At 42.0% G+C, this 71,707-nt stretch overlaps 2 protein-coding genes across 2 annotated transcripts; both read right to left on the bottom strand.

Annotated features, from left to right (window-relative positions):
• Positions 1 to 4,181: 4,181 nt before the first annotated feature.
• IFT57 (intraflagellar transport 57) lies at positions 4,182 to 19,616 on the bottom strand. Its single transcript, XM_034060117.1, has 11 exons — positions 19,433 to 19,616; positions 17,478 to 17,640; positions 16,366 to 16,484; positions 15,372 to 15,462; positions 11,642 to 11,710; positions 10,985 to 11,107; positions 8,812 to 8,883; positions 8,122 to 8,253; positions 7,118 to 7,180; positions 5,843 to 5,909; positions 4,182 to 4,616 (listed from the first exon to the last, which is right to left on the bottom strand). The coding sequence occupies exons 1-11, from the start codon at positions 19,522 to 19,524 to the stop codon at positions 4,438 to 4,440; spliced, it is 1,170 nt and encodes a 389-aa protein (XP_033916008.1). The 5' UTR covers positions 19,525 to 19,616; the 3' UTR covers positions 4,182 to 4,437.
• Positions 19,617 to 24,426: 4,810 nt separating this feature from the next.
• On the bottom strand, positions 24,427 to 68,630 carry MYH15 (myosin heavy chain 15). The gene is made up of 42 exons (XM_034060206.1): positions 68,524 to 68,630; positions 67,512 to 67,615; positions 66,868 to 67,011; positions 65,126 to 65,282; positions 63,523 to 63,550; positions 62,522 to 62,615; positions 61,112 to 61,132; positions 60,428 to 60,520; positions 59,094 to 59,157; positions 58,903 to 59,001; positions 56,607 to 56,710; positions 56,029 to 56,167; positions 55,317 to 55,435; positions 54,107 to 54,256; positions 52,908 to 53,078; positions 51,667 to 51,846; positions 50,248 to 50,380; positions 48,363 to 48,430; positions 47,113 to 47,200; positions 46,767 to 46,884; positions 46,329 to 46,452; positions 45,488 to 45,624; positions 44,889 to 45,144; positions 44,237 to 44,479; positions 43,464 to 43,640; positions 42,797 to 42,942; positions 42,206 to 42,296; positions 40,869 to 41,258; positions 39,617 to 39,743; positions 38,587 to 38,705; positions 37,926 to 38,122; positions 37,203 to 37,552; positions 36,513 to 36,637; positions 34,132 to 34,247; positions 32,317 to 32,509; positions 31,416 to 31,619; positions 30,256 to 30,381; positions 28,664 to 28,834; positions 28,078 to 28,182; positions 26,820 to 26,915; positions 26,170 to 26,307; positions 24,427 to 24,554 (listed from the first exon to the last, which is right to left on the bottom strand). The coding sequence occupies exons 1-42, from the start codon at positions 68,612 to 68,614 to the stop codon at positions 24,537 to 24,539; spliced, it is 5,814 nt and encodes a 1,937-aa protein (XP_033916097.1). The 5' UTR covers positions 68,615 to 68,630; the 3' UTR covers positions 24,427 to 24,536.
• Between the last annotated feature and the right edge of the window lie 3,077 nt (positions 68,631 to 71,707).

Below are 71,707 nucleotides of genomic sequence, written 5' to 3'. Positions count from 1 at the left end.
CAGCCACTTCTGGGATGGAGTACAGGTACAACCACTCGTAATTACCTAACAACAGGAACGAAAAAGAACACAGTGAAACTACCCAGTAAGTGAAAGACTGGCGTTTCTCAAACTGTTATTTACTCTTAAGTAAAAACCTTTCAACCCTGCTGATACCAGTGTTCCCTGGGAATAACCGTTGCAATACGATAAGGCTGTTACTGGGAGGCTGAAGCCAGCCATTTCCAGCAACACCAAGCCCTGGAGCAACAGTGAAGTGTTAGGTAATACCTGAGAAAGCCCTGGTAATGGTGTTTGCTGAAGAGAGAAATACACTGAGAGGAGGAAGTGGCAGACAAAAAGCACTTTTGCAATCTCAGAGCCTCCCGTGGAAATTCCCCACCTGTGAATAGTATTCATGCAGAAAAGCCAGAGTTCATATCCTCTGTTTACTTAAGCTCCCAGGTACTGATCTCACCGGAGTTTTATTCCACTCCTTTGTCAGAAGCCACCGAACCATTTCCTAAAAGGTTAATATATCAACGAGCAAGAGGAAAGCAGTGCCACTGCAGAGCTGGGACAGGGCCTTCAAAGGCATGTTGTGATGCTGCTGAAGTCTACTGCTAGTCTCAAGCAAGTGACAGGCAGGAGTGTGCCACCTCATGTGCGCATGCACGTGCAGCTGCCTTGTGAAGGCACACTGCAGCATTGACATTCAGGCAGCAGGCTGAGAGCCAGCGTGGAAAGAAACAGCATCACACTAATTTCTTCCTTTTTTAATTAACATTTGTCAGACTTGGAGAGAAGCCCAGACCGCAAGAATTTGGACACAAAATCCTAAGAGCTCAGAAGCTGGAAATGTTCACATACAGGCTCTTCATTTGTGCCTAGTCTGTTTTTATAGGTCATGCAGAGATGACTTAATTGCTCTTACTGTAACTTACAATTAGCAGTACAGTGGATTTTTTTGTATGTCATGGTGCACAGCAGAGCTATGCTCCAATGAAAGTGACAATGTTTAATAGTAGGTGGGCATTTGTTTTCAGGAAGGAATTTTCCCTGCAGTTCCTCCCTTGCGGGTGGGGGAAGAAGAAAGCCTTTATTGCCATCAGCAGCAAAGAATGAGGATATTATGACCAGATCCAGGAGCTGTTTGTAACAGTTGGTGGTTTCTCAAATTGATGTGAACATCTAGTACACCTTCCTGCGCAGCACTTATTGATGCAAGCTCAAATGGTTACTTGTGTCATTACCAAAATACTGAATTCTTGACATACGATTGAAAGCCACTATTAAACTCTTGCAATTTCAATGCTAAGTCACTAACTTTTCTCTAGACAAGAATTGGACAAAGAGGTAAAAACACAGCACTTAATTTGCACTTTTTACCAGCACAGCACATGACATTCAGCAAATCATACTGTCTGCTGACATTAGAAGAGAATGGGGATTGGAATATTACATTTATTAAAGTTAGAGGGTAATGCACATAACATCCCTCTCAAACATCCTAAATGGCCTGCAAAACAGTACCTCTAATAGGGTTCCAGGCACTAAGGCTACTTCCAGTTCCTAGCAGGGCACTTGCATCCTTTACATCCTAGCCTAGAGATAAGATATCCCAGGGAAGTAAGACATTGAGTTGTATTATGAGGTTCAGAGGCATTTCAGAGCTGCAGAAACCCTAACAAGTAATAACATTGCTAGTGTTCCTTTCCGGCAGCTCTGAGGAGTACATGCAGGAGAGTGAGCTGGTTACTGATGAGCCTTCCTCAGCCACACATTTCCAAGGGCCAAGTCTCCGCTCTCCCTGGGGCCACATAAGAGACTGAACTATTGCAGTCCTCATGGCAAGGACAAACCTAATGGCTTCTCTGACCAGATTCAAACCACAGAACTCCTCGTCCCTTCTGTGCTGCTTCTGGTTCTGTCTACAGCCAGCTTCTATTGATGACGTGTAACAGTCACACCATGCCTCCATGTGGATGTATTTCAGAGGACTGACAACATTAAAAGAGACCTTGGAAGGGGACAGCTGTATATAAAAGTTAACTCTGCAAATAGTCCTATCTGTCCCAAATATTCCTCAGAAGAAGAGAGACTGCTCTACAGCACAGCACAGCTCCACATGCCTCCCTACTAACATAAGGTTACCTTTGTTTTGTTGGTTTTCAGTTCTGACATTGCGTTAGATAATGAGGATGGATGAAAGACCTGAATCAAGTGATTTAATTTTAATGTGGCTTCTGCTTCCTGCACTGATCTAGCAGTGGAATAATTACACAGATCATTGCTTTTTCAGAGCAGCCTTTTAGGCTCCTTGTGACAGAGCTCATTACTCTCCTCAGGCTCCTAAGGAAGATGGTGTGGCCATTTGCTGGGTCAGTAAGACTCCTTTCAAAGCAGGGTCAAGTAGTTTTACTGTCCAAATAGGCAAATACCATTCCTTGCCAGCTAACAATTTAGGGCCACGTATCACTCTTGAGACAATAACAGAAGTGTCCTGCTTAGATTAATGCAGTTTCAGACAGTACTGTGAAAAATCATGTTGATTAATTACATATAACTGGCACACGATTTTAGAATTGCTTTGGCATAAAGGAGGACAGCTTTTCTTCTGGAGATTTTTCTACCCCATTAGAGGGATTTTGGCCACGCTTGTCTCAACAGATTCACTTCTAATAGAATAAAAGGCTCAATTCATAAAAGAAGGTTTTTGATTGTTTGTTATATTAGCATGAAGGAGTAGGTTTTGGGAGCGAGTATTTACATAAACAGCATTTATACAGCACAACATCTGCAATTAAAAAGCACGAGCGAGCTGCTTTGCAGGCAATGCAGAAGGGGATTGCTTTATCTTAGGTTGAAGTAAACCCACTGTTAAAGTAAATATGCAATAGCAACACCACTTAACAAAGGGAACATGAATAATAACTTTTCTAATTTAAGCTGAATGTGGGAGGATATAGGTAGGCAGCAAAATAAGTTGAAAACCTATTTCCACTGTGATTCATAGAGATTTTCAGCCGTTGCTTGCATAGGTAAATCATAACAGTTGACATTCACATATTTTCACTTATTAAAATCTGATGGCCTTTTTTCTTTTGGCAATTGAAATACTGATGCTCAGCAAAGAAACTGGCTCATGGTACCGACTGTGTCAAGTGTCTTGGCTTTCAGACACAGAACTGCTCCACTGATTCTGCAAAACACCACTCACCCTTAGTGAGAGAAGTTATTTGTAAAGGGAGTGGAACTGCTTACAGAAGGAGGGGAGGATTTTAACATCACTGGAATTGTACCAGTATTGTCTGTGACTTAAGAACAATGGCAACCAAAAAGATGTACTAGTAACTGAATAAGGTTATTTCTTTGTTCTTTGGTCCTTCATTACCAATAATGTCTAGAATCGCTCCCTACCTACACATTCACCAAGACAAAAGGGAGCTCCCTGCTGCCATTCCATTTCCAGCACCTTCCTCCTACTTCTCATTCCGTATTACACAACCAGATTTGGCAACATTTTTCCTTAACAGAGATGAAAATTGGGTGTTCTGACTCAAGAACAGAAAACAAGAATGATCCAAGAATGTCCACAGAGCTCTACTACATACTATAAATGAAAGCAGCTATTGACCCAGTGCTAATATGAAGTGATCCTGAGACATGATGACACATGGGTAAAAACTATAAAGCCAAGAGTAATTTTCAAACAGTGCTTTCCACATTCTTTGGTCTTACATAGATTATGTTGTCATTGTTTCTGCTAGAGACAGTGTAAAAGTAAAACCATCCATACTAATCTGCCTAGAAGACAACTCACAAAACCCAAGTGAGGAATAGGGTAGTTGTCCATTCGCACATTTGTGTAGGGCTGCCCTAGGAGTGTGCCAGTATCATCCAAATGTTAGGTTCTTGCTTAATTTATAAACTTACTTCAATTCAAAGCAACAATTTACTTGCATTTGCAACTGATATAAATTTTGACCCAGCCATTTAGAAAGGGCACTGCTGTATTATTTCAATATCATCAACTAAATACTTGATACTGAATGCACATAAATGACAGTAATAGACACTCAAAATTCCTTTCAAGTCCTTTGCAAGCAATTTTCTTTCAGCACTGTAGAGTATCAAGATTACAGGCTGTCAGTATCATTCTAGAGACTCTCACACTACATAACATTCTCCAGTGAAGTAGAGAGGTTCATTAATAAGAATTTATTAGCATATTTGGAAGGCATCTGCAGTAAATCCTTACAGCACAAAGCTACAAATGGCTCCATGTTCAGTCCAAAGTGTGCATGTTACTTCTTAAAAGGGCATGGCAAGCATCTTGTGAAAAATAAACAAGAAACAAAGTTTTCCTTCCCCAACAAAAAGGAAACTTCTGAATTATCAAATAACAAACAGTAGAAAAACTGTATTTTGGGCAAAGCACATCAGCTCCAAACAGTTTTAATAGGCACCTACTGTGGCTTCTGGAATCATTGCTGCATGCATATCTCTAGCCATATTGGACTTCTCTTTCAGCTTTGACTGGAGTAATGTGTGTTCCACCACACCAATTTGTATATCCATATGAATGGTTTCTTGCTTCAGTTTTGTTAAGGCCTGTTTAATCTTCACTAGAGGAGCTGTTGAAAAAGAAATACATATATATAAACAGGGCAGTTCTGTCAGCTACTTCACACAAAAGCATTATTTTCTACAATTTACACCTTAAAATTGAAGAGCTGAATGAACAAAAGGGCATTCTACTCCAAAGACATGCTTGTACTGATACGTCACTTTCAATATGCAAGATGCTTTAAAGATAGAAATAGGCAATGACAATTTTGCTGTCTTCTTGACATCTAAGAACTGCATAACGATGTGCATCAACATTGAGATAGGTTTGTCAATGATGTGTTTTGCTCAGCTGAAAGCTTCATGCTGATACCTGACTTGGGGTTTGGTAGACAACTGAAGTCACATTCACAACTTACCTGTGATAAGCTATTAAACTGGTTTGTGCTTCATACTTTGTTTCTCATCCCTCACTTCCCACTAATATCACCAGAGGGATGCTGCTGCTGCTGCATCATAGTGCTCCTTAGATGTTCTCCTGATCCCTTGGCCATGCCATAATACAGAAAAGGTATTGCGAGGCAAGCAAGCAGCTCCTTTGCAGTGAAGCAAGGGTGCACTACATTTCCTTAAACAATAACACAACTACTTAACTAAATTAACTGTAATGGTTACAGCTAAATATGGGTACAGCTTGCATATTTAGCCCTGCTGTAACATGCATCAATTTACTTCTGCATTCATACTCCTTCAACATTTGCAACAGAATGCATTTATCAGCAAAGCCCCTCAACCAACCAAATCCCAAGCCTGAAACAAACAAAAGCAAATTGTTATGCAGTTTTAAGTATTAAATAAGTCTAAATATCAAGACACCAAAATGAGTTTTCTTACTGACTCCAGCCAGCCATAGTCAGGGAATCTAACAGCTACCGCCAGTAACTATTTTAGAGCAAAAGGGCTTGAACCTGCAATGTGATCATTTCTCCCAGCGGGTTGATAACTATTCCAATAACTATTCCAAGCAGAGACAAACCCCTTGTTCTTTCTTCCAGTGCTTACAAGTAATTTACCAAAGGGGGGGATCCTGGCATCTCTACCTTCTGCAGGCTTACAAAACCTTTGCAAAGAGGTTTAGACTCCTGATTGTCTTAGACACCTTTTACCATTTTAATATTGCTGTTTCAGGCTAGTCACTCACTCTGGTCTAGTTTTGGTTTTCTTTTATAAAGGCCAAGTTATGTAACTGTCACTGAGAAAATGGGTGTTTGGCTTGAGGCAAAAACATACTTACCACCATCAGTCATACTGCTTCCTTTCTCTTCCGTTTCCTGCTTTACTCTTTCTAATGCTTCTGTAATCTTAAAATAGATATTGTTTTTCTTAAACCAGATGAATTCCAAATAGGAAAAAAACCAAACCCCGATATAAAGTTATCTGCTAACTGCATTAGTTAAAAAAAATGAACTCATCTTTGTTGTTGTAAATGGAGGAACAATTCTTTTCAAAGATCAAGCAAAATGTTATTTCAATAGAACTATTGCTGTAAAAATTGCAGCAAAGAGAGGAGCCAGTTGGCCAAACAGCGTGGTGTTACTGAGACTCTGCAGATCCCAAACCAGTGAAAACAGTCTAAGTGTTACAGTATGATGGATGGAAGATTGGAAGCAATACCCCCACAGACATTCGCATGTACATTTGTTGGAATCTTGATTCACCAAATGACCATGCCAGCTTTCCTTCTGGAAGCACAAACACGTTACAAACCTGAAGTCATTGTAAAGTACTCTCTTTTTCAAGCTTAAAGAAGTAAGTGTGAAATAGAAAGAAGCTCTAATTATGCAGGATCCATACACTCTGACATCTTTGCTAGAAAACTGATTAACTGCTGTGTTACCTACTGCAGCTGGACTAGATGGTTGCTGTAGGTCCCTTCCAACAGACCTACCCTATTCTAACACATCTCAAACTTGGCTTACAATTTCCAGCACATTCTTATAGTATGATCTATTTTAAGTGACCATTCCACTTTATAACATGTCTTAATGAATAGAGTGGAGTTTTTAAACCCAAACAACAGAGCCATTAAAAATCTAATTTCTGAATTGGACAAAGGGCTGAAGTATTTATCAATCTGTTTCAGGTATTAAGATAATTTGACTAATACGGAAAAGTTACCATTTAGTCAAATATTTGCTTTTAAGTGCTTGGAAGAGGAAAGGTTCAAATAATGAATTTTAACTCAAAGGAAGAGTTAAACTTTTCTTCTTACAAAGAATTTATGGCCACAACTTGATTAATCCTCAGGAATCCTAGGATATATGTTCTACAATACAGAACATTTACCATCTTTTACAAACGGAGGAAATTAAGATCTCACAATAGTTTGCCCAATTCACAAGTTAAAAATCAATGGCAGCCCGGGTTTAAACATTAGGGACTGGACTGTATCACATCCACTAAACAAACAGATTAACAGAGAATAAATCAGAAAGAGCTGAGTTCATAGAACTGCAAACCCTAAATACCAACTCTGTTTTAAAATGAGCAAAAGAAAGATGTGTTTTACCTCAGAGAGCACTTTAGTCCTTTCAGTTACTCCTCCACTTCCCTCCTGGTACTTCTCTTTAGCCTGGAAAGAAACAGGGTTTTTGCTGTAATGACAAAGGTGAAGAAATGCATGCAGAGAGCTTAGAGAGAACATCCAAATTTGCTCTCACACATCCCAATTCTAGAAACTCTTCCACAAAGTCCCAATGACATTTACAGCACTACACATGTGACAGAACAGGCCTGAAACAGCCCCTGTAATGACTATCTTTCTGTCTGAAAGATAAGTTAATTTCATGAAAGCAGTATGAAGGCTTGTAATAGTCCTAATACACACAGAATAAATATGTTTTCCAGTAATTTACATGAGGAAATAAACATAATTTACCAGAATACAGGCAGAATTGAGTCCTGCAAACCAAGAAAACTCCTTTGTCAATAGCAAATTATGATCTTGCAGTTTCTTAAAGTTTAACAGTAAGGCAAACAGAAAGCACAAAAAGGTCAAATCCTGTTAGCCTTATTTTGACATCAGACCCACGAATAGGAGGGCTAGCCAAATGGCAGCTTCTACAGGCATCCTACCTAGGGGATCAAAAAGCTTCTCAAACAGCACTCTTTTGGCATAAAAATCAAATGAAGCAAAGAAGTAATCAGAGTGCTTTGTGTGCATTAGCACAAGTAATCAATGTAAGAGATGAGTGCTGGACTAAGACTGTAGTTTTCCCACTCATCACAGATGGGTGAACTTCACCGGGAAAGCAGAACTAGCAATTTACTAGCTGCTGAAGATTGGCAACAGATTTACATATTATCCAGGCAAAAAACCCCATTTACTTTCCCCTGTAGAACAGTTGAATAAAAACTGCTAGTTTAGCTGAAAACTATGTAATTTGACAGAAAATCAACATTTCCTCTGCTTTAAATCCAACACAATTCACCAGCTAAGACTTCTTTGCCTTCACTCTTACTTAATAGCAAGTTAATACTAGAGAAGGCAACAACAAAAGATCAGTGCATTACCTCACTCAGCAAGGCTTGTGCTGAACGGTACTCTTGAATCAAGTGCTCCAGCTGATTGTTGATGTACTTTTCCCTGCTATTGATCTTTTCCAATGTTTTGCTGATTTCATTATGGAGTTTGTCGAGGTAACCCTAGAAAATCATATTGTGAGTTGAGAGTATACAGATAATACACAAAGGGTATCAGAATGGTGCTGTAATTAAGAAAGGATATGGAAACCTACAAGTGAGAGAGGAAAATAGTATAGAGATGCTGTGTTTAGCCAACAAAAGATTATTATAGTTTGCCCACATCAAAATCATGTATTTCAAGCTCTACTGCTTCCATCACTCACTCTCCATTAATTATAAATGTCAATGACAGTGAGTTAGTCTAACAACAGCATTAGCCTTATTAGATTTTATTTACCACCACTTGTTTTCAGATTGTATTACTGTATTATTCTATTTTATCCTCTGTAGCCAGGATGTACTTACGATAATGCATAAGTTAAAGAACCCTATCTCTGTTAAACCTCACTCTTTCCCACCAGGTATTTTGCCAGTCCCACTGTCCCTCATCACCATTACTGTGTTTTACAGTGTTAGCACAGAGGAAAAAAATCAATCCAGTTCTTAACATCTATCAAATTAAAGAGAAAAGAAAACCACTGACAGAGCAGTGAAATGTTCTGCACATACAAGACATACCCTAGTTTCTTTCAAAGAAGAATCAATTCCATCCTTATGCTGATGCATTTGATCTACATGAATCCTCCAATCCTGAAAAAGATGCCACAAAGTAAAACATAGGTCAGTACAACTGCAAGTCACCAGCCTGTGTTGCTGGTGCCAGCTGCTGGGGTGGGAACAGGCAAGTGTCTGCATTTTCACTAAACCTGCTGTGCATGCATAAAACTCAACAGCAGACTTAAAACTGAACTAGCTGTCAAGCAGTAGGCCCTGTATCCAGGCCTGGATATGAGGCAGGCACAGGGGATGCACAAATGTGGTGCCCTTAAGCTGAGAACTTGAGTGTGTCCATCTCTTTGCTGGCAAGCATCAAGCTGGAGTAGCCAAAAGTAGAGGAGTAATGAAACAGTTAAGTACACTGAAGATCCAGGCAGGGGGATCAGACAGAGGAAAGGACCATAGTTGAGTGATCCATGAATATGCATGTGCTCATGAATCTAGAGAAGGCAGGGTGTGCTTTCACTACTGAACTTCAACTTAATTAGCTTAAGAGGAGGAAGAAGGCTTGGCAGCCTGTACTTGTATTTTATGGGAGCCCTACAAGTGCTGCTGAAGACTGCGCCTTGTTTGTGGCACTCTGTGTAGATGGCCGTGTCAAGGTCTTTTGTGTCTCTGTGTGATACATGCTTGACTTCACTACCAGTTGAACCTGCAAAACCAGGAAAGAAGCACCAGCTGCATCCATCACTCTGGGACCAGAGTCCTCAGGCACACAGGGCTGGGCTGCAGCACCTGAGCAATAGGAATTCCTGATCCTGGAGCTCCTGGAAGGTACAGCTACTTAAAAGGTACAGGTAAGGCACAAATCCTGGCTTAAAACAGCTGCATGCTCCTGCAACCACAGGCAGTTCCACTGATTTGAAGTGAGGCTATCCCCCTGCATAGGACACACACAGAATGACCAAAGCTCTGGTGTTTCTGTCTCTCTAACTCAGAAGAACACAGCCAAGCACCTCCAACAGTTATGCAGCCCAGAAGGTTCCCTCACTATGTGCTGTTGTGCATGACAGCACAGAAGCTAGAATGAGAAGAATCCTCTTTTCATGTTCATTTATATATATATTCCTTAAAGCCAAGAGATGGTGCATTAAATTGGAGGCTAGTAAACCTCAGTTCTTACAGTGGCCTTAATTTACCCTGTATGTCCCTATTACAGTTTTAATTTCTTACTGTGAGAATCAAGCATCATGTTCTCTGTAATGGATGGGCTTGCCAAGAAACACAGAAAGGTGGCTCAAACCAGGCAATTCTTCACATGAAAGAATGCAGTATAGTGTAAAACAGGCAAGCAGTTTGGCAGACAGTTGACAGCTTAGCCTATTTTTGGCAAGATAATTATCTTTCATTGAATTTTGTATCAATGCTGCAGATTGCTTCAACACTCCAACTAGCAGGCCACTAGAAATGAAGTTTTGGTACTGCACTGATCTGTGTGCTATACAAGCTCCTAGAAAGAGTGAATATGGCCATGCCAGTAGGCCCTAGGTTTGCCAAAGATAAATGAGTATTTCTAAGATGCTCATTCTAGACTAATTGAAACAGGTTATGGAGAGAAATACACATATCTAAGAGGTAGGTATCTGGATAGGTAAGTAAAATCAGTTCAAAAAGCACTGACTCCTTTTTGCTAAGCACACAGAGAGCCCGTGATGACTAGATCAGAGATACAGACCTACTTTCTTGTCACGTAAAGTTCAGCGAGATGAATTCCGTACAATCAACTTTTCATGTGGTTGACAAGCAGAACAGTTTGAAGATAAGCAGCTCATCAGCTCTCTTGAAGGAAGATGTTTTAATCATCATCAGCTGCTAAACTGGACTGATGGTATAATTTTTCAAGGTGTGAATACCTTGGAAACATTTAAGAAGTTTCCATAGAATGAATATATGGAAATAAATACATAGAAATAAGGGAAGTAGCAGAAAAAAAGAATTCTTATATAATAAGAACCTACTGAAAATGATTGCTTCCATGGTCAAAGTAAATGACAATGGTTTTGACAAGACTGTACCACAGAGCACATTATTCACAATATTTGGGACAGCAAAAGAAGAAATGATAAGTAAACAACACTGATTGAAATCATGCTTTAATTGCCATGTGTATACACACAAATCCATTCTCACATACCTTGTTGTCAGTCCTGACTGTAACTTTGAGCTGTGGAAGCACACGTTCCACTTCCAGATTCCACTCTACTGCATCTGTTGTGGACTGCAAAATCTCTTCATGCTTTGGAGTGTCATTCATGTCCTGTGTAAAAATCACAAAGCTTATATACAAATCATCCTCGTTTTGATCAGGGAGAGCTATTAGAAATCATGTTACAATAACTTACAGTATTCATATTCAGAGAAAATATTTATATCCAGAATAATCTAAGAGATTTCTTTAATAGCTTTCTTTGAATGCATAAGGATTAGTAATCAAACCATTTTCTCATCAAAGAAAATGGAAAATAATCAAATGTGCATAATAAGAAATTACAATAAATAGCAGAAAGAGTGGAGGGGGTGGGGGTTGTGTGTTAAAATATATTTCTGAAACAAATACCACGCTTCCCCTAAAAGTCTGCAATAATTTCTTGCAAATGGGTCTAGGAACCTTGCAGTGATTTCAGCTTAGAAACTGGCTGCACATTTCTGTTTCAAATAAGCTGATTCATTTCAGTTGGAATGCCTTCCCAAGTTAGACTATAGGAAGATTTTCAGACTTAAATACAATAGAAAGAAATTGCTGCTACAGATGTCAAAATCTCAAGAGAGAGGATTGCTGGTAACAACTTACTGATCTGTACGTTTGTCCCTTTAGAACATTCAGGTCAATAAAATCTTCTTCATTGTCTGACTCTTCTTCCTTAAGAAAAGTTGCAAAGTAAAACTTCAGTAAGTGATGAGCAATATTTCTCCATCATTTCATATTGCAGGAGCACAGGACAAGGACTATTAAATTCTGTATTTCTGAACAAAACAAGACGTGAAGAGTTTATGGCAATAGAGTTTGTATTTACTTCAAATCTCCCGAGGAGACAATATCTGGGACAAGGTGCAAGATAAAAGCTAGCCCACATTTCCCTCAGGGAAAGTGTTCTAAAGGCACATTATTTAAAACCTAAACCAACCCAAACCTAAGCCCTCTCGCATCAAATGGGCCATTATCAACAGCTGGATGGCAACTGTTATTTCTTATGGGTTTCTGAAAGCTCTGCACTAAAAATAAAACCAAAGCAAACCACAACCAGACATAGTTTTCAAGATGTTTTCTGCACTACATCTTTGGAGCTACAGAATGATGCCCCATTTTAAGCATACAAAATGATACAATTCAAACTGAGGCAATCGATTTGTTCTCTTGCCCATGACACTACATACTGGGCTGATGGTTTTATAGAATTCTCTATTATAGTCTCAAAATTGCATTTCTCAGTGACCACAATCAGCTCAGAGACTGTCACTGCATAAGTCAAGTCAAAAATGCTACTTCTGTGCACTACCCTCTGTTTATACTGAATGTCACCTGCCATTTTATCCTGCACACACTTCACCCTTATACATGTTGTCCTTCTGTAGTTCTTCTGTGAACCATCTTTTCCACCAAAGTCAAATTCCATCATCCACCTCCTTTCTAGACAAACCATGAAAGCTGCAATAACACAGGTCTTAAGTAGAACCCTTCATGACTCAGTAAAAACCTGGGAACTTATTCCTGTTACCTCATTTTTAACTAACAGGGAACACTTCATTTTATTCTGGCATGTTTGCCCCTAGTCCCCTGAATACCTGCAAGAAGTTAATGGTGACTTGACTGGGACTATCTCTGATATAGGACAATATATATTTGTGCAGCACTTAGAAGAGCACACTACAACACTACCGTAACAAGACTAGCTGTCAGAACTGAGAAACCAAACTGCAGACTTCCTGGCACACCCAGCCTCACTGGTTAATGCTGGCTACCTAAAATGGACTACTCGATCCCTCAGATTTACAGAACTAGGCTTCTCTCTGTCAGCCACATCAGCTTCAGTCAGAAGAATCGAAACCAAAGCACAGTCAATGAACCTCATTGTTAGAATTTAGCTACTACAAATACTGCTAAATTCAATCACAGATACAGCTAATACATTCAGAACACATTGATATATTGGCAGCAACAACGGACTGATAAAATTTACATTGGCATATAATTAATATCCATAGAACCATGAGGGGCCCTAAAAAGTGATGATCCACTTGGTATAAACCCAGCTCAACAGTTTTACAAACTCTGAAAAGCTTACAGAGGTGTGAGCAAATCCAGAAGTTCTTTGTAGGGTTTCAGCTGTGCTTTAGTTAACTGCTTCATCCCCACTTCCCAATTTAAACAGCTCAGACCTTAATAAGACACAGAAAAGAGCAGAGTGCTGCCTGTTTTCATATTCAAAGCTTTTAGCCAACAGCTTACATTTTGGAGGCTGCTCAGACACACAATACAGAATGTCTCTTACTCTTCTTAGAATTATTCAAGACCTTTTCCAGTGGAGACTCCAAAGCTGATAAAAATGAACCCAGACATCCACATCACAGTATCTGCATGTTGTATGAAAGCTAGGAATAAAAGGCTGGAATCTGTTTTGGCTGATAAAACTGAGAGGAATAACACAATACACAGGAAAATTGTGAGGAGAGGAAGAAGAAAAGGGAACAGTTGATGTTGCATTCCTGTAGACTATTGTGGCTTGTAAATTTGGGCTATAATCAAAGCAATATGTTAACATTACTAGTGCTTTATTTCCAACTTTTATAACCTTTAATTTTTCCCAAGCAGTTGAAAAATGTAAACTCAAAAAATGGGGTAATTGTGGCATTTTCTACCCAGTATTGCTGGGCCTTAACACTCCAGAAAACTGATGTCTCCTCAAGTTATTTACTGACACAGCAATTGAGCACTCCCAGGCTCGCAGCTTTCAGTCTTTTAGTTTTCATCTACATTTCTTTTGCAAAGATTCATCAGCTTTTGAAGAAATCAGATGTGAAACTGACTTCCTTTTGTAATTTTCACTTTATCTTCAGCTAACTTCCCTCTTCAAAAACATCTTAAGTCAGCAGTAAAAAGACTCACTTCAAGACTGACAAAAGCCTGAGAAAATGACAATGTCTTGTGATCACACTATGCCACCAGTTTACAGTGAGACTCCATCTCATAAAAATACTCTTCTGAGAAAGTCAATCAGCAAGAAACAACTTCTGTTCAACACCTACCCACCAGTAAGTCCTAAAAGCATATTTGAACTTACAGGTATATTTCATAGGCTTCTTCCTGGACAACTTCACTGTTATTATTACAGATAAAAAGAAATTAATAAAACAGTTGATCCTCAAACATCACCATCTTGTTGGTATAAAGTATTTTAAAGCACACGGAAAGGCTTATTCTGCAGAGTGGATGACAGGATATTACCATTCCATTAATGGAATATTCAGAGATGAGATGCCATGACCTTTGTCTACAGAAACAATTCTACAACCTTTATTTAGGTCTTTGTTGGTGCTTTTAAACAAATGCTCCCTTTCCAGTAGTTCTTTTCCATCTACTCTGTCCCCAAAACTTTAGACTGACTAAATAAAGTTAATGTTTCCTACTTCACTGAAATCTGAGTTACAAAGTGAGCACTCTATTAAGTAAGTGCTGGACAAATTTTACCAAATATTAGCCAATTCTGTAAACAGGGATTGAAATTTGATTTAACATCAACAGCTTGTATCAGTAGAAAACAAACAAGGACATGGAACTGTTGGAACAAGTCCAGAGCAGGGCCATGAGGATGATCAGGGTCTGGAGCACCTTCCGTATGAAAACAGGCTGAGAAAGTTGGAGCTGTTCAGCATGGAGAAGGCTGCGTGGAGACCTCATAGCAGCCTTCCAGTATCTGAAGGGGGCCTACAGGGATGCTGGGGAGGGACTATTCATGAGGGACTGCAGTGATAGGACAAGGGGTAATGGGTTAAAACTTAAACAGGGGAAGTTTAGACTGGATATAAAGAAGAAATTCCTTACTGTGAGGGTGGTGAGGCACTGGAATGGGCTGCCCAGGGAGGTTGTGAATGCTCCATCCCTGGCAGTGTTCAAGGCTAGGTTGGACAGAGCCTTGGGTGCCATGGTTTAGTGTGAGGTGTCCCTGCCCAAGGCAGGAGGGCTGGAACTGGATGATCTTAAGGTCCGTTCCAACCCTGACTATTCTGTGATTCTATGAATTCTGAATCTATATAACTTTAATGTATGGTTAGATTCCACTTCACTTTATATTAACTATAAGTGCACATAAGTCTCTCCCAAAGACTTAATAACCTTATCTGAAAGGAAACAGAAAAACTCTACAGGAAAGCTGATGATGCAGGAGTAGAGATGCAGGAAAAAAAAGGCAACTGAACCACTAATAGAAAAGACTTTTTAAATAAAGATGAACAAAATGAGCTACGAGTAAATATTTCCTCATAGTTGATCAATTACAATCAAAACCAGCCTCATGTAAACCTACCACAACATCCTCTTCAAGCTTATTAAGTATTAATTCTGCATCATCTTCTGTTATTTCTTCTTCTTCTAGCTCTTCTGTTGGATATACTGGCCTGAATTATTTCAAAGGACAACAGAGCTTTTAAACACAGTAAATGACAAATACCTCTGTAAATTGCTCCTAAGCAAACAAACCGTTTTATGAGAAGTATGGATGACTTGGAATATTACTAGATAAGTGATTAGTGTCTCATAGTTAAATAAAACTAACATCCTTAAAAGTCTTTATCCGTGTTAAAAGTAAGGCTTAGTTACTATTCCAAGCAGTACAGTACATTCACACTACAAAGGCATTTGGGGACTAACTTTTGACTTGTTTTCTCTTTTGGTCTAACCTCTTAAAATTCAAGCGCAAGTCACCAGAGACTTCTTTTCAGCCTACAGCTGAATCTGCGTACTGAACAGAAGTAACAGTGAAGTATTTGCAAGGTAGACATTATATAGCTATATGCATTTCCCTCAGACAGCAAAGGAGTGAAGTAAAGAACACTTTTAAAGGAATTTTCATATACCTGAAATTATCTGTCATCTCATTTCTCCCAAGATTTCCTTCAGATTAAATACTCCAAGTTACTGTAGACTACCTGTAACATGATCACATACAGTGTGTACTTCCATCTTGAGGAAGAATTTAGCTATTGATTGATAGCACCTAAAAGAACATCAACTCAACTGTCAGATTAACAAGGAATTGTGCATAGGAAAATGACCCAAAAAAGAGTCATCAGTCAAATCTTTATTGAGTAGCTAAGTTTAGTAGCAGCCCAAACTCATCCTTGGTGGTGACAGACTAAATTGTATGAAATTGCAATAGGAACTAATTGGTCCCACTACTTCAAGCCTATTAGAATTCTGCATCAAGTAAGCCATTTTTAGGAATTACTATGTTTTGTCTTTATAATTACAACTTACATTTGTATAATGCATAAGAGAGAAGTCTTGAAAGTGTACTATACCTTTTCCAGCTAAAGCCAGTGTATTTCAAGGCTTCTTCAGCCAAACAATCAAGAACATAACACACTTGCTCTCCACAACCTGCCTTTAATTTTGAGGGAGGAAAATCCACAGGCCTTCCCTAAAATAAAGAGATATGTTGTTTACTAGTGGCTGCCCATCAATCCAAGAAACAAGATTTTTTACACTAAACCCAAAGCATCCATCGTGCATGAAGATTTTACTAATGTTAATTCATATTCTTCCCCCATGCAATTTCAGTCAGGCAAACATAAGGGAAAACAAGCCAAGGAACAGATGCAGAAGTCTTTAAGCACCTGGTAAAAGCATACTCATAGGAAGCAGAAGGGTCAGAAGGGAACTAGATGGTCAACTGTACAAGTGATGTGCTGGCAAGGTAAGAACTGCTATGGAGAAACTCAGGTACTAAGACTTTCAACACTGCCTTGTTTGTTCCATGTTTTACTTATTGCTGTTCTGCAGAATAAGCATTTTAGTTTGTTATGGTTTAAGTCCTTTAGAGAACAGTGTTCTTAACATCATTCACAGCTGCACCACAGTGTAATCATACACAAGATCATACCTCCCATAAGCTGATATACTCTCCTGACCTTTGGGTTTGTTTTCTTTAATATTGAAAATAATCCCAATAGTTCTGGCAGTTTGTGCAACCTTTTACTCCTTCACAACAAGAAACTAATAGAGGGAAACATGAACATAATTCTAAACCATTTCCTTCACTGTGAATTTTATCCCTGACTGCGGCAGAAGCAGGATCACAAGCACTGTGTAAGCTTCCCAGATAAAATCTTTGTAAATTATACTGCTAAACAAGAGAAACCTCTGTGGCACTACAAGAAGTAAACCAGATTTAATCCATTTCACAGAATGTGGAACAAAACTAACTGAAATCATACATGATTTTGTAGTGGCAAAAAAAAAACAGCAAGTAAGTACAAACCATATGAACTTCCAGTTAACAAACTTATGGATACAAAAATCTGCCCAACCCTTGGAACACCAGTCAGGAGCAGAAGTGTGTCACTACTGTTGTTCCTGAAGGTGATGCACATGCTTGAAATACACTGGGGAAAACAGCAAGTTTGACACTTACAAATGACCGCAATTGTGAGAGTATGTTGGATATTATCGCATTGGGATCATCGTATTCCTGTGGCTGTTGGAAGGGATGTCCTGCTTTAGTGATGAGCCAGGCAGCGAGCATGCAGAACATAAAGAACTGCTCTCCAGGATTAGTGGGCAGTGCAAAGTAGTGCCTGTTTAAACAGAGGGAAAAGATGGTAACTATTCTGCTATTACAGAATCATAGCAGCACAGGCTAGAGAGAAGCTTCTTTGACTCTTTCAATGAGTGATCCATCAGAACTAAATTCACAGTGTTTAGTTTCACACATAACACAACAGCAGACTAAGTTTTCTACATGAAGCTCATCTGTTTGATTAAGCTAATAATCAACATCAGACCTCCAAGGAATCAAATGGAAACTGGGTACTCCTCTCCCCTGCCAGCAGGCTTACATAGCTTAACATTTCCACATAAGCACAAGTTACCCCTCTTATTTGCCTGAACAGTTTCTAGTCATGATGATCTCAACTCCGTTCCTATTTAAGGGATGCAGAATCCACCCCATCACTTCATAAATTACCACCATTAATTAAGAGCTTATGAAGAGACTATACCTCCTTAAAAATAATTAAAGAAATTGTGACAGCAAGTGACTGCAGGAACACTTGAATGGCCCTTCCTTGAGAAGGGGAGAACAAACTTACTGAGGCCTCATTGCTTGAAGAGATGTGGCCTCTTTCTGCATATTGATCTCATCCATGACACAGGACAAGGGGTGATGGGTTCAAACTTAAACAGGGGAAGTTTAGATTGGATATAAGGAAGAAGTTCTTTACTGTAAGGGTGATGAGGCACTGGAGTGGGTTGCCCAGGGAAGCTGTGAATGCTCCATCCCTTGCGGTGCTCAAGGCCAGGTTGGACAGAGCCTTGGGATGGCATGGTTTAGTGTGAGGTGTCCCTGCCCATGGCAGGGGGGTTGGAACTGGATGATCTTAAGGTCCTTTCCAACCCTAGCTATTCTGTGATTATGCACAGTAACTGCACCTGCTGCTCCCTTATCAGCACTCTTTCTGACAACAGCATTACAACCAGTTCTTTTTGCTCCAGAGTTCCCTGGACTTCTTCCTCTTCCCACATTCCTCAGGAGTGGCAAGAGGCTGGTATACCTAAATCAGTGCATTAGTCCAGATCAGGAGCAGGCTTTTGAAGCCATCTTCCTACCCATCCCCACCTACTGTGATTTGGATTGCTTAGAGCAAGGTACACAGACTGGATATTCTTTGGATCACAGTAGATCAGAAGATGTGGTCCTAACAAGAATTCAGTAGTCAGAACACAGTCAGGCCCCCAAAAGTATAAATCAGAACCCAACGCTTCCCTTTACAGCCACAGTGCTTACTACAGTGGACAAAGGTTTCCTTCCTTGCTCCAAATATACTGATGATCTTACAGCTGGCTAAAACCAGCCCATAGCCACTGCGCTCATACTCAAGGCAATAATTTGGACTACTTTTCATCTGATACCAAAATGTTGCTATGGAAGGTCACACTGTGACAAGCTGCCCTGGAGCCTGGCTGAAACGGACACATGGATCTGAGTTACTTGGCCAAGTGAATGTTGGGAGCACAGTGGTCCCATTTCCCAAGTTTCCCGTCTCCCACCCTAATCAAAAAGAAACAAATTTCAGATGAAACAAGTATGTGTCAGATATGATAAAAACAGGCTTAAACACAGTGGGGGCAGGCCCCCTTACACACACCCCACAACCAGTTACCCTGAATACAAGAAACTCATTAGGGTAGAACTATTTCTTGCACAGATACACTGTCACTCTAATACTCAACCGGGGGTAGGGCAGCTCAAGTCACTATTCACTTTCCACACCCCACCATTCAGAGAGACCCCCGGCCCCTGCCGCCCCCCGCAGCCACACGAACGAGTTCGGGGCCAGGCCGCCGCCCAGAGCAGCGGGTGAGGGGCACCTGGAGAGAGGCCGCATGTTGTGGGGCCGCAGGGCCTCCTCGTAGCTCAGCAGCTTCAGCTTGTCCAGCAGCTCCTCCATCAGCACGAACATGTGGTAGGCTGCGCCCGGGCCCCGCTCGGACGCGCCCTCCTCATCCCGGACACGGTCCCGGTCCCGGTCCCGATCCCGGTCCCGATCCCGATCCCCTCCCTCCGCCCCACGCTTGCCCCTTCCACCACCCGCGGCCTCCTCCGCCATGTTGGAGCACCATCACCCGTAACCAAGGCAACCGGCCCTACCAATCCCCTCGTGCCTCAGCCTCAACACCCACCTCCTTGCCCAATCAGATGCTCGCGTTGCTCCGAGAGGCCACGCCTGTTCATCGCTATGCACCAATGGAGGCGAGGCATGCCGGGGTCAGTGTCCAATCAGCGCCTCACCTCGACCCCAATGCCGAGCTCCTCCGCCGCGGTGACGGGTGGTGAATCGGCCGGCTCTGTCGCTTCCGCCAGCATCCCTGTAGCCCCCTTCAGATACTGGAAGCTGCTCTGCAGTCTCCATGCTGCCTTCTCCCTGTTGAGCAGCACGCTCTCATAATGCCTGAACAGAGTCCCCAAGGGCCAGCATCACTGCTGCAGAAATCACGGTTCTGACACTTCACTGATTTCTTCTGCATTCAAACAGAGCTTAAATTTTGTTCTCAGTTACATTTACTGTCCCTAATGTTATTTCATAAGACCAGTCCCTTAAATTTATAAGGATTTTGAAAGCCATAGGGTTGGTTTCTTTTTTTCTATCTATAGTATCCTCTTATTATGCATTGGAATACCAAAAGACAAGCAAACAAAGGATGCTGAAGTGCTATGCCTTTCTCACCTACATTGCACCACATATATCTTGGGTACAAAGCAACAAATCCAGCCAAGAAACAGGTCGGAAAGAAACCAGGGATGGAGTTCTCTATTCTCTTAGGAGTGACCAGAACATTATAAACACAGTGGATCCTTATTATTGTTATATTCATCTGCCTGCTGATGAGTGGGCTGCTGAATGGAAGATGCAAGGTAGGAATGAAGTCTCTTCCTGCATCATTACTGAATGTCACAGCTCATTTCAGAAGTAGAATGTTTCACATTCTTTGAATGAGATGCAACAGTGGAAAGGAAGCCTGAAGTGAAAGAACTTAAGGAATGAGTCCTCCTGACCTGAGTGTTCTCATGTTGAAATTGGTGGGAGCAATGAGATGCTTGGTGCCAAGCAAAGTGTCACCTAGACAGGCTCTTATCTCCCATGGAGTTCATTGCTACCACTCACCTCAGGACCTGCTGCTTCTTGTGCTCTTGGGTTGCATGGTTGCACCATGGAGTTAGAAAACATTTTAGATGAAAAGGGCAAAGATTTCACAACAGGAATTAGGAAATCTATGGTCCAGGCTGGATAACAGTGAGATATTCTACTGGAAATCAGCAGTACTGTTACTGGTACTGAGCACTTCACATAGGGGCAGTGTTAACCATACTGGGCACTTGATTAAGTGGGACTTGTATTAAGAAATTGTCAAATGATATCACATGAGCACATGTGGAACTGTGTATCAGCACAATTAAGCAAAATGATCTGCTTTCAGCTATTTACACTTACGCAATTAAAGCATCACTTTATAGTATGGGTCAAGTAACTTGAACATTGTTGTTATTAGTAACATTCAAAAGAAACTGAGACATTCTCCCTAAATCATAGCTTTTAGACTATAAGTAACAGAAAACCCATAGCTTTGATATACTGATTGAGCAATAGTGGACATTAATTTGCAATATCAAGCACTTCTGTTAACCTTTTGGGATTTGTATCTTTAAAGAAAGTTTAGGTAATACCTGGGATGTTGTCAAAGGAGTGACTGTTGCAGTGCTGCTGCTGGCAGTAATCGTCGGCTTTGTCTGCTTCTTGCACAAGGTATGTACAATCATTAGGGGATTCAGTTTTAGAGATACTATTAAGCTTAAATCCGGACCTTGACTGTTGGATGAAAACATGAGTTTGGTTTTTCTGGAATAAAACATACAAGAAAGAATCAAAATGTAGAACTGTGAGTCTCAGCATAAATAAATTGTCCTCATTCTTGTTATTTTCTGTGTCCAGAAGGTCCCATTTGGTCCTAAACACAATAGTATGTTGGTTATAATAATGTTAATGTGCCCTTCCCTTGACCAGATGCTCTCCTGTGCTCTATATAGACTTAAACATTGGTCACTCTTCACAAATACTTTCTGATAACTCTCTTTGAAAACAACCAAACTGGTTAATTTTCTTTTAATCAAACAAAACCAAACCCCAAATAAGCCAAACAAAATCCTTCAAATCAAAACATAAAGTGCCCAGGCAGTGCACATGGCTTGTCTTATATATTAGGTTCCAAATTACTATGTCAATTATATCCAATGGCAAAGCTCACCAAAACTTCAGCCTGAAAAGTTCTACTAATTTATATGATATATAGTATATACTAATATACATAATTATATATAATTTATACTAAACAGCTAAGGAGGCTGTTACAACCATATAGTCCCTGATCTCAATACTGTTTGCAGCTCTTCAATTTACTGGAGTACAGCATCTTCAAGTGGATGTGTTTTATTCTTGTGCATTTGTAATAGGCTAGCTCTGTCTTAGAATGTTCTGTCTCCAGCATTTGTGGTGAGCATCCTTAAAAATGAACTTAGCTCTTAGTCCTTAGTGTATGTCTTTCTGTGTCTGACAATATAGTCCTATTCATGGAGAGATACACCTTCAAACTCATTGGGCCTGAAGATTTTGGCACAGCCTGAATTTGTTAAACTTCAGGAGATGTTTTATGATGGTTACCATCATAAGGGTTCATAAGAACACACCAGAAAGACAACTCTAAAATTATTAGGTCTCAGCCTTTTCTCTTTTTTCTCCCATAGATTCACTTGCATTCTTCTGATCAGTTTTAATGCTAACTTGCTTTGGAGATGATAACATACTTTCAAGATGCAGTTGTTTAAAGAACTTAAGCAAGATTCATTTATCTTGGGAGCTGTTGAGACCTTTAACAAATCACTCAGAGGAAGCAGAACAGTTTACAGGTTAACTCAACTCCAGTTACATTGATGGAGGACTAAATTGAGGAAACAAGAATGTTTCTGCACTGTTATGTGGATGTTTATTTTACTCAGCTAATGTTAAAATGGAAAATACTAACTGTATAGTGAGTGTGTCTCACCGTGGGATTCAGTTTACACATTAGTAGCTCTTACAAGTGTTTTTTATCTTACTAGATATGCAAAAGAAGAGGAGTTATATGAGCACCTTGACATAGTGGGATAAAATCCCTCTCTGCACACAAATGTTGCTGAGATTGCTGCTGAAAAGAACAAAGAGTGCCTTCACCTTCCCTGTTACTCTAAAAGCCACATGGAAATGCGATCATCTGAGCAAGGGTAACAAGCAATTGAACTGGTAGAGAGAAGAAATAAACCTAAGTCAGTTGGCCCTTGAATGTGAGGAGTCAGCATGGAACATGAGAACTTGGGTATCCTGAAGTGACAGTGAAGAACTTTCCACAGAAAAATAATCAGTTCTGTGGGATTGGGACCTTGACACGCTTGTGAGGTGGGCTGATGCCAACCTCATGAAGTTTAACCATGACAAGTGCAAGGTCCTACACCTGGGTTAGAGCAATCCCAGGCACAGCTACAGGTTGGGCAGAGAAGAGATTCAGAGCAGCCCTGTGAAGAAGGACTTGGGGGTGTTGGTCAATGAGAAAATGAACATGAGCCGGCTGCAGTGCGTGCTTACAGCCCAGAAAGCAACCGTATCCTGGGCTGCATCAAAAGGAGAGTGACCAGCAGGTTAAGGGGGTGATACTGCCCCTCTGCTCTGCTCTTGTGAGACCTCACTTGGAGCCTTGTATGCAGTTCTGGTGTCCTCAACATAAAAAGGACATGGATCTGTTGGAACAAGTCCAGAGGAGGCCACAAGGATGATCAGAGACTGGAGCACCTCCCATATGAAGACAGGCTGAGAAAGTTGGGGCTGTTCAGCCTGGAGAAGAGAAGGCTGCATGGAGACCTCAGAGCAGCCTTCCAGTATCTGAAGGGGGGCTATAGGGATGCTGGGGATGGACTCTTCATTAGGGACTGTAGTGACAGAACAAGGGGTAACGGGTTGAAACTTAAACAGCAGAGGTTTAGACTGGATATAAGGAAGAAATTCTTTACTGTGAGGGTGCTGAGGCACTGGAATGGGTTGTCCAAGGAAGCTGTGAATGCTCCATCCCTGGCAGTGTTCAAGGCCTGGTTGGATGAAGCCTTGGGTGATATGGTTTAGTGTGAGGTGTCCCTGCCCATGGCGGGGGGGTTGGAACTGGATGATCTTAAGGTCCTTTCCAACCCTGACTATTCTGTGATTCTATAATTCTATGATTTTCTTGCTGCGTCCCAGTAAAGGGAAGGAGAGGGCTTCCTGGTTTGCACTTCATGAAGTGTTTTAATTTCAAGCAGAGACAACATACCTGTTCAAAAGTGGAAAAGATCTAAGAGAACACCCTGTTCCTGAGTCACAGGCAATCCTGATAGGATATGTCTCTCCACAACATCTCCCATCTCTCCTGCAGCTGGCAAACAAAAGCACTTTGGGAGTTGTGGAGGCTTCTAAACTGTTCATAGACAAAAGTTGACTTTCTGCTCTCCTACAAAACTCATACAGACTGCTACTGGCAGGACAGATGGAAGCTGGGTTATCCCAGGTTTAATGCTGTGCCCTGTACAGTTTTAATCTGTGCTGCTTTAACAATCTGCATGTGAAATACATGAGTGCTGTGAAGCATGACTGGATTTGCCCTTGGTTTTGATTTTGTCAGAGATCTGCCAATATTTGTTCCAACATAATGAAGGGGGCTGTTGGCAAGATGTAATCTTTCATTGATCCCTGAGGAATGGCGAAAGAGAAATATAGCTAAATGAATGGAATACACTATACAATCTCTTTGGATTTTCACTTGATGTTTATTTCTGTAAGTGCTTATTTATCTCTACATCTGTTTTCAGTTGTGCCAATTATGTTGAGCATCTTCTCATATCTGTCAGCTTGGACTGTATTTACTCCTCTTCATGAACCTGAAATGAAATTGAGACAGTATATAACAGTTAAAAAGGGAAGCATTGAGGGGGTGTTAGAGTAAGTTCACAAATAAATGACAAAAGCTTCTCTTCAGTAATCCTTCTGAATTTGTATCTGAAATAGACTAGCACCAATGGAGCCAACCTTTGTCATCGTGTTTCAGCTGATAATACTGGTTTCTTGTCCTCATGAAAGAGCATAGATCCCTTTCATAGCAGATGGCTTCTATACAACTCTGTTTCAATAGATGGTGGTGGTTGTTCTGAATCACTCCCACTTGCCAGTGTTTCCAGGAACATGGGCTCTAGTGGCAGTAGACAAGGTATTTCTAATGCCAGAGAATTAAAGCAGTCTCTCCAGCACCTTTCTCTCCCCAATGGAGATGTGTCATGACTTTTGGGACAGCACTAGCTGCCTGAACATGTTTCCTGGTGTCTGACTCATAAAAACAGGCAATAAAAACCTTTCTACAGCCTCTGCATATTTGAGGCAGAAAGAGGGTACTAGTAAGTACTCCGTGTTAAACAGCACACAGTATTAGAAAAAATGAATGACTGTCATGGTTCACCTATTGCAGTATCCCTATTATTTATATGGAATAATATAAAGAAAAATGTGTGGGAATTCTTTACTCTTAAAAGCTGCGAAACTTCTCTTTGAGCTTCAACAACAGCACTGCTTTCATCATGCATGAAGGTCAGATCTTCACGCAGTTTTAATGTAACTCTGCTCTAGTCAGCGGAGCTGCAGTCATTTAGATCAGTCGAAGGTGACTTTATTAGCCCAATATAAAAGCAGAAACTGGACCGTTTCCTCCCACCGAATAGTAGGTATAGAAGAGAGGAGGAAGGTGCTGGGATCAAGTGGGATAAAAATACAAAAATTATACAAAAAGGTGTTTTTTCCCCTTTTTCTAGACTCAGGAACTGTCAACCCCATAAAACTTATGACGTTAAGCATGGCAGGTTGCTTCACTTGCAAATGAAATAGATAAAGCACTGACCCAGCTTTACTTTCTATCATTCCCACAAGGCAAGCACAGATAAGCAAAGGTTTGCTTTCAGTTCCAGACCAAGTTCTTAGGCACCTTTTAGTGTCATCAATATTTTTCTACTACCATTCTGCTCAAGTGTGAAACACCACAAATGTGTTTCCAAGTACTAATGACTTCCCAGCATCTAAGTGACTAATCACTCATATTTCCTTCTCATCCAGCTCTTCAAATCAATACAAGTTCAGTGAAAGAGCAGTGTTAAAATATCTGGCAATCTGCTAGCGCAGTAATCCCCAGGCTGTATTACATACATGGAAATCCACATCATTGCAGAAAGAGATGGAGCTTCCTTAATATCCCTCGGGAAAAAAAACCTTCTGGCTGCTGAGCACAAAGATTAAATGACAACATCAAGAAGGCAGACAGCATTTTGCCTAAGCATCAGGTTGCTGTCCTACATGTTAGGCTTACCTTAATGCTAAAATAACTGACACTAAAAAAATCTAGTAAACAGCAATTAATTCTAGTCCATGCTACATCTAACACATCTCTGTGTGTAGATAGCATCCACTGCTGTGTGTTGAACAGTCACACTTACCCAGAGAGTATAACCATACCTTTTTCATGCCAATATCTCTTGACTTGCTCCTCAGCTTATTGACTTGAGATTCAGCTATTTCAGCCCTTTCTTCAGCATCATCCAGATCATGTTGCTGTTTTCTGTACTTCGAAAGGTACAGATTGGCTTGAGCTTCCTAGTGAGAGAAAACAGTGCAGCTGATATCCTCCTGTCCATGTGAAACAAGGCTTTTCATTTCAAGTGGATGAGAAGTGCTCACTGTGATGAGGTAACAGCCCTATGGGAAGCATTTGCCTCCTGGAGAGCTGAGACTGTTGTTTTACAGAGTAGATGTTTCCAATGGCACTCTCCATGATAAGTGAACTGGGAGGCTCTCATCCCTTCTGAGGGACTAGGAGCAAAAAGTCTTCCCTGTTCACTTCCTTTCCCCCCTACCTTTGCAAATCATACTGCAATTTTAAGATAAAATTGAACACCTTTTCTTAAATATAATCCATACCCATGCTATATATTTTATTTTATATGTATCATAAATACATTTGTACAGACAGGGTTTATATGGATATAAATACAAATATTAATACACTCGCAAGAAGTGTATTTGTACTCAAAGCTTCTATGCATTGAAGACTCTGGATTTAGAACAACAGATTTCTCACAGATAAAAAGGCTCAAATAGCTACTTACAGCTTCCTCTGCTTGGTGCTTGTAGCTCTTCACTTTTAATTGGAGCTTGTCAATCAGATCCTGCATCCTGGCCAGATTCTTCTTATCTTCTTCTGACTGTATCAAAACACCATGGGGTTGATAGTGTAAAAAGGCCTAAAGCATCTCCCACAGTGCAATAGGTATGGGTGCTATACAGACTGTTCTAGAAGTGTGTAGTTTGAAATACAAACAAGCCATATTGTTTGATCATCCTATGTATAGGTGAGAGAAAAATTTCTATAGGATGATTGAAGACATCTGTAAGGCTGAAGACTAAAGGAGAGTACCCTCTTAATTTGTACATATGTAAATATAGACGTACATAAATACAGGTATGTATGTGTGTGCTCTTTCAGAGGTATACACAATATATAAGCCTAGCATTCCTCGCTCAGGAGTGAGAAGCACTCTTGTCATTATAAAGCAAGTCATTATTTAGTGAAATGGACTTATGGGCAGGCCTAAAAATGTGTAATTTGCATATTTCAAAGTCTGTTTTGCAGGCATTTCTGGTAAAAGGAGACAGTTTTAAGCTATCACACTCCATAAGCAGAAGGACTAGCTAATTCTGTCCGTGCACTGTATTCCAAGAGAACAACCGTCAGCCTCTGCATACAATAGTCAAACAACAGGAGGCTAACTAATCTCCTACAGCAGATGGATGGGATTATCTTTTAGGAATGCTGTTGAAAACAAAAGGATCAGTGCTCTGTGCTGAAGACCTTTTCTGAAAGGCAAACAGCAACAGCAGCTGTTAGCAAACCTGCAGGAGGCTGGAGGCTAGACCTTGCTGCTCAGCCATAGGTGACAGCCTGGGACTGGGCAACCGTACACTGAGGGATGTATTAGAGTCAGCTGAATGCTCCTGGCTCTTTTTAGCAACATCAGCACAGCTGAAAGACAGCTGGGCTCTTTCTTCACTCACAGGGAAAATAATAGTCATCTGAGCCTGCTCCATATTAATACTGTGCTAAAACTGTCCAAATCCCAGCAATAGAGGCTTCCTAACATCATCTATGAATGAATCAGGAATTATGAATGAATTAGGAATGAATCAGGCAAGATGATGGTAGCCCTAGGGAGATGTTCCTCCTACCCCTAAAGCTGCCTACAGTCAGAAGGCTGTAGGTAATGCTATCCTTCATCCTTCACTGAAACACTGAGGCAATTTTAGACTCTGTCTGGGAGACCACATTTCTTTCCAGTGTCCTAGTGGTTACTTCAGTTCCCAGCATACCTGGTAAGTCAGCTCTTTGATGCGTCTCTCAAACTTGCGGGCTCCCTTTTGGGCATCCGAATTGCGACGGAGCTCAGTCTCGAGTTCATTCTCCAGCTCACGAACCTGCAAAACCCAGAAAACCCCTTGCCATTTTGCTATATATATATATCATGGGTCACAGTTAATTTTCTCAGCATCTTCATAGTGTCAAATTTCTGTAACAGATGAGAACATCTTTCCATTCTGCTTTTATAAATGCATTCAAGCTGCATCAGCAGTCAAAGGAGTAGGCTTTGTGAAGGCCAAAGTAATTTAAATGAAGCAAGTATTGGAGAGGCTTTTGCTATTGATGCTGGGATTTTTTGGTGGTGGTGTTTCTAATCAAGGGCTTGGTCATCTGCTGTGCTACAACAGCTTAATGTGGCTGGATGAGGAAGGGGAAGCATGCCTCCAAGAACTGCTCACCTGAGTTTTGGGAAACGGGAAACCATTCATAGTATCCCTGCTTGGCCTCTATGAACTTATTAGGCTGCCCCAGGGTACCTAAACTGGTCCCAGGTCTGTAAGCAGGAGAAAGTGATTCAAAGTCAGATCACAAACTTACCCTGGATTCCAGTTTCTGGATCTGCTTCTTGCCACCTTTCAGGGCTATTTGTTCTGCTTCATCCAGTCTCTTCTGGAGGTCTTTAATGGTTTGCTCCATGTTCTTCTTCATTCTCTCTAAGTGGGCACTAGTATCCTGCTCCTTTTTAAGCTCCTCAGCCATCATTGCTGCCTGAAAAACAACCATGTTTTACAGCAGCTTTCTCATGCTCTTGGTTGATGTCTCAGAAGAAATGATGGAAGATCCATCTTTGATTATTCCTATTTGGATCATTCACTGTACCCAAAGCTCCAGAGTGTATCTGGTCTGTGTCTTGCTTGGACAGAGAAAATGCAAGGACAACCTTGGAAGCCTTTTTTACCTCATGTTTTCCATCATTAGAATATGCTGTGATTTAAGATTACCCCCTTTCTCTTTCTCTTTTGGCATGCGTGCTATATCATGTCCTCATTTATAATGCTGCCAGTAAGCTTGTGCCAGTCACTGCAGACGTTTTTCCTAGAACTTACTCAAAACCTAATCTTGGTGCTTGGAGCTCTTGAAAAGTAGTAGCTTAAAATAACTGGCAGACAACTTTCCCTGCACAGCCACAGATGAGAGCTGCCTGAGCAGCTGTAACAAGAACGCAGTTTCTGCAGTTGGGATAGAAAGCTTGGTCCAAACATCCTGGATAGGACCTGGCCATTCAGTAAGACAGGTAACAAGGGTGCCTATTAGATCATTCCTGCTTTGATGTCTGTACCTGCCACCAAGAGCTGTACACAGATTGGTACCCATCACTGAGCAGTCATCAGAAGACAGCAGTCATTGCAATCCAGGCTGGAACTGAATCAATGACAATCAGCATCTTCTCTGCCAGTCAGTAACATTGCCTTCAGCTGACAAGCAGTAAAGACCTCAGTGCAGGAATACCTTTGTCCAGGCACTCCAGACACATAACTCACAGAAACCTCCAGTTTTAGCTTTCATTTTATCTGTTGGTATGATGTGATACATCAGCTGAACTCTGAGGACATGGATTTCAGTAGGCCTGTGGGAAATGAAAGCATACCTGCCCAAATTATATCTTCCCTAGAGGAAGATTGTAATGGGTTTTCTCCTGGGACCTTAGGCCTCATGTTTTTTCCAATAGACACCTAGTTCTAAGACACCTCTTTGGGATTTAGTAGCTTTGTTTCTTGCACCAGATTCTGTGTACACCAGCGCTACTCCAGACTGAACTGGTTTAACAGGTGTATGATTTACCTGAGTCAAAGACCCTGAGACTCTGAGGATCAGTGGAAACTGCATTCCTGGGAAAATAAAATCCAACCAACCAAAACACCTCCCTCCAAAAAGCCCAAAACAACAACAAGCACACACAGCAAACCAACCCAAACCAAAACCTAACCGTCAGGAAAAGGCACTTCCTCTCTTTGCAGCTCCAGTCTGCTTTATTTTGTAGTTTTACCAGTTACCTCCAGATACCTGTGGGGTGCTTTGGATGGGAGTTTTGTAGCAAGCACAGAAATGGCAACCTGGGAATTACTTTCTTGGCTGTCCTAAGACATTGCAGGACTGAAAGGAAGTGAGAAAGGAATCAGTCTACTCACATCTGTGATGGCTTTCTTTGCTTTTTCCTCTGCGTTCCTACACTCCTGGATCGATTCCTCCACTTCATTCTGCATCTGGGAAATGTCACCCTCCAGCTTCTTCTTTTGATTGATCAGGCTTGTGTTCTTTCATTAGGTTTTCCCCAAAGGAACAGTGGAAAAGGAGGAAAAGTGATGATTAGAGACATAACTCCTCTAAATACCATAGCACACCAAGGCTCACTGATTTTCACAACTCCTGGATTACAGAGAGCAGTATTTGGGAAGGGAGACCCAGGTAGGTGGCAAGGGCTGGCCTTGATGAGCATATGTAGTTTCAGACTGAGGGAATGTCCAAAATGCTCTCAAAGCTGTAAATATTTAGATTTTGGTTCAAATTAAATAAATAAGCAATGGGCTGAAATAGAAGAATTAATAAGGCAGTTGTTTTTGGAAAACTAATGATCCATAATCAGTTAGTCAATGAGGTGACTGAAACAGAAGCCCCATGTCATCAATGGGCTGGAGGAAACACTGAAAACATCGCCAGCCTGTAGCTCATTTTCATTTCCTTCTGACCATAATAAAGAGAAGCTTTAGTTTTGTAGCAAAAAGTGCTGGTAAGTCAGGACATTCCCCTCCATGGCCCTGTAAAAACTGCAGTGCCCATCTGGATCTACCCATCCAAGCCTGAAGGCCCCTCTTAACAAAGACCTCAGACACAGCAGGGTGTGTGGGGGGTGGTAGTTTCTTGCCCTGCACAATACAACTGTTGGTAGAACCCAATCTCTGCAGTCATTCATTGCCAGATCACAACTGCACAAGCCCAGTGCCTGTGTCACTTCTTCAAAGAAACACCCCCACCATCCCACACATGGCTTAACTAAAGCAGGAAGCTGGTTTTACAGCATGGAAGAAGGAAAGGAAGAAAATTTACTCTGGTTATCTTCCACCATTGCTTTTTCTGGAAACTGTTTTAAGCAGTTGGCTGATTCATCAATTCCAGCTACCTTGAAGGGAGGGAGGTGGTGTATCCACAGAGAGACTTATCTCCCTTCCCTCATTGTCTCAGCCTGAAGGAGGGCAAGGTATGTGTGACCTATGGCAGCCCTGGACAAACTGTGTCAGTGATTCACTGACAGGGCTCAGTTTAAACCCAGTGAGCACAGACAAAAGCCAACCTGGGTGTGAAGCAGGTTCACACGTTCAGTGGCTTCCAGCAGTTCGTGCTCTGCCAGCTTCCTCGCACGTTCAGTCTGGTCCAGCAAAGCCCTCAGCTCATCCAGCTCCGACTGGAGAAGGTTGTTCCTTCTGTCAGAGACCGCCAGCTGCTCCTTCAGATCTTCATTCACATGCCCCGAGTCATCCAGCTGCACCTGAAGCTCCTAGAACAAAACAGATGTTTGGTTTCTTACCAGTGCATTTCCATTGCAAGCCACTGTGCTTAAACAGGAGAACCCCAACTTGCAGAGGTTGCATAGGGCACACCTCGAGAATTTCAGTGCTGCTCTGTTGGAGAAAGGCTTCCTCCACACTGTAAACTGGATAGCATCTGTGGTTTGTGGGGCAAGGTGGGAAAAGACCAGTGTGTTCAAACCCATCAAAGCTTACAGTTCTGCCCAAGGCAGTGCTAGCTGCTTAGGTGTGGGAGAGGCGATGGCTGAGGAGGTGCCTTAGCAAAGCACCTTTTTAAGCTATTACAAAGCTGAAGCACACACCAAACAGCTGAATACACACACCCCCTGTACTGCAGCCCACTGACACGCTCCACTTCTAAAGGACTTGCAACACACAAGAGAATCACAGATTTTCAGTTCCTCATGGTGTAGCTTTCTGTCTCTGCAGGAGGCTGTAGCCAGTGATGGTTTTGTAACTGGATCTCATCCAGCTTGTATGCAACTCTTGAAAGAAATCCTATTTCCCTCTTCCCTTATGCCAGACATTATCAATAAGGATTTTACCTGCACATCCTTGGGAGTAGTTTCTCTATTAATTACCATCACCGTTGCTGTTTGCTCTGTGCCAATGCAACCTGGCCTACACCTGCCATGTAGTACTTGGGACTGGTGGTTGCCAGAGTACCTTTATTTGTGTCTGCAAGCCACGTGTTGACTTTGTTGCTTCTGCAGCATGCCTGTTAGCATGGCTGAGCTGGATTTCCATCTCGTTGAGGTCCCCTTCCATCTTCTTCTTGAGCCGGATGGCCTCATTTCTGCTCCTGGCTTCAGAATCAAGGGTGGACTGCAGGGAATCTATGGTGCGTTGCTGATTCCTCCTGGAAAGGACATGAAGGGCAAATGGAGCAATCTTCCTCTCTGTGCAGGAATGTAGAACTACATACATACACTACTGCACTTGCTGAAAGTGTCTCACATAGCATAGGTTTCTAATGCCTCACTGCTGTCTAACTGGCTAGTGCGCTGCACACCCTCAGCTAGCTCCTGCTCTGTAAGCACCTGTATCATCCTTCTCCCATGTTTCCTTTGGCAACAGGGGAGCAAGGACTTCTCTCAGCTCTCTTATAAACTCAAGCAAGTAGAGGTTTGACCATAGCAAGAAGCACTTGAAGCATGGCTATTTACTGAATCATGTTTTACATCTCAGCCTTTTTATGAAGGCGTTAGTGGAAGGGATTAATCAAAGTGAGGGTAGGCAGCTACATTCTAAGCTAATTACTCTGGGTGCTCTTTATAGTAAATGGCATATGTAGGCTATAATTTATTGTCTCCTAAAGTACATTTTGGAAAAAAGCCATTTCTTATGTTACTTATAAAGAGAATAATTCAGGAATAGAAACCTGTGTTACGGACATCTAAACTTGGAAGAGATTAAGCCTACCCGATTAACAGGCTTGTCCCTCTGTGAAAGGCAGCTTAGTGTCAATTTTAAGATGGCAAAACAAATACAGACAGGTGCTTAATTTTCTTGACTCTATCACAGTCAAGTCCCACGATGAAAGTTTTGCTTCTTACAAGCAGAGATAACTCAAAGCACAGAACATGACTCACACAGGGAAACATTTATCTTGCTGCTGGCCAAGTTCTGCTGAAAGTGTAGGAGTTCTGGGAAATTACAGAGTCAACAAGGAAAACCTTGAGGGCCTTATTGCTTCAGCAAGATACTGAACTGTGCCCTAGACTCTCAGGGAGCAACATAGCGTGGCTGCTGAGCAGCTTAGCAGCAAAACAACTTGTAACAACACTGAAGCAAAAAGCACTTATTAGGAGAGCTTGTCCTGAGATCTCTGCCATCCAGACATCAGCAGGTCATCAGGAGATAGCATCTTCTGATGGGGACAGTATCTTCTGAAAGGGATGAAACATTCTTGGCTTTGAAGGAATTAACATGTCAACCCTTGTATTTACCCTGGCCAGGGTGGGTCCTGGGCTTTCCCCTTCCATACCATTCCCTTTAACCTGTCTACAATGACAGGCTGCTTGGATTGATAGTGTTGCAACACTAATTCAAAAGCAGAGTTTTCTGAAGGACTGCACCCATACACTGCTGAAAATTAGGTTACCATTTGTGCTGGGTGGGAGGGGAGAGACAAAAGACATCACCCTCCTCTCATCTAATTGCTTTCCATTTTTCCTGTTTATCCCTTTCACCCACAAGCTCCTCTCCTTTTATAATTCATACTTTCTGTAACTCTGCAGTTCTCAGTGCTTACCTAAATGGGGTACACATAATGGCAAGCTCCTCATGTCCTCCCACAGTCAGTGTAGCTATAACTGCATAAATTAACTGTGTTCAGATAACAGGTTTGAGCATCTCTGAGGCAGTGCTGCTTGCACTGGCATAACTACCTATGGTCCATTTGAATGGCTTGGTTCTTGAGACTGTTTCTGGTCTTTTGAGACTTTTCCCTTAAAAACCATGCTGTTTCCTGCACAGTACCTTATATTTTCCATTTCTTCCTCCTTTTCTGTCAGTTTCCTTTCAAACTCTGCTTTAAGCTGAGAAAGTTCAAGCTGAAACCGAAGGGTCTTACTTTCTTCATGCTCCAGAGCTCCCTGAAATAGAAAGCACAAAGAGCTTGGGTTCTGTTTGGTTTTATTTCTCAAATTACAAACTGCTGCACAAAGATAATCCCTTCACACTTTTCTTCCCATTCCCAACAGCACTATTTCCTCATTGCCTCTCTCTAGGGAAGGACATGAACAACTTACATGGCAAGGCAATGCATTTATCTAATCTAATGTGACTTGGCAGCTGGAAAACTGAGCAGCAAACTCCTCAGAGGACATGGTTCACAGAAACAAAAACAAAACCCACCTTAGGCCCTGCCTGCATGGTTTTGATATCAACAGATGTTCTCTGTTCCACACCCCCATACAGGCACCCTCAAGGGCCAATAGGAGATAGGCAAAAGCTAAACCAAGATGGTAGTTGGGAGGGTGAAGGGGTCCACACATCCCCCAGAGGCAAAGCTCTCTCCAGATCATGAAGTGTTGAAAGCCTCCCAGTTATACAGTCTTACTGGGCAATGTGACTTCAAGGAAAGAAATAACAGACATCAGCTCTGTGTGACAAAGTGCAAAATTACTGCCTGCTCTTTCCACTTAACATGAAGGCAAGTCTATGAAACAAGAGAGGTTTATTCCTATGTCTTTGTTTGCTCCTATGTCTTTGTTCCTACATTTCTCTCAGAGATGGAAGCCAAGAACTAAGCTAATAGCCCATAGTGAAATAACAGAGCCTCTGCCTTCCAGGTCTTACATAACCAGGCTCAGTGGCATTCTGCCTCCTTACTGATCACATCAAACTGGGAGGAAAAGCACAGAATCGCACACCATATATTTTGGAAGTGTCTCTGAAGGGCAGAATTGCACAGGATTCCCTCAAGAGATGATGGGAACAGAATGGAGTTTCTGAAGACAAAGCTGTACAAAACCCTTGCCGACTCCAGTCATCATGCAGCAGCCATAGGTCAGTCAAACCCACACTTCATGCCTAGGACCCACACTGTGTTAGTGGGAACAGCACACAGAAGTACTGTGTCACCAGCAGTGACTGCCAGGGACCCCAATTCACAAGGAAGGAATAATAATAATAATAATGATCTGCATTAAACCCTTTCTTTCACAATTAAAATAAGATACATCACCACTTTACTTTTGTTAGTTCCTAATATCACTGAGCTTTAGGAAGCCATTCCACACAGCCCAGGAAAGTAAAGTGTGTCACTTAGATCCCTCAGGAACTGATGTATTCTTTCCTGGAAAAAGATACTGATAGAGTATATAAACACTCTCCATATCTCAGAGCTGTGGAAGAAAGGCAAGCTTTTTCCTCTGCTCTGATCATGAGACCTGTTTGTTTGGCTGTGAAATTCCTGCAAAGTATAAAGCATCCTGTAACAGACAAAAGAGATTGCACAGCATGTAAGGTATTAATGGATCCCTGTCACTGGGTGATGCTTGTCTTAGCAGATACTATTTAGAGTACAATTGCAGATAAATGCAGCCTTCACTAAAAACCTCTTGCTGTGTGCTGTATTGCTTCCAGCCTGCAACACCTACTCCCTTTCTTAGCTTTGCAATGTACCAGACTTCCAAAAAGCTGACAATTGAGCACTTTGAGTGGAAAACCAGGATTGCCAGTTGACTTGCCCTGTTTGTTTGTTGGAACTGGGATGAGGCATCTCTCTTGGGTACATGCATACTTGTCACTATAGAAATCAATGCAGAGATGCTAAATGTCTTTATGAAACTCCTGCTGGGAGTCAAAGATTTTCCAAATGGCCTATTTCATTGCGTTTGAGACTGCTACCATTTCTTTTAAGCTGCAGTATCCAATGCAATATTTATGACCTTATAAAACTTAAAGTCATCAGGAGGTTTGGTTTCTTCTCCAAAACCAGGAGATGGTGAATTTGCTGTTGGAAACCAGACACTAAAAATATCTGATGAAACCATATAAGACCATAATTCTCAGCAGTTCCTGTTTCCTGAAAGACTGAAATACTCTGTGCTGAAGTAAGCAAGAACTGGATTTTCTGGAAGTGTGCTGAAGAGGTCTGAGCTTCCTGAAAGGGAAAAAACCCCATAACACAACAACAAAACCCTAAAACCTACAAGGCACCTGCTTTGATAGTCTAAGACTGATGGTTTTAGAGCTGACATCTCCAAAAGTCACCCGTCTCTCTTGAAAACACTGGCTGGAGGAGCTGACTGCAGAGAGGGTGCATTTGCTTATGGTCAAAACAGTGGCTATGCTGTTGAGAAGATTAAAAGGGAAGACATCCATTCCTTTTCCTTTGAGCTTTCTTTTCTTACCTCTGCTTCTTCCAGAGCCAGCTGAACTTCTGACTTTTCTTGTTCAACCTGTTTCTTGATTTTTTCTATTTCATGGAGGCTCTTGTTTCCTTCACTGATCTGATTGGTCAGGTCAGAGATCTCCTCTGAAATGAAAAAAGGATGGATTTAGCCACCAGTGTGTCCCTAACATACTGCAAGTCACAGAGCGTGGATGGAAGGACCTGTGCTTCAAGCTACTACCTTAAGGGCTTGTCTGTGCACAAGCGCTGCCTTACTTTCAGTTACAGCAGCTTCTTTTACTTGACCAGCTGAAAGGAGCAGACTTTGTTGTACATGCTTTTTGAGGTGGTTATAGTGGTTTAGTTTTAATCTGTGTTCTCTAGGCCAGCTGCACTGTGCTCTGCTTTGGGAGCTGTCTAAGCTTCATCCCCTGCACCTCTGTCATCTTTCTTGTTCCTCTCCAGACTGGCACCTCTGCCAGTCATGGACAGGTCAGCAAAGGGAAACCTGCTCTCCTCTGTCTGTACCAATTACTGTGTTTAAAACCTTCATCACCAGCATCAGCCACTGCCTTCGAACATATCAGAAAGCTAGTCTCAAGGATGAGATAAACACCTTTCCCCACTGCTGCTATGGGAAACCTGCATCCTTCCAACTGTGCTGCGGTGTGGCTCTCACACTGGACAATGGGACGTGAATGAAGCCTACCTTGGAGGTTCTTGTTTTCCCTTTTCAATGTCTCCAGATGGTCCAGCGTCTCCTCGTAGGCATTCTTCAGCTTGAAGAGCTCAGTGCTGAGGCCACGGGCCTCCTTCTGGGAAGCCTCCAGCTCAGCCTGTGACTCTTCATACTTCTGCTTCCAGTCATTGATGATCTTGTCAAACCCACGCTGCTTCTTGTCCAGGGAGGCAGCTGCTGAGTTGGCCTTCTCCAGGTCAATCATCATGTCCTCCAGCTCGTTCTGCAGCCTGTGCTTTGTCTTTTCCAGGGAAGAGCACTTGGCATTGGCTGCCTCGATCGCTTCTTCAGCTTCTTGCAGGCGAGCAGCAAGCTTCTTCCTGCCAGGTGGGAAGAGACAGGGAAATGACTGAGTGCCACCACTCCCATGGTATCCACAAACAACTGATCCCAAGCAGTGTCTCAAGAAACCAGTTTTGAAAAGGAAAGTTGGGAGGGGTGTAAGGAGAAGGGAAGGGGAAATTAGGCCTCTAGAGAGAAGGGCTTGTGATAGGCAAAAAATCAGTTTAAATGATGAATGCTGACATGTGCCACACACAGGCATAATGTGTGTGTTTGAGTATTTGAAACTGAAAGTTTGAACTCTCAAGCAGCAGCTTGCTACTTGCTAGCTGTAACCACTATAGTCTGATTGTAAATTCGGATCAGACTTGGTATAAAACCATTTGGTATAAACCCACGTAATCCACTTACTTGGCATCCTCCAGCTCCTCAGTCCTCTGAATGGCATCAGTCTCATACTTTGTTCTCCACTGCGCCACTTCTGCATTTCCCTTGGAGAGAGCCCGCTGCAGCTCTGCCTTGGCTTCTTGCTCCTCCTCATACTGCTCCCGCAGCAGATCACAGTCATGCCTGGCTGCTTGCAGGGCATGAGCTAGGGCATTTTTGGACTGCAGGAGTAGAAAGGGCACAGCACTGCAGGGTTACCTACAGCAAAACCTCAGCAAACAGCCCTAAAAGCTCTAACAGGAGCCTAAGCCTTTTTGCCTCTAGCCCTGACAGTCTGGATCAAATGAGGTAAGAAGCATCTGAAGTCATCCCTAACTGGTGACATGCTGAGGAAGCTATTAAGACTGAAGATAATTGAACATCTTTGAAGAAGCATACAAAGTTTTAAGATACAAGATCGCAGATTTTGGCTATCCTACTGGGATAAGATGTATGTAACAATTATGGATGCTGATTATTCTCCCAAGCTCTTCTTTTGTGACTTGCCTCAGTCAGTGGCAGGAACATTTGTCAGTACAATTACCAAAACTCCTATATCTCATTTCAGACATTATCCAGGCTACAAAAAAACATGAACAATTTTCCCCATTTCAATTCAATGAATGGGACCCAGTCAAAGAATTACCTTGGTCTCCTCTTCCAGCTGCCTCTTAAGCTCTTCAATCTGTTGCGTAAATGATGTTTTTCCCCGGGACAGCTGACTTATCAATGACTCCTTCTCTTCAAGTTGTCTTATAAATTCACCTGCCATAGGAGGTAACCAAGAAAAGTTAAGATGATGAAATGGCAAAGCCCCAGACAAAATCAAAGTCCTCCCTGTCCAATTTGTAGAGGGCTACAAAGCACCCTGAGATCTTCACCATTGATCAGCATACAGAGCAGAGAGATACATTAGGAAAACTTTATTTATCATATGGAGGGCATCACTCTGAGGTGGAAACTGCAGCTTTACAGGTGTACATAGGACTAACGAGGACACACACAGGAAATGAGAACCATGTCTTTGTAAATACACAGAGCATTGCTGTTTGATGAGGATGCAGAGATTAAATTGTAGAACTATGGCTAAAAAGGTAGCAAGCCCTTAGGGGATATGTGGCATTTTTAGTCGGATGTAAGCATCTTCTAGAATGCAATGCCCAAGGTCACACTGAGGAAGATGGTATCCATAAAGACAGAAGCAGTATGCTGACTCCTTTGTCTTCCCTTTACTATTGCAACATGTCCTTGTTCCACAAGGATGAGGCACTGGAATGGGTTGCCCAGGGAGGTTGTGAATGCTCCATCCCTGGCAGTGTTCAAGGCCAGGCTGGACAAAGCCTTGGGTGACCTGGTTTAGCGTGATGTGTCCCTGCCCATGGCAGGGGGGTTGGAACTGGATGATCTTAAGGTCCTTTCCAACCCTAACTATTCTATGATTCTATGCTGGTAAATACAGTTACAGGTTTGCTTTAAAAGCCAGTCCTAGGCAAGGTCTCCCCACCAAGGCAATAAAAACATTAAAGGTATGAGTGTCAAAAGACACAAAGCTACTGCTCCCTTCAGCAGTCCTCATCCAGCCATCTTCAGAGCAGGTGCCATACAGCTCACCACTGCAGCACCGAGGCATACCTGGTAAGTCCCTGGGAACCAGTCTGCCCTGCCTGTGCACGTACCATTCTCACTCTGCAGTTTTGTCTTCTGAGTAGTGAGGTCATTCATGAGGCGAGTCATTTCATCCAGTTTCGTTTTGGTCTCATTCAGATGATCTTCGTAAGTGCGACAAAGTTTCTCTGCGTTGGCCTAATGGGAACCAGGAGAAAAGACAATCAGAGCTGTAGCCTCCAGGCAACCATTTGGAAGCTGCAGCATTCCGAATGGATCCATGGTTTGTTTGTTTGTTTTTCAGAGGAATAGCAGATAGCAAAATACCACAGTGGTAGAGCAGGGAATAGGATCCCTGTGTCTGCAGTCCCAAGCAAGGGGACTCCTCATCAGGCCACCATCCCCATTTGTTTTCCCTGAAGTGTGTTCTGAATGGAAGCAGCAGTGTAAAATGATTCTGCAAGAACTTCCGAAGCAATCACGTGGCTAAGAAGTTAGGGCATAGCCTCCTCATAATTACTAGATGGGAAAATCACCTCCAATGAAAATTGCTCTACAGATTCTGCTTTAATTGCTATTTATCATAAATTGAGTTTGATTACAGCTTTCTAACTCTCAGAATGCTGAAATTTCACCACTTGCACTGAAAGAACTCTTTAGAGTGCTCTGAAAGCTACCAATCAGGAAACAAAATCCCGAATTCAGCCATAGGAAGCAAAAAGACACATGGCAGTCATGCAAGCCTTGCTTTGCACTCCTTGCTAACATGTCAGAGCTGTGAACCAAAGGAAGGACTGATATAATCTATATTGTACACCTACAGTGCATAGTCACAGTTACTGCATCTTGGGTTAAGATGACCTTTAACAATTCAGGAGTAAAACCAGGTCCTGGTCCTGTTTCAAAGTAGAACACATAGGATTGGTAGTACCAAGGATGAATTCTTTGACAGTTTGGCAAAGTGACCATTTGATTAATCAACTTGGCAAAACAACCAGTTTTTGCCAAGTGAAGGTGCCCTGAAGTAAACTGCCTGCTTTATAATACTAAAAATCACACCCACAGGTCAGAAAGACCCTGGCCCAGATGAAAATCCCTCCTCTGAGCATGTACAGTGAGCCAGGCTGGATGAAGCCTTGGGTGATATGGTTTAGTGTGAGGTGTCCCTGCCCATGGCAGGGGGGTTGGAACTGGATGATCTTAAGGTCCTTTCCAACCCGAACTATTCTATGATTCTATGATTAGAAGCCCTATCAGGTACCCTGGGAAAGCTTCAGACCAACACATGACCGTTAGGGGTTTGGGAAGCCTCAGGACCCTTACTTTTCCCTTGACCATCTGCTCCATGTTGGATGACAGATCATCCACTTCCATCTTCAGTTCGCTTTTCTCCTTTTCCAGCTTCTGCTTGACCCTCTGCAGGTTGTCCAGTTGCTCCCCCATCTCAGCCACACTGTCCGCATGCTTCTTCCTCAGGGTGGCAGCTGTGGCTTCGTAGTGCAGCGTGGCCTCCTCCAGGTCCCGCCGCAGCTTCAGGAACTCTGCCTCTCGCTTCTTGTTCATCTCCAGCTGGGCAGCTGTGGCTCCACCAGCCTCCTCAAGGCGCTCACTTAACTCCTCCAGCTCTCGGGCCAGATCCGATCTCTGCTTTTCCACCTTGGCTCGAGCAGCTCTTTCTGCCTCCAGTTCCTCTTCTAGCTCTTCTATGCGAGCCTACAAGAGACACAAACACCTGTGGTCACCTTCATGATGGTTCCCATCAGACCATGGAGAACCTTACAAATTGTTAAACCCTCTGCCAGCCCATGCTTTACAACACAGGACTACAAAGGGTAAAGGACTTGGCCATTTGTGCCAGGAAATCAGATCTTAAACTAGACTAAGGATGATGAGTCACATCTTTCTCACAGCAGATTGCTCTACAGGCTGTAGTTCAGGACATATAGGTCAAGTGCATTGGTTTTACACTCACGTACTTGACATTTAGCTGAAGTACAGGAGAGAAGCTGATCAATAGTAGGAGTAGCAGCAACAAATTGCCACTGAAAGGGACTCGTTGTTCCCATTTTAAGAGTTCTGTGACCAAAATAACTTCTCTTTAGGAGTGTTGAGACAGGATTTCAGATACAGCAATGTGTAGAATTGCTTGAATAATGAATATTCATTGGGATCAGGGTTTTTTTAATGAAACTTATTTTGACCAATCTATACCAATATATGCCAATGTTCTTTATTTACAAACAAGCAGAGCTTTGGGTCAAGATATTAGTTTTGGACTGTGCTGACTTTCTTTGGCCTTTTCATTTCAGTTGACAATTTCCTGTGCATTTGAGTTCTTCCCCTAAATTTCAAAGCCATGCTTATCACTGCTGCATCTACCCTCAGGTCCATTGTTTGGAACAATATTGTTTGCTTAAAACACAACACCAGGGCCTTCCTGCCTTGCTTAAAACCTCTAGCGTTCTGTGGTCATATGTCCTACTACTGGGACAGAACCACTATAGAGCAAGCATCCTGAGGGTAAAAGGACTGGTCTGGGAAGCTATGGAGTTGCAGCATTTTGGGTCTCCAAGCTGAGCAGGATAATTATCTGCAAAGCCCTTCAGTGTGGCACAAAAGAGAAATTCATCCTAAGATACATGAGAAAGAAGCAAACTAACCTGAAGTTCCTTGATCTTCTTCTGAAGCTGCATCACAATAGCTTGTTCATCTTCTATCTTGGAATTCAGTTGGCTCATTTCAAATTCTTTCCTGCCACGGAAAGGAAAATTCCACAGTGACAATTCTCCCTGTTTCAAGTTAGGCTTTTGCAATTTTTAAGGAGTTGTTCACTAAAACTTTTAACTCATATAAAACTAAAGCAATCCCCATGTACTGTGGTTTGCAGGAAAGCACATCTTCCTCTGAGCAGAGGTTTCCGAGGCAGGACTCTGCATACATTTGGGCAATATATTTCTGGTTCTTTGTGCCATCAATATATTTAACCATCAGGTCTTACTGTCATAGCTAGTGAGTGTGAACAACTGCTTAGAGACTGAAAAACATAAAGGACATTTTTCTTTCCAGTGGTGGAAACTGCCATGAATTGGAATTTTTCAGGCATACCATGCACAAGTAAGTGTGACTTTTCCCTCCCTCCTTGGCTCCACACTTGTCATGGAATTTCCTTTTACCACCATCAGAGCAAGATGACACTGAAGGCTCTGAAACTGCTTTCATTGCTTTATTTTGTATACCAATCAGTCTCTTACTTTTTTAGCTTTTCTTCCATCTGCAGCTTATCGTTCTCCAAGTCCATGACACTCTCTTGGGTCAGCTTCAAATCCCCTTCCAGTTTGCGTTTGGCCCTTTCTAGATCCATCCTCACTTTCTTCTCTTGTTCAAGTGAGCCCTCAAGCTTTAGGAACAAAGTAACTTATGAAGGATACTGAACACAGATGGTTTACAGCAGTCAGATGTATGCTGAGCCAGGTTTTGTGCTGAGCTCTAGCAAGTTGCAAAGCAGAAGTACTTGAGTACAAGCATTCCAATTAGCTTTTTTTGTTTTCTAGCAGCCAGTGGGCATATGGGCTATGGAAATATAACATAAGGGTTATCCATGCTTTACATTTGTGCAAGCATTACAGTTCTCTTATTAGCAAAGCTCTGTTTGACTTCACACTAGTTACACTGCTAACGCAAACTGAGTGGATTTCCCCTTGTTATTGCAATCCTTTCAGAGGTGGAACTACACAGATAATGCTTCATAGTATCTCTGTAACTATACCTTTTACAGACAGTACATGGACAGCATTTCTAAATCAATTACTTCTAAAAGGACAGGAATACAGGTTAAAGTTTTGCAGCATTACAGACTCATGAAAACTGTTAAGTGGTGGACAAACAAGCTTGGAAAACATGAAGACAGAGCCAACCTACATCATCCACTTGCTGTTCCAGTTTCACTTTAGCTTTGCTTAGTGTGTTGACCTTGTCCTCCTCTGCTTGTAGGTCATCCAGAACCTGCTGATGAGCTTCCTGCAAGGACTTTTTCTCCTTAGTGAGTTTGCTGATATTCTCATCCAGAGTTGCCATTTCTTCTGTCAGATTTTTGACCTGTGTGAGGAAAGAAGGTGTATTTGTAGGCTTTGAAGCAAGGGGTTATTATAACCTGGCTCAAATGACTGTCTGTACAAGACTTGAATGCAGGAAGACAATGGGAAGAAAGGGGTCTCTTCCTCCTTGCCTCCCTGTGGATTTTTGAGTGAAATTGCCATCAGGGAGCCGATTTGTGCCAGTTCTTGTGGATTTAGTACATTCTTTCAAATATACTAAATTCTTTTCAGTGTCACTCTCACTGTGTTGGACTCCAGCCTCTGATTCTCTCTGGGAGAAGTAGGAGATGAGCTTTACATTCACAGGCTCTGAGAACTGGAAGAACTCATTTTTACAGCAGAAAATTATGTAATTAAAAATGCACAAACTAGGCATAATTCTCTAGCTGAAATGCAGCAAAACTCACTCCAGAAAAAAGAAAACTTAGGGCTCAGAGTTAACACCTTTTCCCTCATAAGGCCTGATAACTGTGCATATACTGATCCTTCAGTGTTTCCTCTGTAACAGTGTAAAACCATCAGAAGACTGGTAGCTCTCATCAGAAATGTAATCTGTACCCAACCTCTTTTGAATACATGGTGAAATCCTAAAGATACCTTGTTTTCAGTAGCATGCTTCTCTTTCTCTACTTTTGCAAGTGTTATTTCCAGATCATCAATATCCTTCTTGAGCTCAGAGCACTCATCTTCCAATTTTCTCTTCTTAGAAGTCAGCTCAGAATTCATCTCTTCCTCATCCTCAACCCGCTCCGTCAGTTCCTTGACTTTGGCCTCCAGCTGAATCTTGGATTTAATCAGCAAGTCACATCGTTCCTCAGCATCTGCCAGAGTGTCTTGCTCCTGGTGTGGCACAAGGAAGAGGACAGCAATGACTGCCTGGCCTTTTTAATTCCTCACTTGTCCCCTATCCTGTAAGTGGTCAGAGAGTCTGATCCAATGCTATGGAGAAGCATAAGGAAAATTTCAGACTCCTGATTTCAGAAGGCAAAACTGACAAGTAATTAGCAGAGCAGGATGAGACAATGGTAAACATGACTAGTGACATATAAGACTCTTCCATATCTAACTGCCATGGACATTGCCTTGGACAGAAGCTCTTAAGATTTGCATTGCTAACCCACTGGGTTGTATGCTAGAAGATCTCACAAGAGTAACAGCTTATTTTAATTGAATTGCACTAACACTTCGGTCTGTAAGCCTTTGAGTTTCAAAGAACACCATCAACGTATGAATAGATGTGTCTACTCACAGCTTGGAGCTGGAGAAGCAAATCATTTTTTTCCTGAACTAGAGAGACTTGCTTTTCTTCAAGTTCCTTTCTCCTGGCTTCTGATTTTTCCAGGGCCTCCTTCAGCTTCAAGAACTCTTCCTTCATATTGGCCATCTCCTTTTCAGTTTCTGCAGTCTTCAGAAGAGGCTTGATCTTAAAGAAAAGCTTCATCCAGGGCCAGTTCTTCACAGCCATAAAAGCGCGGATGTTCCACTGAATTACAAGAAGGGCATCCCTGGTTTAAGGAAACAAACAAAATTCCCTAAAGCTTAGCATGAATTGATAAAATGAGATTCATCCTTTTTCATTTTCAGTCAGTATTATGGCTTTGTTCTCAGTAACATTAGGAACTTGTACTAAGTTCCAAGCTATACAAGAAACTTCCTCCATCTCTCTTGACTTTCACTAGAATTGCAGGCAATTATTATACTGTTGCTATTATTTTTATTGCACACCCACTTTAGACCTTTAATTTAGGGTTAGCTATAGCCTTAGGGACTGTAATAATGGCTTTATTCAACATACAATTAAATGGTAATGACTATTATCTGCTGAGATTTAAGGAGGTGCCTTCATACCTGCGCTCCACTATCTTCTGATACTCAATCCGCATCAGTCTGCCACGAGCTCTTGCCTGGATCATGGTCAAGATTTTCGCCAGTCTCTCATCCCTCATTTCTTCCAGGTGGCCCAAGAGACCAGCCTTGAAGAACACCTGGTACATACACAGATGTCATTTCACCAGAGCTAAAGACAGTTCTTGAGTTACACAGACCTTACTGAAATCCTTCAGAAGAATGGTATTTTTATCAACACATTATAAAGTCAGAGTGTAAATGACCAAATGCTGCTTATACCAGGGACTGCACTGGACAGGTCCAAAGATACTTTAAAATCAGGTCTCATCTCCCCAGCTTTGAATAGGCCAAAGTGTTTTATTGCTACAGTTTTGTTGCCACAGTACTTTATGAGAGTGGCAAGGTTCAGAGCAAGTCAGCTGAACCACAACTCCCAGTTACAGAGATCCCTGCTAATAGGATCATGTCATAATTGCACATGGCCTCATTTCAAAATCTGCAGCTCATTTTGTGGTCCATCTCTGTTTGATTGTACCTAGATTATGTTACATATATTACATTAGCTATTGTTTTATGCAGGGTGAGGCATGGAGCATCAGCTGCTGCTGCGTTTTAGTGCTGCTGTAATATAAGCTTCATGGAAGCTTGAGCCAAAGAAATTAATTTCCACTATCACAGCTTAAAAACAGTATCACTTTGCTGCTGTATTGCTGGTTTCTTGTATTATTAACTCTTCATTAATCACCACCACCAGAATCTGTATAATGTCTTATTCTGCAAATCAGATATTAGGTCTCTTGCTTTTCTCTTTACATAAGCAATGATGGTCTTTGCTGGTTACCTTGGTGTGTCCAAAACGATACTGGTTATGGTCGACATCTAAAGATGCCAGGAGTTTTTCAGCAGCTTTTCTGCTATCCACAAATGTATCCTCTGGGATTGCCCCTGGATTCAGAATGCGGTATCTGTTAATAACAGAGGGGCAATGAGTAAAAACTGGCCTGGATTATGCTTTGCCCACCCTTAACCTTAGGCCAAAGTTAAAAACAAAACCCAAACTAAAAAATAATAATTTAAAATTAACATCAAATTAGGGTAATTTCCTACTTTGCATCTACACAGATACAAGCAAGAGCAGAATTCTGCCTTCCACGTTCAGGCAAACTGAATAGAAAATAACCTTGAATGGAATAAAACACCTCAAAATAAAAATGAGAACACATGCTCTGCTTATTTTGACTGATGGGTTAGGACAGGAGACAACACAGCTCTGCATTACCTTTGCTTAAAGTCAGCATAAAGCACCCTGTTTGGGAAACCCTTACGGCAAATGCGGATGCCTTCCAGGACACCGTTACAGCGGAGCTGATGCAAGACAAGGAAAGCATCCATTTCACCTGCAGGGAAAAAACAAGGCTAAATTACTGGAGCTTCTCCATAGGGCTTAATCTTCATTTCACTGAAGGAACTGGAAAGTGTGAGGGGTCACTTCCTGAAAAAGCAACACCATTGCGTAAGGTGAACAACACAGACAGTATGTGAATACAATCTGATGACTTTGAAGTAAGTAGTGGAATGACACAGTTTGAATATACAAAGTTTTAAGACTGTTTTGTTTTCCATACCTGGAGTTTTTGATTCATTGGGGATAATGCATCGTACAAAGTGAGGGGATGTAGATTTTAGGTTAGTCATCAGCTTATTTAGATTTTCCTAGAACAGACATATTAAAAACACAATTAGCTTCAGTGGTGTAGTGGGATTCCAAACACTTATTTCCTTGGTTTATTGGTTGTTAAGTTTATTAAAGTCATATCTCTAAATAGCCTCCAACAAAATTAGAAGCTTACCAAAATTGTTACACATAAATCTGTTCAATTAAACCAAAGTATGAATTGACTTAATTATAGGAATCCACATCAGCTTTAGCAGAGCCTTAAGAAGACACGTGTTTTGCTTATAACCCCAGAAATGTCAGAATCACATGAACAGCAAGCAAGATGCAGTATCATCCTGCAGAGCATTTCTTTCTGTAAAGCCAACTGCATTTTTACCTGTTCACTTCCCCACTCAGTAAGGATGACAAATGATTCAACCTGAGCTTAGCAGTTAGCAGATGCTCATGTGCTGGAAAGTAAGTGCATTTCTATTTGGGGAGTATTAAATTACTGCCTGAGTGATGCTTAGCTATCTTTACACTTGTTCAACTGGTAAGAAACAGGTCTCAATTTCCCCTGATTTCCCTTCATAAGGAGTACCTCCAAACAAGAGAAACTAGTGGGAGGTAACTACTTCCTTCCCTACCTGAGGTTTACCTACATTATAGCTTCTTTAGTGGTACCCACAAGAAATGGTACTAACGGCAAATTACAGGCCCCATTTTTCTGCAGACATGGTCCTAGCAAGAGCTTCCACCAGGAGCATGTGCCAGTCCCAGTAGAAGGGAATTACTCAGGAAAAAAGAGGCTTTATGCCACTCCATTCAACACCTTTTGTTTTCCATGCCTGCTCTAACCCTAACATCCAATTACAATCAGTAATCAGGTACTGGGAAATGACTTGTCATCAGTTCCTATTCCAAAGGCATACATGAAGATATAAGCCACAGAACAAATGATAAAGTTTGCTCACAGCATTTTGTGATATATTCTCTAATAGAATAAAACCCACTTAATCTCCTGAATGCTCAAAGAAGATAAAATGGAGCAACCCCTAATACCTGGAGCTTTAATAACTGCATTCACTTAGCCAAGGCAAACAACCCAGGCCCTGAATCAAATACTGATGTTGGATGTAGATTTTTTCACCATTACAATCCTCAACACTCCAATGTATGTCTTAACCAAAACCATCAGGTGGGGAGAGACAAACAAACCTTGTGCAATGAGGACACTGTCTGGAAGGAAGCACCTTTCTTGCGTTTCTTTTCTCCACCCTGGTCACCTAAGAGGGAAAGAGAAAGGCATTAAAAAAAGCACAGTCTCCATCTCAGTAAGGGGGGCATGCAGGGCATGGGAGACAAACTGTTCTAATAGTGCAATTCCCTTTGGATGAAAGGCACATCTAATGACTTAGTGGCTCAGATTGCTCAAGTACTATACGAAACATTCTGAACATCAAATGGGATATATCCCAAGTTTGCAGCTCCCTGTCCGTGCTTGGGGTTTTTGTCAGACCACTGTAAGCTTTCTGGATGGCATTTGCATCTCAGATCTACAAAGCATCAATTGCCATGCAGAAAGTCCACAAATATGAATAAGGCAGAAAACCAACTTTTAACAAATGAAGGTATTCATAGTTTGTGAAACAGCCTGTAGGGTGAGACGATGGAGAAAAAGCTGGAGAACAGCAATGCTCATGGAAAATCTAGACTGTACATTGTACTGTATAGACACTGATCCTGACGTGTCTGCTACATAGACAGTGAACTTGCACAAGTAATATTTGTCTAGAATAGAGGAAAATGAATATTTGTAATATGAAATATAGTAACTTTACATCCCCTGAATTTTGCTTACAGCTGCAGAGTCAAAATCACTCTGATCCTCTAAAAGAATGCCAGCTCCTGACATGACATTTACCAAGTTTCACAAGAGCCAAACATGACCCAGAAATGTACATTGACTGCTGCAGCTTCCTAAACACCGGACTATTAGATCAGTCCCAGGAGGTCTGGCATTCTGTCACTTGTCAACAACAGTCAACATAAAAGGAGTGAAGAGTGCAATGTGCTTGATGCAATTATCCACAGCCTCTCTCCCATCTGTAAGTGACACTGCTGAGACTGGAAGAGGCTAATCTGCACAGGCTGTTCTTTTCTCCTGATGCTGAAGAACAGCCAGGTAGTATCCTGACAGACAGGAATATCCCCAGGCAAGTAGGCAGCAAGTAAATTGCAAGACTTTGCTAGTGGCAGGGGTGTTCTTATTTGCATTCAGCTCCATCTCTTATTCACATTATAAAGTCTGCAGCCTGCTTGCTTCCTCACAAAGTGTCTTATGATTCATGACAACAACATCTATAGAAATGAGATTACTAATAAATAGGCTGTAAGTGATTGCAACTTCAGGACATTAAGAGCTACATCTTTGTAATGAATGGCAGTCTTATTCACTTAAGATCAATTTTCTGGATGCTAGCTACTTGACTTCTCACAAATAAAAGAGTTCTGTGTAATGCATACAGCTTAAATACATTCTTAGACAAATTAATCTTGTCAAACAAACAAACAACAGCAAGCAAGAGAGATGATTGTGTTAGCAAAATCTGCTCTGGCCAGCATGGAGTGGTGTTCAGGTACTTCCAGTGTGTACTTGCCACTAATCCAACAAAATATTCCAAAGCTCTTTCTGAAGTTTAGTATTTTACATTTAATTCAAGGTGGAGAGCAAGGAGCACCACAAGTGTGGGAAACCAGCGCTGTTCTACTTCATAGGCATTCATGTACAAAATACCTTGTGCAACACTTGCCTGCGTATCTGAACACTTGCATGCTCCAACTCCCACTGGAGCATTCACTGCACACAGACTTCCTTGCCAAAATTGCTCTGTGCTATTACGCATTCAAACTAGCTGAGTTAATGGCCTCCTTGGTCTAACTGGCAAACTCCTACAGATGCTGTGTGAATCTAAATAATTAGTCACTGCCTCATTTAGCACCGAGTCAATTGCAGTGGAGAGAATTGTTTTGTTTCTGGAATTAATTCCTAAGCACACATCCCAGACACAAAAGACACCCCATATGAGTTGATTCTGCTTACCGCTGTCAGCACCAACATAGCTTTCAAACAAGCTTGCCAGGAGTTTGTTAGATGCTTTTTGGAAGATGCCCACTACAGTTTCATTAAGTGGGTCTTTGTTCTTCTCGAGCCACCCAATGATGTTATAGGGAACCTACAGTGAATCAGAAAGAAACCAGAGGTTGCAAATGTTCCCCTTCACAGCAGCCAGTAGCACTTTATGGTTTCGCTTGAAGCTGATGAGCTTTGGTGAAGTGCTGCACTCAGAGCACTACCAACAACCCATTTTTCCCTCACTTCCCCTCCAGTTCGTTGCTTCCTAATTCCCAAACCGCTCTTCCTAATACTTACCATCTGAATCCCAAATAACTCTTCATAACTATATGGTCCCTACATCTCATGGACTCCATGCAGTTGGCAGTAGAGATATCACATGCCATCAGGATCCCTACTAATAAGTGCTCAAGTGTGAAATGCACAAGTAATAATTGCACTTCAGAGCAGCATGCTACTCTGGAATAATCAAGGTTTTCTGACAGGAACTTAATGATTGAAAATCCAACTGCAGGACTCTGCCACAGCTACGTTTAGTGGGAAAATGTGTTCCATTCTTAGTGTCACAAGGGGATAGAAATCCTGATTTTCTTTACTGGATACATTAACAACTACAGATAAAGACCAAGATGGGCAGTATTTTGCTGATGAAACACCAAATTAGCTTCATGTTAAATTGCAATTTGAAATTGATGGCATCAGGTAAGCTCCAGCTCTGCTGTGCTCAGGCTTCATCTCAGCTCCAGTTTGACAAGAAAATTCCTGTATCCATCCCAAAATCTTTCAGCCCATCTGCTCTGCAAACTGAGCTTTGAAACTGGCCAGGGTTTGGCTCAGGTATTACAGTTCTGGATTGTATTCCCATTTGCTCCATCATCACTGGACCTGTTCATAAGACCATGCCAGCAAACTTAACCATGTTTCCTTTTGCTACTTTGACACACTGGTCCTAAGGTGAATAAAAAGTGATATCAAACCTTGCTTTTTTTTTTCTTCCCTGTTTTTTTGTATCCCTCCCTGAAATTAGGCAGAAATGACTCAGTTCATTCATAAAGGGAACCAAGATGGAAAGTAGATGCTGCTGCTGTTTAATCACTAGTCTTAATGTGATTATAGGAAAAGTGATAAAGTCAAGACCAGGCATATTTTCAGCTATTGGCCTTCCTCAGTCTGTTTTGTTTTATTTGTGTATCCAAGGACCGGGTGTCCTGGAGTCTGGTGGCATCTTACTGTGTTGCAATACTTGTGCAGAGAGAGTAGATGTCTGCTTTTATTCCTTTCCCCCCCCCCCTTCATCATTCCCACCCTCCCCTGTTGTGTGCTATGGGCCAAACCCCACCTGGAAGACCTCTAAGGTGAAGTCTACCCAGCAGCAGAGGAACTTACTGAACCAGCATAATGAACAAGTTCAAAGTGAGCTTCGTATTTCCTTTTCTTATCGGGCCTGGGCTTCTGCAAGTTAGGTGACTTGCCAAGATGATTGTCATAGAGCTTGGCTTTGAACGTCATATCCGTAGCTTTCGGGAACATGCATTCCTCTTCAAGGATAGACAGGATTCCCAATGGCTGTGGATTTAAGAACATCTTTGTTGGAAAATGCTTAGGCTGCCTGCTTTCAGCAGCTGTGCAGCCTTCAGGTTTGATCTGATGGAATTTTAAGCCTGCAAAATGTCTTCTTATGCCCGAGAAGGAAGACTTTGACTATTCTGTTAAAATAGTAACCACACCTTTCACTACCCATTATGCCACGTTTGCCTTAGGAGGCTTTATGGTGACTTCCAGAAAGGGTTTGATTTACCTTCCAGGACAGTTGGACTAGCTAGCATTTTATCATCCATGTTGTAGGAAAAGATTAACTAACTTCCTAGCACTGGACAGGTTCTTTGAGGGACTAGGACCATGTGCAGATATCCTATCCCAGGTGAGCAAGTCAAAAAAAGCACTTAATAATTAGCCTTTCTCCTCCAGCTATTCCAAATGCCCTGCTAATGCAAGACTTAGAATTGCACTTTTCCTCATGGATCAGCAAGGTTAGATACATGCCATAGGACATGGCAGAAAGATGCACAGCAAGGGACAGCTGTCCCCACCAGGACCACATTAGACTCCCAGAGAAGGGAAAAACAAAGGCATATTCTACAGTAGGGAAGCAGTGAGAAGGAAGCAATAGTTCCAGGCTAGGAAGAGCATAAAGGACCTCGCACATCAACACACAATGTATTAAATGGGAACCTCACAGGGAGAGGGACAGGGCATGTAACTGAAGCATAGCATTTGCCTTGAAAAGCTGACAAGCAAGTCTGATGTTAAGCGCATGTGAAACAAAGTAAATGGAAGAACAGTAGGGACAGAGAAAGGCAAAAGTGAAAACCAAGGAAGATTATGCAGCCATACAAATTAACAGTTACAGCTTGTGGTTACTGTTGGCTCTGTAAGGCAAACTTACAGAGGTAAAGCCAAGTAGCCACAAATGCCATAAACACTGATTTTAGTTCCATTCTCTACTGCATATACAAAGGCAAGAAACTTGTCCTGCTGTTTATTCTGCTCACTGGGCCTTGAGGACATTTCCAATCATCATGAAGAAAACCAATTCAGTAAATACACCTTAGTGCTCCTGTACATACCTTCTCAATCAGATCAATGCAGGCCTGCAGGTCCATGCCAAAATCAATAAATACCCAATCAATGCCTTCCTTCTTATACTCTTCTTGCTCCAGGACAAACATGTGATGATTGAAAAACTGTTGCAGTTTCTCATTAGTGTAATTGATGCAGAGCTGCTCAAAGCTGTTAAACTGCAGAAGGAGATAAAACAGAAGCATTTGCACCACAGTTAACAGGTAAAGGCTTGGTGGAAAGCAAGAAGAAAACTGTTTACATCTAGAACCTTCTAAACAGTAACTGGTTAAGAAATTACTGGGCATAACACCCGAGGTAAAGCAGGAGGGAGTTCAGTAGCAGGCTGATGGCTGCATCATATACTGTCCTCCAAAGTGTGAGGATGCCCAGATTTATTCAGGTCTCTCAGGATGCACATGCCTTGGAACTGGATGATCTTGAGGTGCTTTCCAGCCCTGGCTATTCTATGATTCTATGATTCAGCAGCACTCACACCAGTCCTGTAAAGCACTGCCAACATGGTCTTTGCTCTGCTGCATAAAGAGAGCAACACACAGCAGCGACAGCATGAAGCACTTCAGGAATAGATCTTGAGAAAAAGAAGTTGTGATGTGTTTTTCTGACATACAGTTCTTTACAATGATGATGCAATCACAGAAATGACCAGGTTGGAAGAGAACTCAAAAGATCATCTACTCCAACCTTTTAGGTTAGATTTTATAGTACCCTGTAATATCACATCTTGAAAACTCCAGTGATGGGGACTTCACCAAGTCTCTGGAATGGTTGTTCCAGTGAATGATTTTTCTCACTGTAAAACAGTCATTTCTTATATTGGGATGAAGATATAGCTCTCATATTGAGATACAAAAAGGAAGAAATATCACACCTTATAAAAGATGCTTTCTCTCAAAGAGAAATAGAGGGAACAATGCATTCCCCTAAAATACAGCCCAAAGCACATGATATGCTTTGTCTTTACTAAAGATTACCACCTTCTTCCTCCCCAGAAACTATCAGCATGTCCAGATGTGCTAAATGCCAAGTGTTTTCTCCATCTATTCATGGAAAACCCTTTATAATCATATACACTATTTGCTCTAAGGTCTTTCTCACTATTTTGCCTTCTGTTCATACAGAAAAAGAAGCTAGCACTTGGTACCTTTTACATCCTTCCAACATGTCCTCACTCATTAATACTCACATCAAAGATTTCAAACCCGGCAATATCCAGGACTCCAATGAAGAACTGTCTTGGCAGCTTAGTGTCCAGGGTCTTGTTGATACGGACCACCAACCATTTGAACATTCGATCGTATACTGCCTTAGATAAGGCTCCAACAGCATACAAAACCTAAAATAGGTGTTTAAAAATACCACTGAGTGGAGCAGAATTCACTGTGGAACACAAGGGTTTCAGAGTAGTAGCTTATTTCAATCCCTGCTTATGGTTTAAATGAAATCTCACCATAGCACCCTTAATACTGCTGACAGCTTCTCCCATTATCTATGCTGACTTTTCTTCACATTGTTATGTATGTGTATGTATACTAAGAGGTACATAAAGTGGCAGTAAAGTACCTCTTGGGAAACAGCTGGAAAGCAAGTTGCAAATGTTTTAATCTTACATTACCATGGAAGTTAGGTACCAGAAAGCTCACAGGCTGGATACCAGCCATGCTGTCCAGTACTACTGCCAAAACAGGGGAGGTCTGTGCTCAGGTGGCTTATCACCATGTGCTTCTAATTTTTGAGGGATGTTATGGCATAATCAATAGGGAATAATTATGGCATAATCAATAGGGAAAGTCTGTCAGAAGTCTCTTCTGTAGCCTATGAACAACTACACCAAGAGGATAGACCTCTCTACAGGAGTTTTCTGGTTTCTGAGCCTGTACCACAGCCTGTCTTTGAACAATTCATTGTAACCAGAATGCTGCAGCATCTCCTATGATGCAGCTATAGCTGCAGCAATACCAAGCAATGACTTTTGTCTCCTAAATTAAGAGGTACCTTTACGTGGATATTGCCTTTAGCTGATAGAAGTCACTAAGAGTTTAAAATAATGGGAATAATGAATGACTGATTAGCGAATAAATAATCCATGGCTCTACTCATCCAGAATTAGATGTCAGTTCTCGTGTGGTTTTACTGCACTGGGTTTCCTTCAGTGACTGCTACTAACACATCAGAAAAACAACTCTATCAAAGGCAGTGCCAGGCACTACTCCTTTGTCAGTCTCTTTGCAGTTTCCCACACTTACACTGTCTATTCCCCCAAGCTGGGGGAAATAAAACAAGAACAGGCACCAGAGGCCCATGTTAATACTTCTGGCAGCTGCCTGCCTCCCTGTGATGTTACAGGTGAGCCCTCAAGGCTCAAGTATCCAAATACCCAGAAAGTTTCTCCTTACCTGTTCAACACTTTGACCTTTGGTCACATACTCGTTGCCAACTTTCACTCGAGGGTGCAACAAACCCTTAATCAAATCGGAGGAGTTGATTCCCATTAGGTAGGCAGCTTTATCAGCACCTGATCAAGGGAAAGAAGGTTTCAGCTGGCTTTGAACTTCTACTTGGAAACATGCCTAGCCAAGATAAAAACCAGTAAGTGTATCCACTTCCAGAGAAAAAGCGGATAAAGGCCTTGTTCTTTAATGATTTATGTCAGGTGTGCCTGTACTATCCCTTGTGGTAGAGAAGACCATCTAGCTACCCTAGACACCAATTACTGCAAGAATCACACTTGAGATAGTCCTTGGGTATAGGGAAAAAATGTATCTCCACGCTGGTTAAAGGCAGTTTCAAGTGCAAGAGGAAGGGAAGAAGCAAGACCTGAAGACATGAAAGAGAAAGCTAAGGCAACAACTTTTTACAAGCCTGTTGCTCAAATGATCACAAAAATGGAATTTAATTGGGTTACTCTGACTTGTGGCTATTCCCCTGCTACAGAGTAAGGTTACCTGCCACTGAACAAGTCACTGCTCCAAATGAAGCACAGCACTCCTGCTGAGCAGGAGATGCATTGTGCAAGATCAAAGCAAACAGGCTGCTGCTTCCTCCAGACAGTGTGTGATACATGTCAGACTTTTGAAGGCAAAGAGTAATTTTAGGTGTTATTCTTACTTTCAGTGCCGTCAGCCTCTGCCTGCTCTTCTCTGGGTCTTTGTTTGAATTTCATGTTCCCAAAGTGCATGATGGCACCTGTGAGCTTGTAGGAACCAGACTTCTCATCAGGCACAAACCCCAGAATATCCATGGCTTGCTGTGGAAAGGAAATGCAGATATTTTGTCACTTCCCTGTTCAAAAGCAATGGCATTTTGCAGCTCTGCAATCTATCTTTGCATGACAGATATGATGAACCTTCCAAGGGGTGTTATCTCACAAAGCAGCCACTAGAACACCCTGAGGATCCAACAGGGGCTGAGGAGCAGGAGGAGAGCTCCTTCTATCTAGCATTTTCTACACCAAAATTATAAGACACAATAGTCTTATATATGGGCATTACATGGAACATGGCCAGATTCAAAAGTGTAATAGTTCATCAGGCCTCATGCTTCATAGTATGAATGCAATTAAGACCCATTTCTGCTTTTACTTTAGTCCAATAGTTTCAGTGACAGAAGTTAGGCTGCCACCAGCACTTTTCTTCCCTGTGTGCACCTCATCTATGAAGCAGAAAATGAAATCAATACAGGCTTACATCTGTTGCCAACAATTCTTCTCCATCATCCAAGTTGTCCACTGTAACTACTCCTTGTGAGCAAAAGTGGTAGTCATATGGGTTGGTAGATACCAGTAGCATATCTGTAAAAGAACTGCCAAAGTCAAAACCCCCATCCATTCAAAATATCCCCAAAATACTGAGATTGAAAGATCTGACATACATTTGTCTCTGCACAACTGTGTATACAGTTCTCTGTTTTGCTGGGGTATTTTACAACTACAGGGCAACAACTAACTCGTTCATTTTACTGCCCAGTCTGAAGAGCAAGATTTAGAGAAAACAGGAATGAAAAGAACATGGGAATATTGCATATGTATCTATTAAGCATGTTTTGAAGTATACTGAATCTCTAATTTCCCATAGAGCTCTTCACTTTGCCTTGCATGCCAGTAGGTGTAAAAATCTCATCTACGTGCAGAGGAGAAAAAGATTTTAGTATGGTCTAAGACAGGGACAATGGACATGGTTCCTCTATTTTATAACAGACTCATAAAACAGCATGTTCCAGGACTCCCTTCAGAAGAGACTTGGCTCTGGAGTAACAAAACTGAATATGGTTCTCTCTTTCTGTGCTGTTTCCTTTTCCTTCTCATCAAAACCCCCAAATGTGAAGCTCTTTTCTAGAAAGCTAGCTGGCTCCAAAACTACAGGGAGAGTCCTGCTTCCCTAAATGAACAGAAGGTTCCATCCACATTCAGCACATCAAGGGTTACTCTAGATTTCAATCTTTTCCATACATACACACATACCTACGTGTCTAAATATGTAGGTATGTGAATATGTATCTATCGTTGTATGTGTATATAAAATCAATTCTCTATATCTGTCTTTGCTATGTAGTCATTATGTTATGTTTATTTATCTACACCTATACTTATCTACCTTTATACTTGTATGGGTTTATATACAAACACATGTATTTTTCACCTACAAAACAGAAGGCCCCATTGATTTCAGCCTCTTCAAGAGCCTGCAGACATGCTCCTGTTGGCCAGAAAGGTGTGTGCTTGTAGAATATACAGACAGTTTATGAGAAAGGACATATTTTCCCAGCACAGGGATTCACATGGGAATCCAGTACAATGCTTCCTTGAAATCTTTCCCATAATTGTCATTAATTAGGCCACATAAAAGCTAAGAGGGTTAGGGACTTAACTGCACACTATCAGGATAATAAGACTTCAAAACCGATTATGATTGCTATGGCTTAGTAGGAGTTTAGTGGAGCAATAAAGTGACTCTTCAAGGTATTTTATGAAACGTGTTCCATCAAAGCACGAATTAAAGTCAGCAAACCACATCACTTAAATAACTATTGAAGGTTTTATTCAAAGCATTAGGAGATGGGAACAGAGAGCTGCTCTTCTCCAGCAGGTCTATGGTACTGCACTCAGCCAGGGGAAGCTTAAAAGGGGTAATCACCACATAATCATCAGCAGACAGCCTTACATATTCTCTCTTGCTACACAACATGCTAGGATGCCAGTTTTGGCACTTGAGGCAGAAAGAGGAAACTAGCTTTTCTTCATGAATGTGTGAAAAAACCTGGATCATTAAAGTGTTACCACCACAGATGCTTTTGGAGGTGTAGCATTTTCTGGATGTTCTGAGACCTTGGATCACACACCTTCAGCGTGACAGTTTTTTGCCTATAGAATGCTACCTATTGAAAGTCCTGAGTCTCCTATCAGAGAAGCATTTAGGTTGGAAAAAGTATATAAGAACATGGAGTCCAACTGTTACCCTAGCACTGCCAAGTCCATCACTAAACCATGCTCCTAAACACCACATCTACATGGTCTTATAAACACCTCCAGGGGTGGTGGCTCAACCACTTACCTGGGCAGCCTGTTCCAATGCTTGACAACCCTCTCAGTGAAGGAATTTTTCCTAATATCCAATCTAAACCTCCCCTGGCACAACCTGAGGTCATGTCCTTGTCCGATCACTTACTCCCTTGGAGAGAGACTGACACACACCTTGCTACAACCTCCTGTCAGGATGATGCAGAGAGCAATGAGGTCTCCCTCAGACCCTTTTTCTCCACACTGAGCTACACCACTTCCTTCACTACACTTCACTTTATAGGGTACCTGCATCTGTATATCACAGGGAATTGATCTCTCTTGCTGCCATTGGAACAGCATCTTTGAAAGAGTATATTTGAGGGTGGAAGTTCTGTTTCCTCAAGGAGATGCATTAAAGCCTTTCAGCTACTGTCTATTCAGCTGCAGACTGGTTCTTACAAGCTGTGGATCCATGTAATGCTTACCCAGTAACTCCGGTTTCTTCCCTGACAGGATCTGGTAGAAGATGTGATAGTCTCTTTCACCAGGCTGCTGGAAAATCACTCGGGATTTCTCCAGTAAATCTAGTTGCACAAATGAAAATGCAGTCAGTAAGGCCCTCCAAACTTTCAGATGAGCAATTGTATTCTTTAAAAGGAGAAAGTTTGCTGCTTACAGATCTCAATATCAGCAGATGACAACTTTCCTGTGGTTCCAAAATGGATTCGGATAAATTTACCCTAATTCAGACAGAAGAATATTCTAATTAGTGCATATGGTATACACAGAGGGAAACAAAGGATGCTGCTTGAAGGCAATCATTTGGCCCAAAGAATTGGCTTACGCTAACTCCTTGGTTTTGCGCAGGCAGATTTTCAATGAGAGATATCAAACAATGATACTACACTTTTCCAAGCCTAAATCTGTACATACAGCTATGTCATCAGCTTGTGGGGAAAGGATAACAGTGTACTTATCTGCCAGGGTAAGATATGGGAATGAACCTAGCTTGCAGTTTCATGATGCAGGTTTACTGTAATGCTGGACTCAGAGCAATAAGACACACAGGCTCCTTTTTTGACTTCTCATTTCCAGTCCTAACTTATATGCAAGTACTCACATCAGAAAGGTGCGGTGATTTTACTGTGCTCTGCCCATTAAATTTGCACATTCATGCCCCCAAACTCATAAAAAATGAGCAGTTTTCCTTTAACTTCCCATATTCAAACACATCGAATTTTAAAACAATTGATTTCCATTCCAGCTGACAAACTCCATACACAATTGTGTAGCTTTCCACAGATGCTTAAAAACTCTGACCCTCTGCACCCCTGGATCTGTTAGGGAAGCATGGGTTATAAACTCAGGCTGTCATCCTCATGCCATTCCTTTTGGACTTCTGAGCCAATGTTAACCAGATGCGGCAGAGGCAGAGCTCCTGAGGGGATGGCTCTCCTACAAGCCAAATGGAAATGAGGAGAACTCCAAGGTCATGTCAGCACTGGAGGACAAGCAGGGGCAGCTTACTCAGCCATGAAGGCAGACAGTATGAATCAAGGTAGGAGTACTGCTGCAGGTGTAAGTCTGCAGAGAGATGACATGTTGGAAGGGTCAGGGACTGTGGTATAATTTTACTTAGTGACAAAGTTGAGCTCTGATAGGGAGACAGAATCATTTAGGTTAATGGAAACCATGGTAGAAAATAAATACTACACAGCAGAGGCAGTCCTGGGGCCGATCTGCCATTGCTGTTCAAAGGACTTCATAAAGCTGGGCTTTGCTTGTCCCCTGATCAGGTACAGTTTAAACATTTACCCATGGTGGACATTTCTTTTTATCTTTCATTCTTCCTGTAGTTTTTTCCTGATGAAATCCTACTGTCCTATTCTTACACTGTGTGGAAATCCAACCATTTTAGTAGACAAAGGAAAAGCAATTTACAAAGGGATTATTCCAGAGGTGTTATTAGCTGGCCATTGTTGAAGAGGACACACGTTGTTCCGGACTTACAAAACGTGAGGAGTTGTCATTTCTCAGAGTTTTGGCGTTTCCAAAAGCTTCTAGGGCTGGGTTTGCTTGAATGATTTGATCCTCCAAGGTTCCCTAGAAATCAGGGTTGAAATACTATTGAGAAACCTGCAGGCCACAAACTCAGATGTCAATTGTAAGTCAGCCATGCGTTCACTTAGAGATGGAGCGGATTTAGCTCCACCATAGGGGTACAGTGTGAATGGCATAATAGCAAGACCGTCAGTCAATTATGGTTTAAAAGACCTCCAACATTTTGTTGCTCTCTACTGTTTTGCTTTGCAGATTTTGTATTTTATGCCATCTGCACACGAAAGAAATCACCATATCTTCCCATGTGCTGTGAGGCATGTGAGGACATCCAAGGGAATGTGTGTAGGAGAGGGGCTATTAAAGACAGTGACAAGCACTAAAATGCATTAGATTTGAAAGCACTCAGAGCTTGTAATATCTGAGGGTTTTGGAGATGAGAAAAGCATTAACTGTCACTGGCACAAACTTCATTTGGCTGAAGCACACTACTTTACTTCAGCTGCCTGGGCTTCAGGGATGCTTTGCTGGGGAACTGTGCAAAGTGAGACACTGAGGTTTATGACACAAACTGACAGAGCGAGCCCAGTCCCATTTTCAGGTGGAAAAGGTAAAACAGCAAAGCTGATGACTTACCCCAGTTTTGGTAGCTGGTTGCTGTCAAAACAGGAACACAACAGAGAGGAAAAAAATAGAGATAGAATGTGAGTACTAACATGAAGCACAGAACAAAAGATAAGGAGACAAGTATTAGCAAAGTTAGATGTCCCGTGGGCAACAACACCAGCAGGACTTATTGAAGCCTTCCTTCAAAAAGCACATGCAGCTCTGACTTCATGTTCACCATACATCACAAAATAGCCAAGTGCTGTTCCTAGCCAGGTTGTTGGTTTAACCCCTGCTCAAACCATCTACCTGATTTTGCTCTGGCAATGTTCCACAAGGAACCAAAAGGCTGACTAGCTGGGCAGAGAAAAGAAGCAGGTGCCAGTTGGCAAGAAGAAAAGGATGCAAACAGACCAGATTCAGATGATGCTGCACTTGAATTCTTGGATTATTTGGAAAAAAAAAAGAATTAAAAAAGAGGGTGATGATAATGCAAATAAAATGTGAACTGAGCAGATAAATTACATGGAATACCTTCCAACTGTAATATCTGTTCTTCGCACAATTGCTCCATGAGCACACAAGGTCTCAGACACCATTATGAGCCCTAACCTCATTGCATGCAGAAAGCTGGTTCTGGACCAGTCAATCATTTGTTAAGAGAGTCTTGTAGGCCTCAGGTGAATGTATATTAGATTCTAGTGATGAGAGTTATGCATACAGAACCCAAGCCTGGCTGAAATTTTGGCCAGCTCATAGGAACCAGTTAATTCACCACAAAAGAGCGATGAGCCTTCAAGTGCAATGAAGCTCATAGTTAATAAGCTCATAGCAACACAAGATGAAAAGCAGCATGAATACAGCATTCACTGTAACCTTAGAGAGCACTTATAAGCAGAACAGTACTTGCACTAAGAGAAATATAGGAAAGCTGATTGGAGAAAAATCTTTTGTCAAAACATTTCTTTTTGTGAACAAAAAAAGCTTTCGACAAAAGAGTTATTTTGATGAGAAATGATAATCCCAGTCCTTCTGAAGACTATTTTCCATGTGAAAAAAAATCACATTTCTTAATCTTCACAGTTCTACCATCTTTTGACCAGAATTAACATGAGCAGAAACATATTGAACACATGCAAAACCTAAAGCTCCTGGGAAAAAACAGTAGCAACAAGCAGCTGTTCAGAACCAGGGGTGGTTTTACTGCTGCATCTGGAGCTGGCAAGTTCAAGTGAGCATTGCCTTTCTACTTTCAGAACAGCATGCTCTCAGGAATGCCATTTGGAAGCATCAGTATCTATTCCCAGCAGTTTCTTTCCTTTATTGTGCCTACTGAGGTGTGTACATGGCCCAGCATTCAAGATGCAGAGTTGTGATGTTAGTTGTATGTAACACAAAACCCTTGGCAGTCTGAAATGAAACAGCTAGCAGCAGACTTACGTTCTTTTTACCAGGTTCACCCAGGGCTGCCACTGTGGCAAAGTACTGGATGACACGTTTTGTGTTGACAGTCTTGCCAGCACCGGATTCTCCGCTAAAGGAAGGAGGAAGATAACATAGGCACTGCTCAAACCGCTGTAACTCATCCTTTCACCCTCCTGTCCTGCCAGCTCCTCCCCTGAGAACTGTACACAGGCAGTTCTCAGTACCACTGACTGATTTCTGCTGCCTGTTGTTCGTCCATTTCACTGGTAATGGACATTTCCATTGAAATCCCATTTAAGTGACTGAACAAAGAGGCAAATGCCTATGACAGCAGCAACTAATCCTTAATGTGACTTAACGTCAGACATCTAGTACACTAAGCTTCCTTTGAGGGCATGAAGTTTTGTTATAAACACCCAGACTGAGGACCTGAGGTATACATATATGCAGCTCATGAGTTAGATAAGGTACAGAAAAGCTGCAGCTGATTTGCTGGCATTATCCACTAGCACACATGAACTGTGCAGAACTCTCCATCTTTCATGCTTGCCAGGAAATGACATGCCTGCTCTTTCCCACCTTGGTCATCTACCTCCCTTTAGATGTGTCTTAGCATTCTTAAACACAGCATTCTTAAACAATCAAGCACTCTTAAACATAGCAAAAGAAACCATGTTGAATAGGAGTCTTCTATGTATGAAGAGGACAGCCACAGCAAGACTAACCCTAGAAGAAGCTTCTTTAACTGCCTGCTGAGTTGTTTTCACACCTACTTGGAATGAGCACCAGGCAGGGGATCAGAAATGGGCCAGTCTCCATAAAACCCTTAGCTACTCCTTTCCCATGGGGTTCAAGACTGCCATCTGATTGCCAACTTGCCAGTTACTTGGCTTGGATCAAGTTAGGGGCAATGTAGCTGGGCTTTCAAGGGACAGCTTGTATTTTGGTAGGATTTTATTTCTTCTAAGTTTTTCACAGCAACAGAGTCTCAGATCAGTCACAAAAGAAGCACTTACGTGATCAGCATAGACTGATTCTCCCGATCTGTGGAAGGGAGAGAAAATATACAAACTTAGTAGGCTTATGAGGCTGTACCAATTGCTTATTATAATTGCAAATGGGTATCAGCTATTCCAAAATGAGTCCTTCAAGGACAGGAGAGAATCACACAAAGCAAAGATGGAAAGATAAACCCCAGCATCATCTAGTCTGACCTCCAGCAGTGCAAGTTCTAGCCCTGCCCCTGAATCCTCCTCTCATGTTTTGTTCAAGTCAGTATTAAAGACCTGTCAGTCAGTCATGTTCCTCCTGTGTCTGGGAAACTATAACAAAGAAAGTAATTTCCTGTCATCAAAATCTTCCTTTTCTTACTCCTGACTACGTCTTCTGCTCCTGCAGTATTAAAACACCTAAATACTAAACCCCAAGTAATTCTGCAGTTTGTTCACAGGCCATTCCTTACTAAGCATACGTATGCTTCTTCAGTTGGCCGTGTGCTTTATAGTTTTATGATGTCTCTGCTATTAATGGCCTAGCCAGAAATAAGCATTTATTAGGACACCTTGCAACCTTAATATATTATTAAGCAAGTTCAGCAAATGCTACATCATAGCCACTTTCCAAGCTGAAATTTAGGCTGTTGAGCCCAAATTTGTCTTTCCTTTTTTAATTATTCCAGTTAGCATGACAGAGTAACTGTAGGGCAGCCTGGCCATATCTCACCCTTACCTGATAAAAGAGCATCTCTTTACAGCCACACACACATCCCCTCTGCCCAGTGCTTTCTGTCCCTTCACAGCTGTGGCACTTCACATTTTATTAAAGCCAGGTTATAGCAGGATGTGTTCCTATCACATTCCCTTTGGGATTTACCCTGCTGCCTCGCAGGACCTGGTGTGAGCACATCACTGCTGCCCTCTGCTGATAAACTCCTTTATTTTTCCAGTAACTTGAAGGTCAGGGATAGAAAACTTCAAAGGAAAATCAAGGAAAATCTAGAGTTCATTGCCACAGGGTTGGTGCCCAGACCCTTGGCAGTCAGCGCAACACTGATCCTCAGCAAGTCCATACAAGTGATGTGGATTCCAGGTTGTATGGTCCTTGGACCAACCTGCACTAGTGGAAGGTGTCCCTGCCCATGGCATGGGGCTGGAACTGGATGAGCTTTAAGATCCCTTCCAACCCAAACCATTCTGTGATTCTGTGTGTGTGCAGCACCCCAGATAGCTGGCCTTCACTAATCTTTGCAAGTGTATGTGTTATAAGTGCTAGAATACTGAGCATAAACTGACAGTAAGTTTGGGAAAATACTCACTGGTGTTTGGGGCATGGCCCCATAGCTGTTACAAACGGATTTACCTAGTTCAGACACCTAAATTGCTTCACCTTGCAGATAATTTATATGGCAGAGTTCACTGTTAGCAAAACTGCACAGGGACAGTCAGGGGAGCTTAAAGTTATATATATATATATATATATATATATATAACAGTATATAGACATATTATATATGTGCACATTTGTTGGACGCTGCAAAAGCTCTCACAAACTTCCATCCAGTACCAGAGATGTCAACTAAATGAAACAAACCCAAAATTGAACTCAAAGAGTGCCACTTACTGCGCAGCATGTCGTGGTATGCGTTATCAGCAATGGAGAAGATGTGGGGAGGAGCCTCTGTGCGCCTCTTGCCTTTGTATGCAGCGACCACCTCTGACTTGTAGACAGGCAACCACTTGTAAGGATTTATTGTCACACAGAATAAACCGGAATAGGTCTAGAGAGGAACACAAGATAAAAGTAACAAATACTGCTCACAGAATAAGAAACAATCTCTTAGTTAACCAAGGAGGACCTGGAGTTGCCAGCTTCTGATTGGAGTCTGAACTCTGAATTGAATTTCAGCCTTTGATCTGAATTTCTAAAGCTACTGGTCTGCTAAGGGACTTCTTACTGGCAATTGGTATCAAAACTACAGATATTAAACAGCTTTCTAAAGAGGAAAAGGTATTTTCAAGATAACAAGCAGAAACAGAAACAACCCCTTCATCAAAACAAAGGACCATCAAAGAGACCTGTGTCTGATTTTCTGCCTTGCTAGCCCCCAAGAGTTGTTTCCTCTTGAAAACAGCCATTACAGAGAAAAGTTACAGCTTTCCTGTTGAACTCCATTATTAGGAGGAGAATCTCCCATGATGGATTCCATGTGAGCACTCTGGGGCAATATCTGGTGGGTGTTCAAAAAGAAAACAACTTCATGGTGTTATTCTACCAAAGCTATAGAGCTTTTCCCAGCTTTTGAAGAAAAACAGTTGGTAAAAATCTATATTCATTTGCTCTTTGGGCTATCTATATCAGCTAGCTGGGGCCTGGTCATTCTGAGGGAGAATGAGTTTTCAGTTGTAACCCCAGTTATTACATGGGTATAAGCACTATGTGCACACAGAATGATGAGCTCAATCGAGTCTCAGGTGAAATCCAGGTATCTTCCTCTAAGAATAGCATTAGGACCTGCTTTCAGAATGGTCTTATTTTCTACAAGGAAAAGAAAAACCCCAACCAGTAAATGGATTAAGGCAAGATGCCCAATTTAATTTTCTACCTATAGTGATCCGCAAGCACAGCAGTACTCTAGGCCATACTTGTCCATAGAGGGGCTATTAGAGGAATGCAGAAAATGTTTAACCATCAGAATTTACATGCAGGAAAGTTGGATTCACTCCTTTGATGAACACCAAAAGCCAGAACAAGGATTGGCTAGAAAACCCTATAGATTCCCCTAACTGATTTCAGACACAACAGAATGATGCAAACTGAGAGCAAAAGTTTGGCCTCATGAAATTAGATGTTATTGAAGCTTGTTTTGGTGCTGACAGAAATTATGTTAATGATGTCATGGGGAAGATACAGAGCAAGGGAAAATGCCAGAGTGAAACAAGACGGATGTCAGCACTGAAAATGAAGGGAATAAAATTACTGAACTAAAGATAGGCTCATACTTTAAAGAAGTTATGTGTGTGCTCTAAGCTTGAGGCATTGTTTCTTAACAAAGAAATCTCCATGGCTGGTGTTGGCATGGATTAATATTAGGAGAGTAAAAATAAACTAAGCCTCTCCAATGCCTTGACTGTTGGAAATCTGTCCCATGACATCCCCCTTGTAAGCAAGCAAGAAAAACAAAGAACTCGGCACCAGCTTATTCATTGTTTTGTCTGTATTCAGGCACAAGCCAGCTCCAAGCAACTTGTTTCATGAAAGGATGAGCAAGACCTCAGTTTTGTGACTTACTGAAGCTGTAAACTGAAAGTGAAGAACACAACAACGTGTTAAAATGTGAAGTCTGCTCTTGCAATGAACCTTACATAGATCATCCAGTTGCGGTAGCGCTTCCTCAGATTGTACAATACAGATGCTTCGTTCAGATGGGTCAGCATAGCCATGTCCTCAATCATGTCAAATTTGGGAGGGTTCATGGACTGCACGTCATCTTCTTTTATAGTCAGGGTCTGCAAAAACAAAGGAGTACAGCCACACTGGAAAACACGGGGATTTTCTGTTGCTTCATACACCTTAGAGGAGAATATGTTGGGTTTTCCCCCACAGAAGGAAGTCCTTTAGCTCAAACCCAGCCCGTGAATGTAACACTGTTATCAGAACAGGGAAAGGCCAAGATGATAAAAGCAAGGAGGATGGTGGTATGGCTGCAAAAGGGGACATGGAATTTAGCTACAGCTTGGGCTTCTATCCCTGGGGCCAAGCCAGAACTACAGCTGGTTGCTCTGCTCACAGACCTTCTGCTGCTGTGCAGTGGCTGATGCATGTTTACCCCCCACCACACTGCTGCTTTAACCTTGGTGGATTTTCAAGTGTCATTCTGATATGGCATCAGCTACAGGGGCTTCCCTTTCATGCAACAGGCAACTGAGCTTCAAGCAGGACAGCTAATATCTGGAGCTTGCTGCTCCAGCCTGGTTAGACACAGATCAGACAAAACCAGCTCTTGTACCCTTCCATCTTCTGTCTGCACAGTCACTTTTCCACCACTGGTTTCTGTAATTTCACCTTCAACATAAGCTTTCTTGTCATCTGGAACCCAACATTTCTTCTTCCCTGTAAAGTTAAGGAGACGGAGGTTTCACAGCCTTGCATCGAACAGTAACACCGTGCCTACCTAAGTGGGACTGTGGGGTTACTTTTCTGCACGAGCAACACAAAACCTCTGTGTTAGGGAGCTGCTTGTCCAAGCAGGAGGTGTAGGGCTCCCAAATGTTCTCTGCCCTTTGAAATTGCCACTTGCTTTCCTCTAGATCCTTCCAGCACAAGGTGTCAAAATATTTCATCAGTGCTGGCTAATCCTCAGCCTCCACGGGAAATCCATAATCACCATCACCAATGTGCAGATGGAGGAACTGAGATCCAAGCCCAAATTAAGGCGTTTGCTAAAAAGTCACACAGAAAATGGAGATCTGAGTGAGGAATTCAGCCCACGCTATTTGCCTGCCAGCCATCAGATTTACCCTTATTCCTGCATATTCTGCAGAGGTTTGCCTTGGAAAGCAGAAATCTTGGTAACTCACACTGAGTTATGTATGTGGCTTTTTAGAATGTGGAGTAGCTGCACTATGCTTCAGATCTTTAGTTACAGCAACTATTCTGAGTAGCAAAATGCTGTGGTTATTGCTGTATATATACTTACTACTACACCTTAGGGCACATATAAATCCTCACTTTAGCAGATCAGTACAAATACACCTTGCTTCTAAAAGTAGTTGACTAATTACTTACCATAAACTGATAGATTATTTCTATTCATTACTACCTGGGGCTTTTTAATCACTTTGCAGAGTAAGGAAACCAGAACATGGTTGAACCAGTTACCTCAAACAAGCAGAGGCAGCACAGCAAGGACAACAGAGGCTTTGCATCCTGCTTTGGTCTGCACTCCCAGACCTACGCTAGGATGAAACCCTTATCCCCTTTAACCAGCCACTGGCAGCATAAAGGGTACCACAACTCACCATCAAAGGCAACAGTCTGCGCCATCATCAGCTCCTTCTCACTCTTCCGGAGGTAGGGAGCAGCCTCCCCGAATTCCGACATGTCCATCATCTTGGCAAGGGTTCAGTGTGGCACAGCTCAAAGAGGGAAAAGAAAAGGAGCTGGTCTGCCAAAGAAAGGGACAAAATAAACCTCTTTCATGGCAATTGGTGGCAACACAAAACAGTGCAATGGGGCAGGTGGCTGATGATTAATTTGAAACACAGATACCTAATAGAGATTTGGGGCTACGCTACACCCTTAGTTAAATCCTTCTCTGGCTCAGCTTATTTGAAGCCAGACAGAGCCTGTGTAGTTCAAAACATTGACATGGGTCACAGTTATCTTCACCAAGAGAGTTTAATCTCTCCCTTGTGGCACAAATGGTGCTTAAGAGCAGGAGGGACCATTTGAAGCTGTGATTTTAAAAACCACTTAGCAGGGGCCTGTTCTGGCCCTTTATCTCTCTGGGGCCATGCTGCTGGGCCACTTCAAGCACAGTCTCAGCAAGCATTTTCTGGGAATCGTGGAGCAAGGCTTCACTGCTGCAAACAGAACTGCTGCAAGGGTGTGAGCTACACCCTGGATGTGGCTCCAGGGATGTATGCCCACGCTCCTGCTGGAGAGAGCTGGAAACAGCTCTGCTACCTGCAGCACACTCCTCTGCTTCCATGAATTAGCACATTAGCCAAACCAGGACTGACACAGCTTGGTGCAGCTTCCCAAGCTGCTGGTACCTCCAAATTCAGCAGCTTGGGTATCCCCCTGCAGCAAGGCATGGCAGAGAGCAAGTGTATCTGGCAATATTGATGTAAGGGCTTCATCTTTCTTTTAGATTGATTAGTCCAGCTTAAAACCTACACTTGTTTTCTCAAATGACAAGGCCATGGTGTTTAGGAGCCTTTTACCATGAGAGGACAGGGAACATGGGTGTAAAAGTGAGACCAGTTTGCTGGGCTTGTATGGCCAAGTAATTAATTTGACTGTGTAGTCTGTCAAGTGATCATACAGGTATGTTTTTACTTATATATTATTCTATATACATGCACATATAAATATTTACACAGAGCTATGTAAAATACTCAGGGTGCTGTCCAGAGAACACACAAGAAGAGTTCCACCACTAAAATGTACACACAAGAGTTTCAGATCTGTTTGCTTTACAGTCGAGACACCATTTGATTGCTATTTGAAGTTTTAGAAGTGACCCTTAGATACAGCCTCTTCCCTTATTTCATTTGCTGTGCAGTATCCAGAGCAGCTGGAGGAATTTTCAAGGGCCTTATCAAGGCAGACACTGTAGTCTTTCAAAGTCTAACTCCATTTCTTTCTAACAAAATCCTGGTAGGGATAAACTCTCTTCATCAGCCCAGGCAGTTCTGTTGAGGGGTTTTTTCCAACACATTTCTTCTTTGGGAATGCAAAGCCCTAAGACAGCAGAACTGCCAAACATTTTACATCCAGCCCTCTCCCACAATACAAGCTTGAGACCTTCTGTATTGCTGCTGTACAGCAAAAACGTTCTTCCTCACTCGCAGCCTTAACTTTTCACCTTTTCTAAAGATCTGGGACCTACATAAGCACAACTGCTGCCAATTATTGTAACATCATCTGAGAGGGCCAAAGTTCCCAGCGGAAGGCACAGCTAGAAGCTAGCATGGCAATGCTTTCCGGTGGGGAGTGCGTCTTGGCTCTACCGGAGCAATGGAATTACATCAGTTCATACATTTAAGCAGAAAAGCGTTAGAACATGTAAATGCCATTTCACATTAAACATGCCAATGCCATAGGAGCCACTCCAGAGTTAATCTCTAGGACTCGGGACAGATTCTCACAAGTCCTGATACACACTAAAGTGCTCTAAGCTGCTCTGTTGAACCTAGCTCCATTTGCAGACCTCTTAGGGACAGTTACTCAGCTATCACCTTCTTATCTCTTCTCCCACATATACTGAGGAGTAAGTGATGGTGTAAAGCAACACTATGGCAGCTGGGAGAGAAACCGTTTATCTTCAGCCAGCCTCATGTGTTTGGAGTTATGACAGAGGTCAGGGCCCAGGTAGCGCATCCCTCGTGGGTGCAGAGAACTCAGTGGGTCAAATCAATTGCCAGGTAAGAGAAATTGGACAGGTTTAGTTTATGGTCATAGTATTATTTTTAAAAGGCAGTGTGATAGGGAAAAACAAGACAGAGCAAAGACATTTACTTTCCTTTCAGTCTGTTCTAGCTCACAAGAAGAGGCAGCCCTTGTATATGACCATTAGAAGATCCTTGAAAACACAGACTCCTTGCAGAAAGCCACTACTATTACACAAAGTTGAGTGGCATTCCCAGGACCAGCAATGATTTGGTGGTGCATTCAGACTTGGAAAGGAAGCTCCTTGTCTTTCTTTACTTGGGCTGTTTTAAGAGCTACTGTAGTGCTAAGGGCTCATCTGCAATAGCAGCACCAGCAGGCATCGCCTGTCTTCAAAAAGGATCCTGGTAGCTCTCCAAGGGTTGTAACTCAGGTTGGATGAAAGAACTCCTTGGACCAGTGAACTGCTTTAAATTGCAAAGTGCATAAGTCATCACCTCTTGCAGATGACAGAGAAGGCAGAAAACATGATTTGCAGGTATTGGCTAATCAAGTACACCCAGATGCATAATTACAGGGGACCTGACACTTGCCTGAGCGGTTATTCTGTCTGGCTAAATGAATGCACTAATGTTAGAGAGGAAACATGTATTTGCTATCCTAGCATTCAAGCAGCATCCTAGGGTGAGTAGCATAAATCATATGTTTAGTGATATTACTGCTAAAGCCTTAAGCCACATGAAAACTTTAGTCACATCAAAGCCACGGTACAGTGTTAGAGCACAGCTGGCCACCCGCATTTAGAAGTGAGAGAGGTTGGTACTCACCCTGGAGAGCACACAGAAAGTGTCAGGGCTCTGCCTGGTCCAGACTTTATATGCCCCTATCTCAAGGTCACTGGTGATAACTGTTTAAAGGCATCTGCAGTTTTCCTCCATGCCTATATTTGTCAGCCGGATCCGGGGTGAGAAGACAATGCCTGGGGAGGGGACATGTGCGGCTGTGCCCTGGTGAGGGGGGCAGGAATGTCAGTGGGGAGCAGCACACTCCTTGCCACTCCATTCCTGCTCCATGACTTCATGGAAGAAG

This window comes from Melopsittacus undulatus, chromosome 2, assembly GCF_012275295.1.
Source record: "Melopsittacus undulatus isolate bMelUnd1 chromosome 2, bMelUnd1.mat.Z, whole genome shotgun sequence".
NCBI classification, from domain to species: Eukaryota; Metazoa; Chordata; class Aves; order Psittaciformes; family Psittaculidae; genus Melopsittacus; species Melopsittacus undulatus.
Note: the sequence above shows the minus strand (reverse complement) of the source record. Positions and strands in the feature narration are given on the sequence as shown.

Bases quoted from the DNA above. Each gene is read 5' to 3' on its own strand.
- IFT57 (XM_034060117.1), bottom strand. From the start codon at position 19,524: ATGTTCGTGCTGATGGAGGAGCTGCTGGACAAGCTGAAGCTGCTGAGC. The intron at 15,463-16,365 runs GTATAGTACACT...GAAATAATTCAG, and splicing joins ACTGGCTTTAGCTGGAAAAG to GCCAGTATATCCAACAGAAG. The intron at 4,617-5,842 runs GTAAGTATGTTT...CTTTTTCAACAG, and splicing joins AAGCAGTATGACTGATGGTG to CTCCTCTAGTGAAGATTAAA.
- MYH15 (XM_034060206.1), bottom strand. From the start codon at position 68,614: ATGATGGACATGTCGGAATTCGGGGAGGCTGCTCCCTACCTCCGGAAG. The intron at 65,283-66,867 runs GTAAGGTTCATT...GTTCCTCTCTAG, and splicing joins ACCGCAACTGGATGATCTAT to ACCTATTCCGGTTTATTCTG. The intron at 60,521-61,111 runs GTAAGTCATCAG...CCTGATTTCTAG, and splicing joins AACCAGCTACCAAAACTGGG to GGAACCTTGGAGGATCAAAT.